At 39.4% G+C, this 56,877-nt stretch overlaps 1 protein-coding gene and 1 non-coding gene across 2 annotated transcripts; both read left to right on the top strand.

Annotated features, from left to right (window-relative positions):
- The first annotated feature begins 2,886 nt into the window (after positions 1-2,886).
- MRPS9 (mitochondrial ribosomal protein S9) lies at positions 2,887-35,369 on the top strand. Its single transcript, XM_088530371.1, has 11 exons — positions 2,887-3,000; positions 8,949-9,128; positions 16,985-17,047; positions 17,137-17,167; positions 19,022-19,101; positions 25,431-25,513; positions 28,352-28,427; positions 30,779-30,947; positions 32,812-32,920; positions 33,821-33,990; positions 35,168-35,369. Exons 1-11 carry the CDS (start codon positions 2,908-2,910, stop codon positions 35,257-35,259), a joined length of 1,146 nt encoding a protein of 381 aa, XP_088386497.1. The 5' UTR covers positions 2,887-2,907; the 3' UTR covers positions 35,260-35,369.
- Positions 35,370-46,129: 10,760 nt separating this feature from the next.
- On the top strand, positions 46,130-46,203 carry TRNAN-GUU (transfer RNA asparagine (anticodon GUU)). Its single transcript has one exon. It is a non-coding gene; the product is annotated as a tRNA-Asn (tRNA).
- Positions 46,204-56,877: the final 10,674 nt, after the last annotated feature.

Genomic DNA, 56,877 nt, shown 5'->3' on the forward strand with positions numbered 1-56,877 from the left:
TTGATCTGTACCTGCAGTCCAATGCTCAGTCCCTGGAAAAGCACTAGCAACTGGTGTCCATTTAGTACACATATTGCAGAACTCCAGCCAAAGCACTCACAGACTATGGAAGAAAAGCACAAGAATGCAGAAGAGCTTATAGTGAGAACAGCTTTAGCTCGGAATTGAAAGCCAAGTCAGCTTTAGAAGGGGAAAAAAAAAAAACAGAAAATGTAGACATTTCTTTCTAAATGGATTTACATCATGTTATCCTGACATGTTTTAATTATCCTAAAAACTTTTTGCTTTGTCTTTTGGAGTCACATTCTCTTATGCCATTGCATGAAAGCAGATCCTGCTACATCCTCTAGAAAAGCCTGCTTGTTTCTCCTCACCTTCAGGTGATTGCAGGTCAGGAGTCTGCATCAGGAAAATATCTCCATATATTTGTTCTACCTTTCTACTCTTCGACAAGCATCTGTTATTTCGAACTGTTACACTCAAGCCAACAGGTTTAACAGAGCTCATTATCTAGTCTAAAACCAAAAGTCAGTAACGTGCTGTAGGCAACAGCTCCCAGCAATGTGTCTGTATAGAGCCGATGAGCAAGTTACAGAAGTGTGTGGGTAATAAGGTTCACAACAGGATGAGTTCCTGGGAGTTGAGCACTGCCCAGGCAGCTTCAAAAAGGACATTCCTGCCACACTGGAGGCTAATGATCTGCAGAGAGCTTAGCCAAGCATCAGGATAGCTTGCGTGGATTAGGTAAGCATCTAGACTCTGTCAACTAAATACAGAGGTGGAAGGAGAAGCCTTTGGAATTAATCTTGGGATAAGTAGATTAAACATGGCTTTCCTGCACTTTCTCCACACCTCTGTCTTAATAAACTTCAGAGAGAGGGCTGAGGAATCAGGCAATAGAGCGTGTAAGTAACTTTCATGCATTTTTATCTTAGCCTGGCTTGTGCCAGAAAGAGATTCCCCACTGACAACTCGGACTCATTCCTGCAGAAGTGGGAAAGAATCCTTCTGGAACAATCCTTCTGGCAATGCCCACCGTTTTAAAGCTGAGAGAACTGGGGCTGTTCAGCCTGGAGAAGGCTGAGAGGGGATCTAATCAGTGTCTATCAACACTTTAAGGGAGGGAGTGAGGAGGATGGGGCTGGCCTCTTTTCAGTGGTGGTCAGCGATAGGACAAGAGGAAACAGCAACAAAGTGAAGCACCAAAAGTTCCACAGGAACTTAAGGAAAAATTCTTAATAGTGAGGCGAGGCTGACAGAGCCCTGGAACAGGCTGCCCAGAGAGGTTGTGGAGTCTCCTTCTCTGGAGATCTTCAAAACCCGCTTGGATGCAGTCCTGTGCCACGTGCTCTACGTGTCCCTGCATGTACAGGGGTGTTGGACCAGATGATTTATAGAGGTCCCTTCCAACCTTAAGGATTCTGTGACTCTATGATTGCCCAAAGCATCCCAAATAATAACTTTATGCATGCATACATATTTGGCCATATGACCCACATAGAAACTGGTAACCCAAGCATTGCTATAGAAATCTTCCAGGGACATGTATTACCCAGGTGAATTTCTTAGCAACTGCAAGATAGTTGGGAAATGTACCCAAATTCCAGGATTTGTAGGATTTTTTTTTACCAAAAACTTTCTTATTGAATGAGTAGCCATTACTTTGTAAGAACTGATCACTCGAAAGACCTAAGAGACATAACATGGTCCTTGCCATTGAATACTGGACTTCAGATAACCAAGGTCTCACTTCACTCAGCAGTTTGCATAACTTCATATCAAAACCATCAGACTTAACGTCATTGAAAATATGGTCTAGACTGCAGTAACATTAAGTTTTATTTCACAGCAGGCACTGGAGTAGATGGAGTCTTTGGGAGTGCAGCAAGTTGGATTTAAATCAAGTAGTCTCAAAATACCTGTGGCTAACGTGTGTTTCAGGTGGTCCTGCGACTCAAATTTAGTTAACAGCTAATCACATCTGTAGAAAAAAAAAAAAAACAGTTCACTCCCATGGCATGTTGTTTCTATACCGCTGCCAGCAGTGAAAGGTACGAGTTGTGGAGCTCAGTGAAGGCCGAGGAGCTCCTCAGCCGCTGAACAAAGCCAAGCCACGAGGCAATGGCAGACGGTAGATGGGAATCGCCTTGAGGGACCTCTGCTGCCCCTGGCTTTCTTGCTGCCCCTTCGGCTCTGCTGGCCACACCAGGGGGTAGGTCAGGGGGACTGTGAACCCTAACCTAACCTCAGCTTTCTTCCCTCTTTTGGAAGAAACAGCTGGTAGCCAAATGCAATCCTGACACACTGTGTTAACGGAAACACAATTCCCAGTCCTTGGTCGAATGCGCATAAAAGAGAGCTATTTTGCCTCTTTCCCTCTGTGCAGAATTTGAAACATTCACTTACTCGTATCCATGTCAATAAATACACGGTTTCATTTTCACAGTTGGTGACCATAAGAATAAACAGTACTTTCAGGACAGCTTTTCCGCAACCTCCCTGCATGAGCGATACCCCTAGCCAATTCCTGATTTTCTTATAGTCTCTTTTTTTCCTTTTAAATTCCAAGAGGAATTCATACTTGTAGCCAAGTGGGAAGAAGCAAGAGCCACCAGTGAACAGGTAAAAAAAGAACCTGGAAAAGACAGACATTCTGCTGCATAATTTCATCTCAAGTAACAAGATGAGGCCTAAAGATAAGACGCCGTCAAATGCAACGGAACTTTTTTTTTTTGTAATGAAAATTTCTTTTTGTGCGTGTGTGTAGGGTCCGTCACGAGGAGACGTGCGGGGCCCACGGGGAGGGAACGGCGCCGCCTTGCGGGCGCGGCGCGCGCAGCGCGCAGGCGCGGCGCAGGCCCCGCCCCGTCCCCCGCCAATCGGCGGCGGCCGTTGGGCGCTGCGGACATGGCGGCGGCGGCCGTTGGGCGCGCGCTGCGCCTCCTGGGCGGCCGTTGGGGTGCGGCGGCGGCGGCGGCGCGGGACGGGCGGCGCGCGCAGGTGAGAGCCCCGCCGGGCCCGCGCGCCGCCGCCGAGCGGCTGCCGTGGGGCCTGGGCTGCCGGGCCCGGCTGCGGCAGCTCGCTCGTTCGGCCCCCTCGCGCGGGGGAGAGGAGAGGCGGGCCCTTCGCGGCGCGCGGGCGGGCGGTGCGCGCGGCGTCTGAGCAGCCGGGAGCGTGCGCGGGGCTGCGGGGGGGTTAATGGGCGTGAGGGTTCGCGGCGGCCGCGGCCTGAGGCGTTTGTGCCTCGGCAACAGCGGGCCGAGCCAAAATGCGCCCTCTTCACCTCCTAGTAATTCCCTGGGTGCATTTGCTGAGCAGGACGGATGTACTGGGAGGCCACGTGTGTTCAGCACAGCCACTTTAGAGTGAGTCCTACAGTTAGGTTATTTTTTTTCTTTGCGTGTCTATGCAATTAAGGCCTGATTTTTGTATACGTTTACAGAATTAGGAAAGCAAATGAATAGAGCAAGACCCTAAACATATGTAAAGTACTCTGAAATTCCCGAATAAACACTGATGTTAAGATTGATTGTCTTAAATCCCGTTTGGTTAGCAGACAGGCAGGTAACGAAATCTCCCAAGTCCCACGAGGGAGAAGGAAATGTGCTGTCCAAGTGCTGCAATCTGTGTTTAAGCAAAATTATCTACTTACTTTGAGAGACACTAGTCTTTACAATAGAGTACCAAATCATTCAGTAGCTTAACTGCTGCCAATGTCAAAGCGACAGCTACTGCGACTGGGATCTTTGATACACCCAGTTACAGACATATAAATATATGTATTCCTTTTCCATGTAATCGTAGAATTGTGGTTGCAAAACACTTTCAAGATCGAGTCCAACTGCAAAATGTAATAGATTTTTAGGTATAGATAGATAGATACCTAGTAGATGTGTGCCTATGTAAATGTATTTAATCAGTGATCAACAAGTGTGTATGAAGGCAGTAATAGTTTGAGGTTAGAAAGTAGTTTAGGATAGTAAGGACTGAACAACTCTTCAGTGACAGACTGTTGGACAAAAGAAGATAAATGCATTAGGTAAATGAAAGGTAATATAGGAAGGAATAAAATGAATTGTTTACATTTATTTGTTTGCAGTGTTGTATTTACCCATTCAGGTTAAAGACCTGGTGTCTTTGTGGTTAGGGGCTTTGTTTCTGCAGTCAGAAATTCACATACCTAAGTTGTACAAGGAATGAAGAAAAAAAAAAAAGCGCAAGGTGGAAAAGGTCGTGCATGATGTATTCCTTAATTTAAAAATCCTGTTTGGCCTTGATTATCCTATATTAAAGATACAGTTATGACTGTTAGTTAATTTTCCTGGTCATGCATCTGCTTGAATTTTACCTGAAATCTTTTTCTATCGTAACTGAGGATATATGGTTGGAAGAGGCCTTAAGAGATCATTGGTCTGCTCCTCCCATCCCCAAAAGATAGGATCTGTACTTAAGCTCGTGGCTATATATAAATCTCCCTATTTCTAACTGTCTGGGAACTAAAGGATTTGAAAGGAACTAATAGGAGGCAGGGCCCAGGAAACTAAGAGGTATTTTTTCATGTGAAAAGTTAACCTGTGCAGCTGTTGTGAAAATACTGTGGATACTCATCATTTATCTGAGTACAAAAAAATCAAACTCAAGAAAATTCCACTGATGATTGCTAAATATCAGAGAATATCTTTGGACTCCCAGGTTGTTGGAGACCGGGAAAGTGTTCTGGATAAATATTGCCACTTGTTTGCCCCATCTTTGGGCTGTTGCTGAGGTCAAGATACTGAATTCCTATGTCTCTCTGACCTGCTCTAGCTATTTCTTATGCTAACTGCCTACCTGTCCTTACTGTTAGATAACTTCTTTATGATGCATATTCCAAACATCCCAAGCTGGAGTTTAAGTTATTACTTCTTATCCATGTTGGTAGGGAAAATAGTTGAGTTTCTTGTTGTCTTTTCCAATAATTTGACAGCCTCTCATGTTGAGAGAGGAGATGGAAGAGAAGCCCCGTAATTACAGTTTCCTCAGCTCTGATTAAACAATAGGTCTTTGTCCTGTCCTTCTAATATGCAAAACAAAGTTAGACATTTAGCCCAATTCATTAAGAAAAAAATGATCTCAGTTACTATCATTTCTTTTGGGGTTGCAGAGCATTCTCCTCAAGAGAGAAGGTCAGAGTACTGTATGAGCTACTGCATTTGACTGAGTCTGCTGCCTTATCTGAATCACTGTGGATGGTGTATGTGCTGACATCAGAAGCGTGGTATCACTTTTCACTCCTCAGTCTCCCAGAAATAGATGCTTAGAAGGAATTAGGGTTTTTTTTTGCAGTTCATAACTAAGCTAGAGTTGAAGAGCCTGTTAGTATTTGATGACTTGTGCCTCAAAGCAACCAGATGTAAATCTTATTCCACTTTATGCAAGTCTAATGTTTGCAATGTATCTATATGTTTAGAGCTATCTCATGTTTTCATAGCATACTGTATAAATAAAACATAGTATATATAGGTTTGCTTGAATATGTGCCTAAAGCAGATTTTCTCTGTGTGAGAATACTAGTTTTGCAATTACCTCTTCAGGAAATAATTCAACTTGAGTAGGAGTTTCTTGTAGTGAAATATTTTGGTGAATCTAATATGAGAAGTTGTAGATAAATATTTGTTGACACCTTGTGATGCTTTTTGTGTTTTACAAAATATTCGTGAGCTGCATGGTTTTGGACTGGGAAAAGGGTGAAGCTTAGAGCATGGAAGCAACATGAAAATGTCAACAGCTATATTCGCAAGGCCTAAGGCGGTGTCTATTCTAGCCTCCCTTGGTAGCTATATCTCTTAATTCCTGTCTTCCTTACCTTTACCTCCCCCTTCTTCCTATTCCAAAAGTACAGAAAGTTTGATTCTTTGTTATTAGTGATATGCATTGCTTTTACACCCATTTAACACCAGTAAAGCATAAGTATTGGAATGTGGGTAAGCAAACAGGTCATACGTATTTCTTTTCTTGGGGAAAAAAAGGCCAGAAAACTAACAGAAAGCAGCTAGCTTTTCTAAGGTGTTTTTTTACATAAGCTAATTTTCTATACATGTATTGTTTCCCTGGAAAACCATTTTAATGCACAGTGTTTGGAGGAGAAAGGGAGGATGCTTAATACACAGGAGTCCTATCCAGGAGGAAGACTTTCCCTTCTCCCACCTGCTGGTGGAACAGGATTATTTCAGGAGTACTGTTAATCTCCGTTATTGTATTAAAACTGGAGAGGCTGCTGTCTGTAACAGTGCTTCAGGAAATGTGTAATAAGTAACTGCAGATCTCTGTGGCCCCCTCTGGAAAGCATGGGGGAGCGCTTGCTTGTGCAGCCCAAGTGCCAGAAGCATTTGGCTCTGCTTAGCAGCGCTTGCCCATGCCACCCATGAAATAGGACTCTTATCCCAGAAGAGGCACCCAATACAATAGATATTAATTTGCATAAGAGGCTGTTTTCTAATTATGAACAGTTTGTGTGTCCAGGGACTCTTGATTAGTTACAAATTGCAACTAGGGAAGAATATGAATAGCTGGAGGGAAGGAGGACAAAAATGAGAAAATTACAATAGGAATTGGCAGGACTAAGATGAAGGCAATCTTTTTAAAGTGTCCCGTCTAAAGCATAGTAGATAGAAAGCAATTTTGGACCAGTAATAAGGAATCATACGTTCATTAACAGGAATTATAAATAATTAGCTATTATTAAGACAAGTAAGACAGAAGATGAATGGATTTCTTTCCTGGAGAGTATGTATCTAGGAGAGAATAACTGGTTCTCCATAGAGATACATCTACATTCCTTACTCTCAGACCATTAATCACCAGGGCTTTTCTGGTGGAAACTGTGCAGCTTTAAGATTTTTTTTTCTGTTTTTTAAATATAAACTGACAGGAAACATAAATGTAAGAAAAGGCACAAACCATAGCATCTCATGCGATATGTGCAATCTGTGGAGAAAAACAGTGACACCAGGATTCAGAGCACCAAATTCCAGAGATTTCTTTAAATCTATTTTGCCAGAGGTATTGCTTATATTTCTGTTTTGATGGTAGAAGGGCGTATTTTCATCTATGTCAGAATATAAAAACTTAGAGTTTTTTTAAACTTGTGCAGCCTTATTTTATTTATTATGTAAGTAAATATCAAGCCTGATTGACTTTATAAGACCTATTTTGCAGTGTAGGCAAATGCTCTGTAGAGGTTTAAGACGGGATATGGTCGTCTTGATTCCAAATTGAAGTTTCTTTTTTTTTTTCTTTTTTTTTTTGTATGTTAAAGCCATGGACAGATAAATTGCTCATGAGCAGTTTTACATGTGTGCAGTAAATTAGATGTGTTGGTCCAGTCTAACCTTGGTTTCCAGGAGTCCAGAAAAACACCTGTGTTCTGTGAAAATACAACACAAACTGTGTTTCATTTCCTGTTCGTAGTGACTGTATAATGCACGCAGAGCTTCTAATCACACGAGAAACTTGTGCAAGGTCATTCATGAGAATTTTGCTAATGTATTCAAGTCACGGAGGATAAATATGGAAGTGGCTAGACTTTGTTTCCATTTAGTATGACTGTTTTGTGCCATGTTGTCATTAAAGCATAATCCAGTGATGATTATCATATATTTAAGGAGAGTATAAATGCATTTTTGTAAGTCCTTCTCCAATGTAAAGCAGTGTCCAATGGAGAAGAGGCATTTCAACGTGACTCAGTGATTATCTGTGTTTTTCCATGTTAGTGTTATTGACAAAAGGTGTAAACTGGATCCACTTTTATTTTGTACCTGTTTTATAAACATGTGCGTAATCTTGTTTTGATGAGGCAACATCAAACATTCCAGCGAGGTTGTAATACTAGTGCTGGTCTTCTGTTAGTTGCTTTGACTTGCTGGGTCAGCAGAGAGCAGCCTGCTCTTTGGGAGAAAGCAAAAGTTGGTGTTTGGCCACATTTAGGCAGCTGACTTGGCTTGCGGAAGGTTCTGAGTGCCAAAGGTGACACAAGGTGAGTGACAGGAGTAGGAGAGAGAGTGGGGACAGTTGGCCCTCACTGCTGCTGGCAAGACCTGTGAGATATCCTTATTCTGTGCTGTTTGATCACAAACATGAGCATAAAAACTAGCATGAGACCAAAATTGGGACATCATAGCTCTGTCTCTGGTTTCTCTTGCAGAGAACTTGATTGAAATTACTTACCTTAACTGCTGGTGATCTTGATAAAAGAATGACAAATCTGTCTTTTACAAAAGTCAAAATATAAGCATCCCCTACAGTTTGAGTTACGAGTTAGGTCAATGTTTTAGAGGTATTTGTTGATAAGAATTGCCTTAGATTTCTAATAGTTTTATTGAGGTAGTTAACTAGCTTAAGAACCATTCTGGCATTGCAAAGAAGGAAGGGGCAGAGCCTGTGTAGTATTTACCAAAGCAACCAAGTCGTTCTCGAAGCCTCTAAACAGTTACCCTACAAATTCTTTCATACTTCATTATGAGATCCTGTGTTTGTGAATGTAAAAACTGCTTAAGTGCAAGGGTCTCTTTATTAAGAATTTGCATCTGTTGATCAGTGCTATGGTTGCTTTTGCTGGGCATTCCTAACATAAAATACAGTGTAATTACTCTGTCAGAAAAATCTTATTTAAAGAAAAAACAACAACAAAAGTCTTGGTGCAAAAATACAAATATGTTCAATAAAAAGTAAAGCAACTGCTCAGATTTAGTTTTAGTGTATGAAATTTTAGAACGTATATGTCACTTTATGGGTATTAAGTGATTAGAAAAGAGTGGTTTCATGAGTATAACTGATTTTTTTAAGTTACGAAAATAATGTGTCGCATCTTGTTATAGTTATGTGAGGCTTGTTCCACTGTGCATTTTATTTAGAGCTCACTGTGCTGAAAATATAAAATTCTTCCTCTTTTTTTTTTTTCTTTTTGTTAGGCATTAAGACTAATCTATACCACTTCAGTAGTGCAGAGGAAAAATGTTGCAGCCGCAGGACCTGAAAAGTACACGGAGGCATTTATTAAAAAACAGATTGAAGAGTTCAACCTCGGAAAGAGACATTTAGCCAACATGATGGGAGAAGATCCAGAAACTTTTACCCAAGAGGATATTGATGTAAGTACAGTTGCTCTGTTGGAGAAGTAATTTACTATAGAGTTTCAGATATTGAAAGCACTTTACTTCAGCATGAGCCCCTCAGCTCTCTGTGAATTTTAATCAAACTGTCAGAATAAGAAAGAATACTGCTATATGTTGCAAACATTAAAGCTGTGACTGTGAATAGAGACTCTACCCCTGCTACCATGTGAGGTCAGGCATCACACTATAGAACTATATACCATATCTTGCTGAAACACAGTAGGTCCTTTTCAAAAGTACTAATGGATAATCCCCTTGATCTGAGGTTATAAGAGGCACTGTAAAGGCTTATGTAGCACTTGGAAGTGTTCACCCACAATTTGACCTGCTGTGTATATTTAGGTGAGGTTTTCTTTTGTGATACTCTGTTTACTGCTAACACAAATTAAATTCTATAAATGTTTTGCCACACACATTAGCTTAGGAATTCAAATATAGAGCTAAATTTAAGTTAATACCAATATCTCCAATCATAATGCTCCATTTTTTTATTGCCATTTCGTTTGGCAACTGACAGATGGGTTCCGTCCTCTTTCAATGTATCATCTAAGTTAATGTATAAGGTCTGCAGTGTCTCATGCAGAAAAAAAAAACGTTTTTGTTGCATGGATTCTTTTAATGTGCCCCCATTTCTTCATTTCTGTCTTATTTTGTCATCATCAGAGATAGCCGGGAGAAATGCCATTTGGTGACTTGTGCAGTTTCATGGCTGAAGCTTTTTCTGTTTTGCAGAAACAGAGTTGTTACAGCTAGATTACTTTGCTAGCATAGATTTTTTCATCTCGTGGCAGAATTTTATAGCATAGCCATGTCCACATAGGAGATCTTGACAGTGTGCTTATTCCGAGAAAGATACCTATATCTATAGATGGTGATGCAGGCCAGTTTTAACCATGTTTGGCAGAGATGCTTTAAACTAAGTTCTTAAAACTTTCCAGAAAATGGACTGCAAAGTAGAGAAGAGAGATGCTATAATGACCTGCTGAGAAAAAGGTTGAGATGAGTCTTATCAGATACCAGAAAATCCATAATGGAAGCTTAACTTTGAGTCACAAAATCCACAGAAAATGAAGCTTTGTATGAGTACAAAGCTATGCACCGATAGTGTCAATGGCTTTCACTTTGTGTTGTAGGTAAATAGGACTTTGGTCTTGTCTTCTGCAGACAAGTACCACTGAAAACCCTTCTAGTGTCACTGAATAAGGTTTTGTCAAAAGTGAAAGTATACATTGAGGCATGTGTGTCAACAGTAAGAGCAGTCTGTTTCTTTGTTGGCTTTCATGTTTCTTTAAAGACTAAAATTCTCTTTCCTTGTGTATTCCAGTTATTTTTTATTTATCTTAACGGAGCTTTTAACTTATTTAGTTACTTTCTTTTAAAGTGTCCCTGCATGGGCTAGTTGCCAAATATCTCCCAGTAGATTAATTTTCCCAAAAGCTTAAATAGTGAGTGAGTGCGTTCACCTCCAGTTTGACTTCCTTCCCTTGATTGAGCCTACTGGGAAGGCTTGCAGAGAGTTAGATCTCAAAAAGTGGAAAACTACCATATCTGGCAAGGGATTTCTTGTTACGATCATCCTTCACTATGGTCATTTTCACAAAATAACTGAGCTCCGTCGTTAGTAAAAGTAGATTCATTCTGAAAATAGGCTTTTACAAGTGCAACACAGATGACGTATGTGGGATCTCTGCAAATTTTCTTTCTGAAAAGATGGAGAAGTGGAGCCAAAAGAATGGTGGTTTATTTAGTGATACCACTCAGAGTGCATAGTAGTGTCAGCTATGCATAATTAAGTTTCTGTTATAAAAATATAAAAGCTGCTTAAGCACTGGCAGGAGAATCACCAAGCTTTACATTTCGAACAGTAATAATTCTTTCTGATGACTTCTTATGTACTTCCGTGTCTTCTACTGTTAATCAGTCTGTGCAGTGTATTTCAAAAGTAGACATCATAGGATTCTGTCCTTCACTGGAGTTTTAGGTATAGTTTAATAAAAGCTAAACCTTGTGGAGTTTTAAAGAGGAAAATAAGTTGACTTAGTTGTTAATCCTTTTCCTGGATGTTGTGGAAGCATAATTGCTTTTTACTGGTGCTTTTATTTAGGAATGAGAAGTTAAGCTGTGCATTACAACTATATTTCTGGGAAGAAAAAAATCCTGCAAATTGATGTATAACTCTGCAGAAGTCTACCAATTGCTTTTTAATTGGTATTATAGACCTTGTTCTGAAGCTGGGATGTTTTATTCTCCTACGTGTGAATATGTGGTATGAAGTTTCTCTAATTGATTTGCTTTGCCCATTCCATTTGATGTATCATTTTTCACAATATTTCATAATTTGTGCTCATTTCTAATGAACAGAGTCGTTAGGACAGGCATGTCTAAGTACAACTGACAGCTAACATTAGGTGCCAGATGCAGTTTATAAAGCTATGTAGAACTGCAGAGAACAGTTTAAATAAATTAGCACCTGTACATTAGTCTCACTTGCTGGTAATTTATAAGCGAATCAGTAGAGATGACATTTAGGTAAGTCATTGATCAAGTTAACAGCTGCATACCCACTGCCCAGCTGGGATACCTAATTAATAGAGATTGCAGTCCTGACCCAGTGCATTTCCCTGGTTGATTCTGTAATCCTTTTATTTTGTGATTTAACTTTAGCTTATGGCTGTAGTAAACAGCCTACTTTCATTTCCACTGTCAGTTCGGTGATATTCTGCTTTAAGGCCCAGAAATCTTAAGTAAGATTAATACAAGTAAAGCATCTTAATCTCCATGACCTATTTATATGTCAGTATTTTTATTATTCATTTTTATGCAATCACTGAATACTCTTCCATATACTTGAGAGTATCATAAAGCAGTACTCTTCCCCAAAAGAGTTAGTAAATCTCAAAAGCTAGAATAACACTTACATACGTTTATTTTCTTTTTTGTCTGCTACATGACCTAATATATTGCTGTCATGTAGACTGAAAAAATTTTATATAAAATGCATAATCTGTGATATTAAAAAATCTTCACTTCCATATGTCTCGTTACACAAGTACAAGTAGGGATTGGTTGCTATGTGAATGTTGTAAATGTGGCAGAAGCTTTGATCCTCACAGGGTGTAGTTCCTTCCAGTGAATTAAGACTTCCATAACGAAAGTATGTGGCACTGACTTGCTTCGAAAAATGACCAAGTACAGCTGGTTTTTAAGCAAAGTTCAAATTCTATCTATAGAAACTGTTAGAAATGATTACTAGCCTATGTGAACTGCTAGCAATGTTATTCAGAACAAAATAGATTTCTGAATTTCCTGTTGTCTGTAAGAAGGGTATGATGTCCAGCACTGTACTTACAATAAATACTGGAGTTTTATATATATATATATATATATATATATATGGAACTAAACTCTATACCATTCTGTATTTTTTTCATACTTACACATCAAAATTCATTTGCACTGATGGTTATTATATATTTTTTTCCTATTGATATTAATATTGCAAAGTATTTTGAAAAGTTACTATGAAAATAGGAAAAATGACTGTTTCTTTCAATACACTTTTTTGTCTGAAAGTTCTGGACAAAGTGTTGATTTTTTTTTTTTAAGATTCGTTTATTGTGAACATATGAAATTTTAATCAACAATGTTAAGATATTTCATTTGTACTCTAGCTTCAGATAATAGATGGCAAAAAATGGAATGGTTACAATCAATTTTAGTAGTTAATTATTAGAGGAGGATTTTGTGGTGCAGTAAGCTAAGGTATGTTGCTTTTTTGTTTCCTTTGTCTCTCCTTAAAAATGCCATTCACAAGCTACTATTTCATGTATATTTTTGTGTCATATTAATTCCCATATCTACCTCAAATATTCTCAATTTTAGATATTGTAATCTCTAAATACTGCTGCTAGTATGGTTAAGAATATAGACAGGTCTTCCATCAAACATCTTGGTCTGAGAAGTATTAAACTGCAGTAGCTAAGTGATCCAATTCAAGAACTGGAGATTACCCAGGGGAAAAGCAAGAAGCTGAAATAACTTAAGAAATTATCTTAAAATGTTGCAACATAAAGTTTCACTTCCGAGGTTATGTGTATATTTAAAAACAAATGAACTTGATACTTGGACCCCTATGCCGAAAGGGAAGGGAATTCCAGGGTAGAGGGTTTCAGGTCTTTTTTCCTCTGTTTTTTGCAAGGTATCTTTCTTCACTGGACGTTTCTTAGATATTTCAAAACTATTTTCACACATGATTTGAGCAATAAGAATTAGAGTGGAACATGTTGTGTTTGAGCTGGGGATTTAATAGAGTACAGGAGGACACTTGGGCAAGATGAATTTTTTCCTTTGCCAAACTACTCTGCTACTCATGTAATTCAAGGACTGACCTGGCTCCTGGTCTCCGTCCCCTACCCCAGTATGACTGGTAGTCAACTCTGAATTAAAGCCATGAATTTTAAATTTCTCAAGACACTTTAAAAAAACAAAACACATACACAACCTGCCTGAGATGTGTGCCTGTTCTGAACTAGATTCTCTGACCCCTAAGAAAGTGAGCAAACAAAAGCTCCTGGCTTGTAGGTAGGAAGGCAGCAAGGATCAAAAGTCATAACGTACCCAGTGAAGACATGAAAACAACGATGTGGCAGGTATAGCAAATTTCCACAGCACGCCATGAGCAGTTCTGGACAGTTTATTTAATCAATTGTTTTGCATTTAATTTGCTTGAAGGACCACCGGATACAATTTTTTGATGGGGCAGAAGCTTGTTCTCGTTATTCCAACTGGCCTGATTTCAAACTTACACCTGCAAGGAAAAAGCAGTGTCATCCTGTAGCAGTGCATTGAATCGTCCAGTGCCTCAGCAAATGGTGATATGACAGGGTCGGTTTAATCTGTCATAGGAATGTTGAGTTTACCAACTCAGTTGAAGAAAAGTCTGCTATGAATATGAGCTAGAATTAATGTGATAGTTATTTTAATCTGCCATTTTTGAAGATGTAACTACAGAGTATTTTTCTTTTGCATGGATCAACAGCAACGTTTAAAATAAGCACCCTTAAATCCTCATAGGAAACTGCTAAAATTTTTTGCAGGAGAAGGCTGAACCCATTCCACTTTTTCCCCAATAGCTGACAGAACACACTGGTGTTTCCACAAATTATTCTTAAGTACCAGGATTTTAAAGTTTGTTTATGCTGAAAATAATTATGGATATTTCTTTCTTAGGAAGGTGGTGTATTTGATGGCAAAAGGCAATGACAGCAGTGTGATTTAGCAAGTGGAATTGTGAACTAGCAACCCAGGGTTTGCGGAAGTGAGAATGGGATAAGTGAATCTTGCATATTCAAACAGCCGCCTCAAGAAAGTCATTGTTGGTCACATTTGTCACAACATTTCCTTGCTTATCCAGAGTTCAGTTCCAGCTAGGTACCAGAAGAAGGGTGTGGGCCTGTCTGCTATTCTGGAATGCAGAACTGCAGTTAGATCTCACAGGGTTCTGGAGAACTTTACAGCTAACGATTAAACCTTGATTATAAAACTATAACATATTTTCCATCTTCTGTCTATATGTCTGGGAAAATGCAGAACATGCAGTTAATGATCTACTGTATTTTGATGTCATTAATGAAGATTTTTGAAAGGACACCTGTGTTTTAAATCACTGAATGTTTTCTTTGTTAAAAGTATCAGGAAAAGATTTTCCTGAAGTTTGTACCTTCCTGCTGCACTGCAGCAGGACTAACCCCTGTGTCTTTCCTGGCCTTGATACACCTTTTTTATTGCTAGTAAATAAGCATTGAGAACTACAGTTTTGCTAAAATAATATTTTCCAACAAAATCAAAAACTTTGCATAGACAAAACCAGCATCCATAAAAAGTTTCAGAGCGTCAGACTAAGTTAGATTCTGAGAATGTCAGAAATTGATACTTGAATTGAATTATGTTCAGAAAAGATAAGGACCCTTTGCAGACTTCCTTTTCTTTTTTTTTTTTTTTTTTTTATCCCAGGATTGTGCCTAACAGACTGTAAAGACAAATGTCCCTCCTTGATCACAGCCTCAAAGAAGGAAGGCAGGAGGGATGTTGTTCCGGTTTGGAACAAAAAAGATGGCAAACCCATGATATAGAATTACTGTTTGGCTAGTTGTTGTGCAGAGAGTTGAAACCAGTTTTAAACTTGCTTAATACAAGTTTTATGTATGCCTTAGCATGAGAGGCATGAGTATGCACTCGATGGGCAGTGTAAAATACACTTTTGACTTAGTTATTTCTAAAATAAACTGATCGACTTGTCAAGTGACAATCACTCTCTTTGTTATGAATGGTAAAAGATTGTGTTTGATATTTATTAGGATTTCAGTGTCAGAGTAACTGTTTTGAGATTCTGGAAATGCTTACATAAAGACTACCTCTTAAGTACACACAAAGTCAGTCTCAGCATCTTATAATAAATTCTTTTAATATATTATTATATAAGGTGTTTGTTTAGCTTCATTTGGCTCACAGCAGATTTCTCTATTGTCATCATAATTAATCCCCATTTGTTCATAAATAGGTGTTCACCTACTGTGTGTATGCATAAAATGCCCATTGACTAACAAATGGGAATATAGTAGTCACTAAGAGAAACAAAATTACCATTTCATAAAATCAAGTTAAGCCTTTTGTTTGCTTCAGAATTCTCTGAATTTCTGTTCGGAATGCCAGTAGGGGATTAATGAAAGTAATAGGTTAAGTCTTCTTACACTCCATGCATATTAAATCAGTTGAAGCACTGACAAACCTATCTGTGTTCATGGAAAAAAAACTGTCAGCCAGTAATAGCCCTAAGGTAACCTAACCAAAAAAGAGGCAAGTATTCCTAAGCTTTTTAACTCAGTTTTTACTGTGATTCCACTTCTCCTTACTGTCTAGTGGAAATACAACCAAGACCACTGCAGTGAGATCTGTCTCTAATTCTAATATCTTCTTTCCAACGTAGACCATTTAGCAAACTCTTATATCTGTGGAGTTTTGCTGGCTAGTTCTCCCTGTTCTACCTTTAAAACCTTTCTCAGAAGCAAAGAGTTGTCAGACTTTTTTTTTCTTTTATTAAACCATGTTTTAGTTTCTTTGCAAAGGGAAAGTAAGACGATGTTGAACAGATATACATCTCATGGGGTTTAGCCTTCTAAGCTGTTTTGCCTTACATTTTGCCAAATACTGTGGAATATTTATATATTCGCCTTACTTGCTTGAGGCAAATAATACTAACTTTAGATGTCACATTTGAATAGCAGCGGATAACTAGTTGAGTAGAAACAAACAATATACCTTGTACTTTATTTTGTAAAAATAATGGTAGACCATGAGAGAAAAGTGTCAGACATTTTTCTGAGTTGTCTTTTGACAATCTTTTAGGTTCCAAAGGAAGAGAATTGATATTTAAAAGAGAAAAAAAAAGAAAAGTTGCAGTTCTTTCTTTTGTTTCTTTCTTAACTGAGATTCTGGGAACTAGGATTCTTTCTTAACTGTTGGGACTTTGAGTTGAGTAATTCTGATAAGTTACAATAATTATGTACTATTAAAAACTAAACTTTGAAGAAGAAAATTTGCTCATTTTGATACACTAGATCACAGACTTCAGAATGAAACCTTTTTATTTTTCATGTGAAGATTCCTAAGAAAATTAATTGCTCCTTTTTTCACCACAGCAGATCTGTAGCATTTTTTGTTACCAATTCATTCGTCTATGAGTTGTGTTACTTTTGTAGACTAAGTATCTAAGATATGTTTTGCTGCTTCTTTTGCAGGAAAAGTACATTTAAGATCTTTGTGTTTGATTTCAGAAAGCTATTGCCTATCTCTTTCCTTCTGGCTTATTTGATCAACGAGCCAGGCCCATGATGAAGGTAAGAGTTTCTGTTGCATTTCTGAGTACTTTAGCACAGTATTTTAAACAGAATTCTTCTTTTAATGAGGCCTATTTATTTATTTACAGCATCCCACTGAAATTTTTCCAGAGAAGAGGAGTAAGTATTGATTTCTATTTCTAAGCTTATAATAGGACTTTTACCTGTGTAGAAGTGAACAATACAGCCTCTAATCTTGGAAATTTGAGGTTTGGGGAATAAAAACTACTGATGGATTGTGAAATACCAGATGGTCTTTTCAGATGTCCTGTGAAGTGACTATAGATAAATATTTTTGATCATTTAAATAAAGACAAAAGGTAGGACGGTGTGCAGTATCCATTGTAATCTCTGGAACACCTTCTGTTGATTTCCATAGCTTCTTGTTAGGGCTATCTATCACATCCATAACGTTTCCGTTAATATTTTTAACCCCTCAGAATCCTGATAACTTAATTGCTCAGAAGGTAGCAGGTTTGCAGCTTTGAAATTCCTGTTGAAAGAATCCGGATGATGTGACTGGGAACAAAGTGCAATATCTGCCCTCATGTCTCAGATTTGACCTGAAAGTCTTAGCTCTGCCATTCTACCATTTACGCCGTCTTTGGTGTTGGTCCTGAGATACCTCTTGGAGACCCAGTTGTACCATTGCTATGCTGGTATGTTGGACAGTTGCTCAAAGAGAACTTCACTTTAATATTCTACATTTTATGTAGAATATTAAAAATATACATGAAAACATATTTTTCTCATTTTTTTTTGCTTCAAATTTAGTATAAGCTAGTAAGACATGGATGAAAGGTCTGCATTCTCTGAGCTGGGAGGTCCTGGATGGACACATGATTATTGACAAAAAAAACTGCCAATAATTGATTGGAAACAATTGCTGCATTAAGTTTTGGGGGCTTTGTATGTCTGTCGGAAAGCTATCTATATTATATACAATTCTCGAATGTCATCATTCAGTTGGTGCGATGTGTTAATTTTGAACTTCACAGCATTGTGAAACAAAGTAGAAGGCAAAAGGGTAAGAGAGAATTAATCAAAAATATGCATTTTTAGGGCAATTTATGGCATATCTAAGGTACTACTGTACAGACTTTCAGCGCCAGAGTTCTTTGAGATGCTGGCTGTGTCCTGAGAAGTGTATTTATTCATTGGTACAGAAGTATTTATATCTAAAAATAAGCCTTTAAATAAATTTTACATTTTGACCTTTTTTTCCGCTTTTCTGAGTTTGGAAAGAACCTTGGCATTTTATAAGACAGTTAAATGTATTATGTCATAAAATTATTCTTAAATAGGAATTTAGTTGCCTTCTCGAATTACCTTTAATGAATAAAATAGACTGGATATGCTGAATTACATCGAATTTTGTGGGATTTTTGTTTGTTTGTTTTTTGTTTTGTTTTAATTCTGAATTCATTATTTAAGCTATAGCATGGGTCTCCAAGTTTTAACACCCCCAAAATATTAACATGTCCTAAAATATCCCAAGTTCTAATTACAACTGCTTTACATCCAAAACCCGATTGTACTCAGTTTAGTTTAGACATTTTATTTTAATATGAAACTTGTTTTGTAGAGCTCTTAGTCTTTCACCTTTCATGATCATCGTGCAGATTTCAAATGTTTCTTAGTTTATACTTTTTTTTTTCTTTTTACTCTGAACTGGATACCTGTATCAATAATAACAAAAATAATCTTGAGTCTTTAAGATGTGCAGGAAGAATTCCCTCATATTATAAAATGTTTAGAAATACTGTATTGAATAATTGCAGATTGAGGTTGTTGGGGTTTTTTGACAAGCTAGTCTGAATTACTAGATTTCCAGGCAATTCGAAAACCCAAGAAATGTCATTTTTCTCTGATATTTAAAAAAATAATCAGTGTTACAGAAGAGGTTTATAACTGCATTTAAATGCAAGGATTTTTTTTTTAGTGAGTATATATTGGTTTCTTGTCTCTTATTAGAAATCCAGTGGGGAGAAGATGGCCGACCATTTCACTTTCTCTTTTATACTGGCAAGCAGTCATATTATTCGTTAATGCATGTAAGTATGTTGTAATCTATAATAATAATGTTAGTTCTCATCAAGCATGTGTTACTCTATAGATGTGCTCCATGATCTCCTGAATTTACTCAGCTTTTTTGCAGTAGGTCGAAATTAAATGTGATGGATTTCTATTGTGTCAAAATATTCCTTCTCAGAGGTATTTTAATATCAAATTTAAGAGGACAAAGTATGTTATACGTACTGCTTTAATTTGGAAGTTATTTTACGGTTGGGGCTGTGAACTGGTTATGAATAGTCTGAATGCTTCCTTGTGTGCTGGATCTGGGTCAGTAGCACAAGGTTAGTACTGGAGAATGAATATATAACAAAAATGCCTAGTTCTAGGAAAATTTATTGTTGAATAGCAAATATTTTTCCTCCTGAAAGGTGAAGCTATAGGAAAAGCTGACATCTAATATTAAGGAAATTTGCATTTGCTTACCAATTTTTGTTTGTTTGTTTAAGACTTTTATTCTTGTGAACTTAAGGCTTATCCTGATTAAAATCGTCCCTGGAGTAAACCTCACGGTTTCTTCTGTGTCAATACATCATTATGATATAAACAATATCTAATAAAACGTCACTAGATCGTGATTCTTCAGATGCATTCTAAGCAGACATTTCATATCCATCAAGAGCCTAAGCATTATCTGCCTCTTTAGAAGAGGTTGTAAGAGACACACTCAGGTTTTTTATGTATGCTTAGAGAGACAAAAGCGTTAGTTTTGAATGCAGAAATTTTTGATTGGACAGTCCTGTCAGATTTTGTTTCCTCATTAGATCGTCTTGAAAAGTTGCTTCTGTGATTAGTGCGTACTCCAAAAATAAATGTTACGTTACCAAATCCTCTGCCCAGCTTTCCTGCACGTAGTTTTTCCTACTAGATTTATTTGATATTTATTTGTGTTGTGTGTGCCCAAAGGACAAAATCCCCACTTGTCAGGTACATTTATTTCTTTTAGAGAATAAAAACACACCCTTCTGCTCCCCACCCCCCTTTGTTTTTTGTTGTTGTTGTTCACCTTGGGCAAACGAGCTTCTTGCCCTGGCAGAAATGAAATGAATGATGAATGTAGAGCGTGTCTTTGCTGAGTAATGGAGCTGCAGCAGAGCCTCTCCACAGAGGTTTTCTCCTGCGCAGCCCGAGGCAGCCCGAGGACCCCCGCTGTTCATTTAAATAGGTATGTCAAATCTGCCTCGAAACGCCGCTGGTTTGATCTGTGGTAATATTTGTGAAGGTTCCATATGGACTTGAGCCCCCCGCAGTGCTAAGAAATAATGTACAACGCTTCATGGTGCAGGCGCAAATTCTCCCTGAAAAGGGACGCGGTGCTGCGTCTTAGCTGTCGGAGAGGATGATGGAGCTGACGCGCTAGGCCTGTCAACTTGTTACACGGATGGGTTGCACGCAGCGAGGCTGTGGAAAATCTGTGCCTTTTAACTTTTCTACTTAATCACGGTTGTAGCATTGCCTTTAGACTGTATGCTACATTAATTCTCTTCCTGCCTTCTGCCTTTCATCCCAAGTTTCACGGAAAAAAGTAAAGCATGCAGGTCTTGTAGAGGAGCCTTATCAAGCAGCTGTCATCTGACAAGCCATTTGCATTTGTTTTGGCTGAAACAGAGCAACCCAAGGGCAAGATGTTTTGTTGCATTCCATCATAATGAGGAAATTACAAATTTTACAGGGAGCACAAGTTTATTTTTAGCTCTTCCTAGCCTTTAGAAGGAGTATGCAAGATTGCACTGGAATTAAGAGTAGTGTGCATCTTGTTGCCACGCCGTAAGAAACCACCTTCAGACAAAATCAGTTTGACAAATACAAATTTCATTAGTATAGAATATTTAAGTACTTGAGCATTCTTAGAATGTTTCTAAATATCTTCATTAAGTAGAATTATATAAACGTGAATCTGTTAAGTGGTGTTCAACAGTCATTTTAGTTAGTCAACCAAATGAAAGGTGAGATCTGCATAAAATTCCCTGTTTTATTTTAACCTCTTATTAGGTAAGAGGTTATGTGTATTGAAGAACTTACTTTATTTTAAAGCCTCACAGCCAAGGCAAAATAAATGTTCTGTGTTAATACAGTCTACTGTAAGTAATCCGTTCCATTTGAGGGACTTTAGGCTTTTACATAAGATATACATTATTTAGATTAAACTTGTGTGTCATTAATTATTATGGACTTTTGTGGAACTTGAATTTTATTAATTGCAATATGGACTTTTGTGGAACTTGAATTTTATTAATTGCAAATGAAATAACTGGTTGCAGTATCGTTAGTTTAGGTAATGTTAATAAGTAGTATTCCTTATTAAAATAGTGACTATATATTTTCCATATGTGTTATGACAGGCAATGTTTATGTTGATGGTATGGCTTGAATACTAAATTAACTTTTATAAAAAGATACCTTTTATACTCATGTTATTGTCTTTGCTCTGCGTGTTGAATAAAGTTAGCTGTAGGGAAAAGAACAATTTATTTCTTTCGTGACGCAGAAGTGCCGCACAAAACACCATTTCACAAATGTTTTATGATAGTAGATTGGATCATCTTCTAACCTCAGAGTCTTTTCAGAGAGAAGTGTAATCCTATTTTTATACTGTGCAGAGCAAGACAAAAGTAGTCTCTCCAAATGATTCTGTGTAGCAAATATAATTTTATGTTGTGCTTCGTGTACCTTTTTAGAAATATCAGAGGTTGTAGATAATATGTACAGCAGAGCACTTTAACTCTTAGACAAACAAAAACAAGAAGCATATGTTCAAGTCAGAAACGTACAGGAAGCAAAGAAAAAAGGCAAAACACAATATAAATTACACAGGCTCTGTAGCATTTTTAAACTGCAATATTAAATTATATATTCCACGCTTGTTTTTCTCCCCCTTTTTTATGTACATAGGGAAACAAGAATATTATTTTCCATTTTAAAAGGGTGCATCCTTATACAGATCTGAGATTTGATCCCTCTATTAGAAGTGGAAGCGTTTCAGTACGTAGCCAAACTTGTGAAATCAGCTATTTTGATTGTATAATAGCTGAGTTTACAAGACACACAGATGTGTACATTCATGAGTTTGACTATTGAATCTCTAAGTGATTAGTAAAATCTTCACCTGCCAGCTTTGAAAAAGCTTCTTCAGAAGCTTGCTTTAGTCTTTGGGGAGTGAAGATTTGTCAGATAAATTACTGGGCATTGCATATGATTCCTGATTTTGCAAAGACTCATCTACGTACTTTACTTCACATATGTGATTGGTTCCATTAGTCTGACAACTTCATCTCTATACAACAAAATATGCCTTTTTTAAAAAAAAAAAAAACATGTTTTTAAAAAAACATGCTTTTTTTAAAAAAAAAAAAAAAACCTAGGACCAAGATTTTTGTTTCACAAGAGAGATGCAGGTCCACTTTTGCGGCCAGGAATATTCAGGAAATTTTATTTAGCAAGAGCTTTTTTCCTGCACTTAAAGGTACTTCAAAATAGAAAACAGTACTTTTCAATGTTGTTTGACTTCATCTCCCGTGTAAAGGTTTTGGGTTATCGTTTTGCTTTTTTATAAGAACAAATATTGCTACAATAATTCAACCATAATGATTTAAAGAGATAATTTGCAGAAGTGCACATTATTAGAACTTACATATGCTGTGGAGTTTGGGTATTCCAGAGGAATACCTGAGAAGTCTCTTAAGGAAACTCTTGCTCTTCCAGCTATTACAAGGCTTTCCTTGTAGCTCTAACAATGAATTTCTAAGTCTGAAAATTGGCAGGCAGCAACTCATACCTCTTTTCATTTAGCTGTGTATACCATTAGCTCCTGAAGGTGGTGGCAGAGTCCTGAAGTCTGCCTTGAACTTGCGTCTGGAGATATTTAGGAGCAATTTTGACTGTGGTCAGGGTGCGCTAAGGTAACAACAGCGATTCCTGCCTTTTGTTCTTTGTTGGTAAGGCTTGATGGATTTGTCTTTTTGTTCAGCTCCTGTTTAATGTATTCTTCGCTGACCACTCCAGCACATAAATGTGTTTGCCAGAGTGTAGTGAAGATGCTGGGTGGGATTCGTGACTCCTTTTGCCAGGTGGGAAGGTGGCACTCTGTGCCCTATGGAGCTGGGAGGCTGGCAGCCTCTGAGGAGTAAACCCTTCATACACGTTTTTCTAGGGTCTACTAGCCCAGCACCCCTCCTGATTGCCTCGCAAGCCTTCTTTTTGCCTGGCTGGACTTCGTCTGGTTCCTCAAACTTGCAGGGCTCACTGGAATCCGGCAAGTCTTCCGGATGATGTCTCTCCAGAGGGACAACCTACAGGGAAACCCTTCCTTTTCCTTCCCTTCCCTCCTCACAGTATTCCAGAGTAGAAGCTTCCATACTGAAATCATCTCGCATCTAACTGAAAGGCATGAAAATTGCACACCTCATGTCCTCTAACCCAAACCATGTTGGGTGGGTTAGGAGAGAGAAGAGAGTGTTTCTTGCATACATAGAAAGTAAATTTTGCAGCCTAAGAGACAGGGCTGAAATGAGCTGATAGGATTGTTTGTGATGTGACATGCATCTTGCCCAAAGTGATACTACCCTATCTTATAAGCTCAGAAAGCAAGAGATCTGCTGATATATTTGTGAGGTTTGGGAATATTTGAAAATATCACTTGTTGTACTCTTTTGTAATTTATTTCCTAACTTTTAAGAGAAGTAGACTGTGAAACAAATGTGAACTCTTGCAGATTTTCAATTCTTACCTGACACAGCTATTTTCAACAAAAAATAAAGCTTTTCTGGAAGGCTAATTGCTGTAATGCATGCGTTTTTCCACTGTCTCAAGGGAAGGTGATCAGTTTTATATTTCAGAGTTTTATACTGTCAAATTATTCCAAAAATATTTTTTTCACTGTGCAGTTAAAAGTGACACCGGTGATTTTTTTAGTGAATTGTCCCCATCTATTTAATTGCTTTTGAGTGTAGTTCAGTTACCATTCTGTTCTTAGTTCATATACTTTTAAGTACAAATATTTTTAGGATATGTGCGGGTGTGTTTTTATATTAGTGGATAAATGAGCTTGAACAGTAGGTGCTTATAACTATGAGAAAGGTTGTGGGTTTTTTGAACAAATACTGAGTTGCAGAATCTTCATTGTATCTTACTGCAAATCACATTATTACTTATGTTAGGAACTAGCATTTCGGTCATGAATTCATGACAAGAACCTGCTGTCTTGCATTTCCCTTGCTGATGATCCGTTTTCTTTGTAAGCAGTACAAAGGAAAAAAACAGATCCTTCCTTTTCCCCAGTAATTCTGTTATTGCAGTTACTCTCTAGGTTTAGAAGCTTTTACTGAAACTCGTTATATTAATAAAATAACTGAAAGTGATTATAAGCTTTTTCACCTGTTAACAAAATAATTTTTTTAATTTAAGCACTTTAGTAGCACATTTTTGTTTTGTTTCAGTATTATTTATAATTATTTCTCCAGATACTCTTATTTAACTTCTGGTTTAAATTACGGATGTAATTAGAAGTATCTGACTTTGTATTTTAGTTAAAAAAAAAAAAAGAAAAAAGAAAAAAAAAGGCTCTGCACATTAAAATTATTTAGATGAAAAAAAGTGGAGGATATTAAAAGATTCTCTCTTGTAGTATTTTCAGTGCAGTGTTGCTTTTGCAAACTTGTAAATCACTGTCACAATTAGCTTTGTTTGAAAATGCAAAGCTAAGAAAGATAAGAACTTAAGAATTATGCTTAAAAAAAAAGAGAGAGCATTAGTGCTGAAATCCAGAATCAATATATCAGTAACATTTGAGAGAGCAGAAACTCTGATTATGGTAAGTGTAAAACATTAAATCTGTCTCTAGGGATGTGCCTGGGTGAGATGGAATCTAACAGATGTAAACCATTCCTACAACTGACTGTCTAGAAAAATGTAGAAAAAAATAACTTTTTTTTTCTTCATTCTTTGCCAATATTTGGGTAAAATCACGATAAAATTACTGTACAGTATGTTGTGGATGTACTATACAAATGTTACTTTTTCTTTACGTTTGAGAGCACATTTTATCAAGTACATATGTTAAGACAACAAAGAAAAATATCAGAATTCAAAAAGAAGTTTGAACTGCATATAAAAATAGTAAATATACTAAATTCTTGTTTGTTTGGTTTTAATTCACTGTATATTTTTTGATTGTTGAACTTTGTGCCCATGTTTTGAACTTTTCTGAATTTTAGGAGTTCGGAGAGCTAAAGCAAATAAATGTATATTCTTAAAAATATAACTACTGAGTGGAGAGGTGAATTTAATCTTTTTTTTCCCTGTATATTTTTAGGAAACATATGGAATGTTGCTAAATGTTCAAGAATACCAAGACCAAATGTCAGCTCAAGACTTTACTCCTGAGAAAGAAAAAAAGTAAGTTTCCAGTTGGAGTGAATATTGATATTAACTTTCTTAAAATGCTTCAATATGTTTTTCTGGCACATACAGTCTTAAATCCCAGTGTTTCTGACCTGTTGAATTTGGAGAGAATATATAATTCAATCCAAAGTAAATAGAACTGTATTTTTTCAGTCTTTTCCCCTATACCACCTGCCTTTTATTTCAAAAACACATTTTCGAACTTTTCACTGGTCCTTTGCTAATGTTTTAAGCGAATTTCATGTCAAAAAGTATATCTGTAATGGTTGTGGAGTGCTCAGTTCTCACTGTAGAAATAGAAAAAACAACTATTTTTCTTATTCTTGAATCTCTCCTACTGCTCTTTAACTATCCTCTCCTATATAAGAATTCTGAAGTAAAATTTGAAAATGAATAAAATCCAAGATTTCAGTGCCTTCTGCCTCCATATGGAATTTTCTAATTACTTCTTTATTAAACTTTTTTGAAATGAGCCAAGTTCTTTGTTAGAAAAAGAGACCTTTGTAAACATCAAGTAAGTAGCTCCTTTCTGGAAAAACACTAAGGTGAAAAGCTCAGATGCTGTCTTATGTGAGTTAACAGTTCTTGGATGTTCTTATTTGCAAATATTTCATTCACAGTGTCAAGGTGCATGTTTTTACATAAAATATTTTGAACAGCTAAATCATCAAAACTGTAGTCATTCCAGACAATTTTGTTTGAATTTATTTAAATATCACCGATGGGTGCTACTGAATTTAATTCCTTTAAATTTATCTTCCTTTTTCATCCTCAACCTCTGATAAGCATAGTAGAAGCTTTTCAGCTAGTTAGCTCCAGAACAGGGAGGATGCCTGTGAGATAAAGGAAGGTGCTGTGAAGAAGTCCTGGGTTTGTGGTTTCTTAATACATGCAATCAGAATTTTCTTTCTTGAAATTAGTATGTGCTTTAAAAACTACACTTTTTTTTTCTTCTTAAGAGAATCAAGAAGAATACAACCTTTTTAAAAAAGAAAAATTGATATGGTAGAATATTAAATCAACATTTCCTAGCTGTATAAATTTCTTTTAGTTATTTTTAGCATCAGCACTATCTGTTTTTTTGCTAAGTAGATGTTTTTGTATAGTTATTTTTTCAATATGGAAGTCGTTTTTATAGTTCTTTGTATTTCATAGATAGCTCTATGTGCTATTTTAGTTGCACATCATGTTGGTCTTTCCTAATTTCAGCATTTTTAATTTATGTTGGTAAGAGAATTAATTTGCTGGATTATTTCCATTTATTAAAAATAACAGAAGTTCTTGTTTTTCTTTTCTTTTTTTTTTTTTTTTTAAAAAAAAAAAGTCCCATGACATGCAGAGTGTTTTCTCATAGATTCAAGTTAGTTTCTGAGTAGACAAGGAAAGCAATATGTTCAGTTTCTTAGTGCATCTTTCAGAAAAAGTGTGATGTGACTGCACCGAGCTAAGCCAGTGGATTTACTGATGTGGGAAATGATCAGAAAGGCAGTTGGATTTGGAAGCTTTTTCCCTTTTTACATTTGTAAAACTTCAAAGAAGTCGAAGGACTGCTTGAGACCTATTTTTTCACATTGGATGTCAAAATTTTCCTCTGGGATGCATCTAGATAATTTAAATCCCAGTGTAGACAAGGTTTTCTGGTTGGGTATATTATTTTCATTTTGGGGGTGGGTGGAAGATGAGGCCCATTCTGTAATATTAGCCATAGGGATAGGACCAGATACTGCAAGTCTTAAGTATGTACTTGTATTTACATATAGTAAACATTAGTAAATTTACATCCGGTGAAGTCCATGACATTTTTCAAACATATAAAGCACTAAGCTTAAGTCCTTCAGGATCAGGTCCTTCTTTGATATCCAGTAAAAATGGCAGTGTTTCTAAATAAATATTCCTCAGATCCTGCCTCAAAAAAAGCTTTAAAATATGTACTTAAAAAGAAGTACTATGTAATCATCCTGGGGACAGATGATTTTCTGAATTGGATCTTCCTTAATGCCCCTGAAAAATATTCATTAAAATTATATTAAGATTATAGTAGTAGTTAAGAAACTAATGTTGCATCTTTGCTTTTAACTTACCTGGTAATATTGGCATGTGTTTTTGTGGTGATATTCTATTTTGTCTTCATGTGTGTATTTCAAAAAGACATATTTCAGGCATTGATTTTATTTTGTATTGACATCTCCATACAAGGCTGTTTTCTTACAGATTTCTGCTGTTGCTGTTGAAAGTGCAGCTTCTGTGTTGCTATCCAGAGCAGGAGTAGTACGGATGCCCACTTCTGCTGCTTGTCTGATCTAGCACGGAGCAGATCCAGATGATACAGCAGATAAAAGACAGTATTTCATTGCTGCATTAGTGCTTTGACTATGCTAGTGGTGTTGCATGAATGAGCAGAAGAGTAAATACCAAATGCAAAAAATACTGTTGCATTAAGATTTTTTTATAATGTTCTGCCTCAGTTTTGTTCTTTTCAGCTGACATACCTAGCAGCAGGTTTTTAAAATAATTTTTAAGCAGTGGGGAAACTAGCTTGCTATTTGAAGGTCACTTATGCTCACCGATCTTGGATTTTAATAATATAAATAATCTGTAAATGCAAATCATAGTTTAATGAATTAATGCATCAGGTGGAGTTGGCATTCCTTTCAAAAGATAGGTGTTTTAAAATCAACACAGGCCTTGTTGTATTTACTATAGGAATGTGATTTGTATTTATTTGTAATGGAAAAGGTACTTGTGAACCAAGACTGTATGTGTGGTCCTTTGTGATGTAACTCTTAATTGCACAGTTAATTAAAGGAAGACTGTATGTGATATTTTCAACAGGAACCTGCCTGGCAGCAGATGGCTGACTAAGATGGAATTGGAAGAAATGTTGTTGGAAAAACTGTCAGATCATGATGTAAGTAATTAATCTTTCTAATCTTAAGGGGGCTTGTATCTTAAAAATACAAACTGTGGGTGCGTTTTTAGATATCAAAGAGGTATTATTTAGAGGCAGGTACTTTTATAAAGAATTTTTCTCTTCCTTGGTTGGTTTCATAGTGTCTTTGAAAGTACCCTAAGCCCCTCTCTCTTATCTAGAACAGTAAAGAACTATTAGAAATTTTACATTGTCACCGAACTACTTTAGCTTTTCCCGCAACATACTAAGGCCTAGAGTAAAAGAACTTGTTCCTTGTCATCTGTTATGTAGTCTGGAATGGATGGTAGTAGGAAGGTGGTCACTCTTTTGGATTGCTTATCGTGCACAGGTTCTAGAAAGATGGGCTAGATGTTCAAAAGAAGAAACCTGATGGATTTTTATATTGGTAAACCTGCACAGATGAGGGCAGTGACAGCGATAGAAAAATTAAAGATATTCCGAAATAAGAAATCCTTTCGTCATAGATATAGTATTGGCTACATAATCAAATGCCAGATACCAAACACAAAGCTAGATGGGTCAATCCATGGTCTAAACCAGGTCAGCTCCTCATAGGGCCCCCCTTTTTTTTTTTTTTTTTTCCCTCTCGATATCAACACGCTCTATCCAAATCTATTAGATTTGGAATCCAGCATTAGTTTTAGTGACAGGAGATTCAGGTGTATGACCAACTTTAATTGCAAATTTTGGAAGCTTAAACTCGAATTACGGTAGTACCAGAGAATATGACGCTGGGAATGTCGGGTATTTTCTCACATAGAAGCTACGCTCCTCAATATGATGCCGTATGGACAACATTACTGAGCAGACAGCATGGCAGCAGCCTGTATGACCCCATTCACATGGCTTCTAAAATGGCAACATGTGACGGCTTCCTTGGCTACAGACTATGTGAAAAGGTCTTGAGCAGATTGTTGCCCATAAGCACAAGTGTTCTTTGCTGCTTGCTGCTGCTTTTTTTTTTTTTGCCTTTTTTTTTTTTTAACATTACAGTTCTGTAAAATAGCACTGGAAGAACAATAGCAGTGAAGAAAAAATGAAAAAAAACCTCTCATGCAAAACTGCGAGGCCTTGTACTGCAGGAATGCACATTTTAAGGCTTAGGTGTATTTGAAATATCTAGGTATGAGCTATCAGCTATCCGTCTTACTGCGTGGATTTGTGTATTATCCCTTTTTTTTTTTTTTTCCCTGGTTTTGCATCACAACAAATTTTTCTGTGGTACATTATTAAAGCGAGAGTTAATGATTTTCTTTGCAAATAAAAGTTGTCGGGGGCTTTCATTATTTATCATTAAAATTTTTATATGTTTACAGATTTAATTTTTAAAGGCCTTACCACACGTCTTTAACAGAGTATTAGACAGAAGTAGCTTTCTGAGTGATGTCAGAATTACAAGAGCTATTGCTCTGTTACGAGAAGAGAATCAATTTTGTGCAGAATATTCTGGAAATGAAAAAGAGATATATCCTTGAAATTAATTTTAGTAACAGTAAGTAAAGATAAAGTTTTAGGATATCTCTAGGAAAAATGCATTTTAGATGTGAGCATACCTTTACATCCTGTGACCTGCTACGTAGCGCTCCTGCCAGCGACACTTCCTATTGGGACGGCCAGGCTCTAAGCACAAATGGGTTAACTAACACCGTGGTGTTCAGGCTTCAATCACATGTTGAAGAACTGGGGAGGGAGTGCAAGGGGGAAGGAGAACCACACAGCAGCAAAGGATAATTTATTTCAAGAGGTTGCCCTTTAAGTCAAGTATCTCTTGAATTTTTAAATGGCTTGATTGTTCAGTTTTAAAGGAAATCATAAACATTAAAGTAACTCAGCTTGAACAGCCAAAGATAGATAGATAGGTATTTCCTGTATATATTATAAAATATAATCATCTGAGAGGTTCAGTTTACTGCAATAAAATTAATTCCATGTCAATGAACATATGCTGACTTACTGAAAATGGGGAGAAAATCTTCTCCTTTTGTCATTTTAATAAAAGAATAATAAAAGATTGAAGACGTCCTGAATGTTTTCATTTTGAAAAATGAGATGACCTTCTTTCTAATACAATAAGCCTGCCTTACAAAGGAGTTAGTTATACTTCGAATTAAAGATTCATTGTTGCCCAAAGAAAGGATTAGGTATCTTTAGTCACACAAAACGATGCATCTGCATGCTGTTCTGAAGTCAGCATGTAGGTGCAAAAGTGTCATCTTGTCAGAAATCATCAATAAAAGCAAAGTAGGAAAGATCAAGTATATAAAAATAGAAAGTTTTAGCAAATGCAATTACACTTGCCTCCCTTAACGAACTCTTGTTGTCTACAGTATTCAAGATTTATTCAGTTGCTGCAAAAAATGGTGGCATTGCCATATGGTACCAATGAGGAGAAGTATATGCAGAAGTTTTCCAAAGAAATTGCTGCGCAATTACAAAAAGTGGTTATTGACCCCTTGCAGTACGATGAGCGAGGAGTGGCCTTCAGCACTGCCGAAGGTAAGACTGTGAAGTTGGTTGGAAACGATGCCTCATTTTTCCTCTCCAGGCTTCTGTGATGCCAGTGCAGGACACTGCTGATGGTCTTACTTCCTCATTTACGTGCTCATTTGTACACTGTATATACCATCTAGTTATATATTATGTTACATTATTCAAAGTTGTCATAGGCCAGGTAACAAACGTGGAATTCTTGGCACAAAGTCTATCCGCTGATACCCACTTTTGTTTGTATTTCTGTACTGTAGAGAGGACCCCCTTGTGTCACACACTGTACAGTGCTAAAAACTTCCTTTGCCCCCAGACGTTGACTTTTGAACGGGCAGGGAATGGGGAAACGTAGAAATACAAATGAAGAACTCATAGATAAAACAAAATGTTATGACTTAATGTGGAAGTGGCATGCCTAGACCATTGAGTAATGTCTTGTCATGACTTTTCTAGGCAGTCACAAAAAGGAAGAGTTTGAAGGGGATGTGAAGAAAAAACAGTAAGGCAGATACATATTTGCTGTCAGTCCAGGAAAAAGCAAAAGAGGACTTGTTAAATTTTCAAACAATTAGATGAAGCAGATCTAGAGACAGAAATGGGTCATTTTGTATTGAGGCAGAGATGTTGTCAGAGCAAAGCTATGGAGATTTTTGCATTTTATAAGCACAGATTATTTTGCAGTTTCAGCGAGGGGACTTATATTGACGTAATGATATAATATGAGTGACTAGAAAAATTAATATAGCAACAAAATAGATAGGAAAGTGCAGATTTTCTGGGCAGATTGCATGCAAGTTTGTGCTTATACACATACCCGCCCCACTTTATGTGTATGCTGTATTTTTAAGAGGCATCTGAGTCAAAGATGAAACATATTCCTAAGCAGTAGCGAGAGAATGATGACAATTGGGAACAAAGGTAGCCGAGAACTTGAGGGGCAAAACAGCTCTGCTCTGGCTGGGCTGACTTCAGGGTAAAGTCAAGGAGATGTAAAAGAGCCAGACAGAGATTTGACCCACAGTAGTTTTAAATAGTGTGTTCAGAATAATTGTTGCTGAAGTTAGTAAACACAAAACCTGTTATTGAAGAAAAGCCAAGTTTAAGAAAAGACAAGTTCAAGAACAGTCTTGTTTGTGTTCTATCACTTCCTAAATTAAATAAATGGGCTAATCTGTTTCAAAATCCATTTATCAAAATGATTATTTCCTTTGTGTTACAGAAGATCAATCTTTAGGCTTTATGGTAGAGAGTCTGTTGTGGTTTTTACAGAGAACTGAGCTAAAACAGGAAATTTCTGAGGAGACTATGCTAAATCATGCATAAGCAATGCTTATACCACTGTAATTAAAGCATTAACCTTCTTCCATGTGAGTATTTTAAAGCTATTGTAATGTTTAGGTGATTATTATGAAATATTTTAATATTTGTCTTAGAAGTCCTATTTATGACAACCATAGATGCTCAACAAACTGTTTATTTTCTTATATTGTGACCTTACATTTGTGACCAGATAAGAAAATTTCCTGATCTGCTAAAGCTGTGGGAGGGTCCCTCTCACCTTCTTCTCATTTTTTTCCACTAATAAAAGTAGATTAGATACATAAAGATTCCATAGCTCAAAACAGGAAGGAGCTTTTTGGCTCGTTGACAAGCCTGCATATTGATATATAAAATAAAATATATTCAAAGTTGATTTTTCATTGTTTTTTACTACTTTCGCCTCCCTGTCCGTTATTATAACATTCAAAAAAAAAAAAAAAACCCACAACCTCTGGTACTGTAGGAAAAACTAATATTTGCTTAACTTCTTGAGTGCTTGAAATCCTGCAAGTTATTAAAGCCACATTACAGACTGGTTTTAACTTTCTTTAAGGTCAAAGAAAAACTGCAAGAGCTACTGTGGTAGTTTATGACAATGGAAGTGGGAAAATCACAGTGAATGGAGTGGATGTTTTACATTATTTTCCAGTGCTACAGGACAGGTGAGAGCATTATGAAATGCTACATTCTTACTGTACAGGAAATATTTCACCAAAAGTCAGTCCATACAATTGTATTCTGGTACTGTATTCTGTGGAGTTGCGGTTATGTCTTCTCTTCTTCCTGCCCCCCACAAGTATCTGCTTTATGAAAACTAGCTTTTTTTTCCTCCTAGTACTTCCTCCTAGGCTTAGTAGCATAGGACCTGGCAGCTAAGCTTTGCTCTCGGTGCCTCTCACCTCTCCCTTTTCGAATGGGGGCAGAAATCAAGAACGTAGCCTTAAGTGGATAATTCAAGTTTTAGTCCTCTTAGAAAAGGTTTGCAGTTTACTTTAAAGAAACAAAACAAGCAAACAAAAAAAAATCTTAAAATATGTTTCCTGAGAGACTTAGAGGCTCATGTGTGATTACTATAATACAGTTGTGTAGTGGAAACACAAGGTGTGAGGCACTTTGTAAAAAGCTTCAGATTTTGAAGGATATGCAGAGCTTATATTCTTCTATAGATAAGGCTTCTCATAAGGGATAGAAAGTTTCCTGTATCAGCTGTATATGATTTTTATATACATACACATATATATAGAGCAGAGTCAGAGATTGCTCAGCCTTAGTATCCAGAGCTGCCAAATGAGTGATAAAAACATAACTGCAAAACTGAACTTAAAACACTTACTTTTGGCACTCAGTACATGGTCTCAGCAATAAATTTCCCATTGTTTTTGTTGTTTTCGGTGGAAGTTAGGTACCTAATTGCCCTTTTGAAGCTCTCTGAAAGTTAACTGATTTTTTTGCCTATATGGTGATAGGGAATGTATATACTATGCAATTGATGTGACTGTATACGCTTTTTTCTTTTTTCTTTTTTCTTTTTCTTTCTTTTTCTTTTTTTTTTTTTTTTTAAGAGAACAGTTGTTGTTCCCTTTCCAGTTTCTTGATAGACTTGAAAAACATGATATGATCTGCACAGTGTCTGGTGGAGGAAGGTCTGCACAGGCTGGAGCAATACGTTTAGCCTCTGCAAAAGCCTTGAGGAGCTTTGTCACTGAGAAGGAGGTGGAATTTATGAGGCAAGGTAGGAGGGCAAACTTCTATTTTGGAAATAACCGAATTAATACAATGATGAAGGACCAGATGGTGCAAATTTGAGTAAATAATCCCAGTGAAATCTTCTGTGTATATATGAATTGGATCTAAATTTATCTATAAAAAAGTTTTCAGTTGTTTCCTAACATCTTCTATACACATTTCAGATGACTAGTCTTAGGTCTATAAGTCAGTTTGTATTGTGTCTGCATAGACGCACAAAGCATGAGTATATATTCATTAACAAAGAAATCTGGACCAGGAATTTTGTGAGCTCTAAGCTAGTTATACTGTATTTTGTTTCACTTGGATAGCCTCCCATTGCTCATGTTTTAAAAGCTTTGTTTTTAAACTTAATCACTGGTGAGTTAGTTTTGAAGAGGATAGTAATGAGCAAATGGATTGCATGAAACAAGCCAGTGAGGAGTGTTTTCCTCTGTTGGCTAATTCAGAGTTCACAAACTGGCTACTCAGGTGCTTAGGTAACTGCAGTATTTAATGCTTCTCAATGGTTAGCCTTGCAGCAGCTGCAGAATTATGAACTGTGAGCTTTTAGTTATGCTTTTACTACTAGTAGGGAGGATAATTACATACACACACACACACACACACACACACACACACATATATATATATGCACACACAGAGGTGTGTGTATATATACACCTCTGTGTGTACTTATGCCAGTATCTTTGTATCAGGTTTCTTTGATGACAGTATTTCAGTATTGACAAGGGTTCCTTGTTGGGAATACTCCTGTAAATGGACATTTTAAAGAATCCAGTATATATAATGAGATCAACATAACGCTGAGCAGATTTGGGACATTGCTAAATATGCTTTTTGAAACACTTGTGTTTCAAAAGATGAAGGTTTGTGAAGGTTTGTAGATTGTGAAGGTTTAAGTAAAATATATTTAAAGCAATAATCTGGATTACTTTTAGGGTTTATAAAACAAATTATGGGTAAGTTTAGTTATTAAAGAAAAGCTAATGTTTCAGTTATTTATTTAGCTTTTTTTATACTGAACCGTTATTCTTCTAGATGTTGCAGTTCATATACAAAATTACTGGCTGTCTTGAATGCCCCTGTTGGCATGCATGTGTAGCATACATCCAGTACAATCTATTAACAGTAAATAAATGCAGTTTTTCTGTGTTCTGTAGCTGGACTACTAACAGTTGACCCGCGTTTGAGGGAACGAAAAAAGCCTGGTCAGGAGGGAGCCAGACGGAAGTTCACCTGGAAAAAGCGCTAAGTCTGAATAGATTAAAGAAATGCAGAATACTACAAGAATTTCAGAACGTACCTAGTTATGATATAAATCTGTTATAAAAATATATTTAATAATAAATATTTTTTCCATTATGACTACTGTGTTTTCTGTATTTAAAAAGCAGCAAATAGTTTTTTATATAAAAATTATTTGAAAATTGTGGCATGATTTGTCGAAGTTCCAGGTCTGGAATCACAGCGTGAGTGCCAGATTTATGTTTTAGCTCCACTGAAGTCAATCACAATTTATTGTTGGTGCATTATAACTTTTCAAAAATCTGTCTGTTTGCTTAGTGACTTGACTATCTAAATCCCAGGCAGCTCCAGGTATTTAGACCACAATGTTGAAGTGCCTGCGCCCCCACGGGAAGTTGAGGTGAAATGACAATTTCCCGCCTAAACTGTGGTAGAGTTGAGAAGCTAATGAGAACGGTGCTGACATTTGAGGGCTATAAAGAGAACAGGAGTTCACCTTTTTCTGTGAAATCTGTTGTCTTCAGGATCCCTCCCTAGGTTAGGCAGAGCGTGATTCAGAGCAAACACCTAATTTAGGTGCTCTGAATCACCCTCTGGAGGAGTCAGTTTCTCTGTTCTTCCCCATAAATGTGGAAAGAGCTGGAGGGTCTAGGCTGAAGTTGATCTCTCCAAATAGTCTGCTTCTCCACTTCTTAAATCCCAAAGGGTCTGATCAAGGAGATATTTGATGGATATGGCTAATGCGCAGACAGCATTGGACTCTGTCAAATACAGTCATGACTTTTCTTATTTAAAATCAGAAGCAGGAGGTGCTGACAGTGCTGCCCACTGCCTGTCTATAATTGTAGCATTCCAAAATAGATTCCTCCTTACAGCATTTATCCAAAAAGTGAAAAAATTTGTTTTATTTTTATCTTCCTTCCTGAGAGAGAGGTAAATATAGAGTGCCCAGGAAAAATGTGCTATAGGCTCTAGGAAGACATCCTTCCCCCTTTCTGTAGAAACTGGGCAACAGCAGAAAGGAGTGTAAGGTTGGTTGAAGCCTTGCTCCCCAGCTGCAAAGTCCAGGTGGAAGCCGGTGGTGAGGGGTCAGCCCTGGGTCCAGTCCTGCTCAACCTACTCATTGGTGACCTGGGTGAAGGGACCCAGCGCCGCCTCAGCAAGTCTGCACATGCTGCAAAACTGGGAGCACTGGCTGACGCACCAGGGGGCTGTGCTGGCACCCAGAGGGGCCACACCTGGACTGGGGGGTCCAGTCTGGGGCTTCCCAGTGCAAGAGAGACGCAGAGCTGCAAAGGGCCATCAGGCTGCGACGGGGCCTGGAGCTTCTCCTAGATGGCAAAAGGCTGAGAGAGCTGGGGCCGTTCAGCACAGAGAAGACTCAGCGAGGGTGTTAAGGGCCGGGGCCAGACTCTTTTTAAGTGATGCCTAGTGTCAGGATGAGAGGCAATGGGTACAAACTCAACACGGGAAATTTCATCTGAACCTAAGGAAGAACCGTTTTATTGTGAGTGTGACTGAGCACTGGGACAGGTTGCCCAGAGATGGTGGAGATTGCACCCCTGGAGCTTCCCTAGGCAGCATCCTATGCAACGTGCTCCAGGTGTCCCCACTTCAGCAGGCGGTTGGATGAGACGATCTTCAAAGGTCCCTTCCTACCTCGGCTGTTGTGCAATTCTAGGAAATACAACTCCTTAGTTCTGAAAGGGTACCCGCCCAGCTATGAGAAATCCTGGGTTCCTTTTAATTTAAAGGACTGCAATACCAGGAATTGTTCCTTTCCAGGTGAGTTTCCTAGGCACCAGAATACAGCCGTTCATCATTTATATTTGCCATAGATTATACTAAATACAATACGCTTCTTGGGTAACAAAACATGCTAGCAGGTCCCTGCAGGTGTTGCACAGGTGCCTAGGAGTGACCTCGCTGGGTCATGATTCCCAAGCACCATTCAAGAGGGGTCATTAAGCAATGCAGGAGACTCGTTAAGTAAAACAGGATCAGAAATTGTGCGTCCCTCACTGTTAACGTTTCTGATTCCCTGAGACCACTCCGTGCGGCTTTTAACTGTTGTTTCTGGAGGATCAGAAAACTCAGGAAACTTGGGACAATATTTGTCTTGTAAGACTGGTAGCTTTAGCATGGCTAAAATTCAGGGATTTAGTATCAAAATGCAAAGCCTGTTCACTCTGCGCTTGACAGGCAGCTGAGACGGTTCCCCTGGCTCGAAGGCAAATGGGGGCTCCATGAGAGGTGTTTTGCACTAAGGAAAATACAAAATGGCTTAATTAGAATTTCTGTTGATAACCCTGAATAGCTAGTGTGCAGTGTATATATTATACGTACATTATGTATATTATGTATAATATATTTGTATATATCATTCTGATATATCCTATAGGTACTATGTTGAAATAAAAGCTAACTGTGACGAGTGATAAAAGCATTCAATAAACCCCTCCCTTCTGAAATGGACACTTAAGGATGTTTTTAAAATGTGCTTACACACAAAGGCATGTATGTAAACATGCAAATTTAAATGAAGGTGCTACCTAAAGAAAATATAGGAGGAAAAAAGATGCAAGTCTAAGAACAGTGACCATACCACTTCACATTTGCCTCCCGTTGTCTCGATGTAAGGGTCCCATCACCATTTCCTTGGTGGAGGCACAGGTCCAAGTGAGTGCCCTGTGGCCAGCGAGGATGGGCCACATCAGGGCCAATCCCAGGCAGTTTTCAGGGTTATTGCACTGAAATAACCCATCCCGTCCCTCCGTTTTGAGAGCAACTGTATAGAAAGAGCAGTTAGAAAACTAGTTATTAACAAGCAACCTATAATCCCAGAGGAGGGGAGTTTCTATATGGGAGGGGAAGCACTAAGGGTCTTTCTGCTTTGTATTAATGCTGGTATTTGACCACAAGATGGAGCAGTTGGCAATCTAATGAAACCGGCACTTTTCCGAAAGTGACCTCCAGATACTTCGGAAAGAAATGGTGGTGAAATTTTCAAATAAATGCTGGTTTTACAACAGCAAATGAATACGAATGTAAATAGGCAAGTAAGGTCTCTAAAGGGTAGGTTCACATTTTATTTTCAGCAAGTATTTCTTCTGAAAAAAACAAAATTCAGTGAAAAATAAATGTGAGATGATGCCAGTTTCAAGTAGTCTGATTTCAGTGTATAAGTAATACACGTTTTGGATGATAGGATATTTCACTTGGTGTGTGGAACCTGAAATCAGGGCTGTAACATTGGGCCAGTCAGCAGGACATTAAAATCATGGATCTCTGAAAACTGATGACTTCCAATATTACCCTGGTAGTGAACAGTCATAGTCCTAATGCATTTTGGAACCTGTTTTGAGAGAACAGAGAGTTTTGTGCAATATTGCTGACATGAATGTCAAGCAAGCATGTTCTAAAACAATCCTTATGATATCCTATTTTCTGGCAATCTATCTAAACAATAATGTATCACTTCTGTATGTCACTAGTATAAGATTACTAGTTCTGGCCAAAGAAAGAGGAATTTTGCATTGAAATCTGCATTTCAGCAGATTTCAGTTATTTTCATTAAGCCCTTGTGCATACAGATACTCATTTTCACAACATTTTTCTGTGATTCTTCTAGGTATATACAAACTCATGGGCTGGAATTGAAAGCAAATATGTTATTTATGTTCTGTTGGCACCCAGTGGGCACCAGGGGAAGTCTCGTCTTACTAAATGTCCTACGAACTACAGGAATTCTTGCCCATGTATCTGCACATACAAACAAAACAGAAGAGCAGCATGTTCAGCAAATCGCCCTGTACCACTTACTTTGTCAGCATTCACCTTCACTCTTCACTTTCCAGTATGAAATAACTGAAGGTACTAGATACTGGTGCCATTCCAACCCCACCTGCCGTTTCTGTCCGAGCTGCTGCCCAAGTTGGCAGTAACCAGAGCTCCTCTGCTCAGCTGGGAGCTCGTGCTCTCCAGGGCACAGATGCTCTGGCCTCCGCAGAGGCATCCAAGATGTGCTGTCCACTTCTTCACAATGTCAAGGGGTGTCACGTTCAGGTGCTGACAACGCCAGCATAATAAATCATACAAACCGAGTGGTTTTTGCTCACCGCAGGTCCTGCTCAGGCTAGCAGATCCTGCGAGCAGCTTGGACTAACAGATGTGTGTGTGAACATGTAAGGTAACGGAAGCTTTAGAGAAATATTGTGCAAAGCAAGAGCAATATATGTTGTTTGTTATCTAGATAACACTAAAGAACAGAGGGAAAAAAGGTGTCATTGCTTTGTAAAGGACTTTGTCTCCTTTACGCTGTTTTTCATGTGAGTGCCGCATGTCCATCCTTGTAAGTCTGGGGTTAATCTACAAAATTCCTGCTAAGGATTACTGCACAGGCATGCAAATGTATGTGAGCACTTCCATATGCGCACGGTTCAGCACAAAAGTTGTGCTTCATTCACCTTGGCTGTAAAAAAGGATTTTACAGAGCAACTGGATTGCCAGAAACTTCCAGCTTTTTGCTGCATGTCCCTTTCCTGCCCAAGCTGCTTTGCCACCTTCTCGCCTCAGTAGGTAGCTCTGGGGACAGCTGTGTAAAACCCAGTGCACAGCAGTGCCAGTTGGTGCAGGCAAGTGAACCGTCTGCACCTAGCGCAAGAGGAAAATAAGAAACACAAAGATTTTACTAAGGGTTATAAAGCTCTGGCGGGGATGGACCCCAGCATCCCAAGAGCAAGGGCTGCATCTCCTCACACAAGGACATTAGACTTACTCTTTTCTTGCAACAGGTACCTTTATCAGCACCAAGAAGGTGGCCAACCAGCTGCTGTATAAATTCAAGTGGACCATTTCTTCATGTCATAGACAGATAAAATACTTCCACTCACTTCCTCTGGTACCTCAAAACTGGGATCTGTTATTTAATAAAAGCTCGCCCACCAATTATTTCACTAAAAGGTAGAGAGGAATTTGTTTTTCCCTTCATCCAGCTGCAGCTAAATTCCTACTAAGAATGTAAAGTTTTCTTCTGTAGTGAGACCCTGACATGAGTCTTGACATCTCTTCGATGTTTTGAGCTAAGGCTACAGGGGTCCTTCCTGGATCTTTCACCTCAGGCAGCTCTCTGGGAGCTATTACTTCTGCTAGGAGAACTAACGAGGTCAATATATCGGCTTCAACGTCTTCCTTCACAGAGTTCCTTTCCCTGTGAAATAGCTGCTCTGAGGCTCACAAGTCCCACCCGCTCCCCAGCATCACCTCTGAGCTTCATTCTGCTCCAAAGGTTAAGTAAGCGGGCGGATAATTCTTCCCCTCAAAGCACACGCTTCCAGGGCTGAAGCATTTCTTTCTACTCAGGTTGCCAAGGATACTTAATGATTTTATTTAACTAAGACAAAACGGAAAAGCAATATTTAGAAAACACCATTAGAAAAGCCATTTGCTGCTTTGTTTCCATAACAGAAGCATCCCTGGATAGCACACCCGGGAGGGCTGCCTGCCCCAGCCCGGCGGCCAGACTTGGTGTCGATGGGCTGAGCGTACGGGGCCTACATAACTCCTTTAGGAAGCGCCACAAAATACCTCGGACCAGACACGTGCAAAATTGTTGCCCAGTAAGGATATCCCGAGGTAAGAAACAAGACGTAGCTGGAAGACAGAGCAAGGACAGCTCAGAGCAATCCCCAAATCCCCCGCCCTAGAGCAATGTGGCCAATTCGGATTCTGTCATTTGCCAACAAAAAGGGGGTGGTAGCTGCATTTCATAATCCAATATAATTTGTTTGAGTTTTTTTCTTATTTAAATGAGCTTATCATTTACAAACATAATACATTAATACAAAGTTCATCAATGTTCAGCACTAAAACTCAAAAGTGCCCTATCCACTCTCTGAATTTGACAGAAATCCGATTGGCTTCTTTTGTACAAAGCCAGTGTAGGAACCTGCTATTTATTTTAACAGGCATGAAAAGAGCTCCTCTTTGGCCATTGTAGTAGATTAGAAATTGTCATCTGTCATCCTTTAACTGTGATGCAAATTGTCAGAAAATTAAAACCCTTCCTAAGAGGCTTAAAAATTTTTTTGTTTCAAAATGACTACTTAACAACCATTAAAGCATCTTTATAGAAATGTCACTATCCTTGTTGCATCTGTACCTTTGGTTAGTTCCTTTCCCCTCTTCCAATTTTCTCCCAGCATCTTGCAGCTTGCCTATTATTTGGATGTATAATTAGAAATCCATTATTATGCTTTATGGAGATGTAAAGAGTAGGAAGCAAGCTGCATAACTACTTTTTACATACAGCATGCAAATTATCCACCTTGTGTATTTTGGCTCTGAATGTTCAGCAGATGTAGTTTCATTTCCCTTGGATCTCTGTTTACCCGTTTTTATTGCTAGTCATCAAGTATAGCAGCCGAAAAACCCAAATGGGAAGGGGGAGGAAGCTCCCCATACCAGCATCTTCGCATACCCCGAGAGCGGGATGGTGTCTACATTAATGCGTTTCACCTACACAGTGCTGCGCGTGGCCATTATTTATAATTGATGGTCACAGCAATTGCGTGAGTAATCAATGTGGCATGAGAAAATAACTGCCAAATCAGAATAGATGGTAAAGAGCTTCGAAGGATAGGATTATAAGTGTTTTACCCGGACAAAATATATACAGGAGAAGGATGCGGAATGGGGCTTTGCATCTCCCAGCTCAGGATGAGCAAAAGCCTGGGTCATCCTGCTGACGTTTTTCTGCCCTTGCCCAAATGTGAGCCGTGACTCAAGATCAGAATCAGAGTTGGTGCAGATCTTCCTATGGACCTTATGGGTCTTTGGATGAGGCCCTGATGTTTGCTTGTAAGAGTAGGGATTGTTCCTTTTTCTTCTGGGAAATGTAGTGGGTGCTCATGGCAGAGCACACGTTGCAGTCCTGCCCTGGCCACCTTCGGATTTCTCTGTCGAGAGTAGAGCTGCCAGGGTGGATGGAGGTTCAACAGAGCTGTGCTCTGGGAATTTTGACTGCACCTAGTACATGATATTGGTCCAGATTTTAGTGGCTCAGTGTAACTTTCTGATTATTACATTTTAAAACCAAAAAAGAACAAAGTTCACCTATTATGGATGCATTTAGGGGATTTTTTTTCCAAATATTGTTTTGCTGAACCTATTTCCCATCAATGACTATTGACGGGAATAAACAGACATAACATCTGTGCATTATGTAGGTTTTTCCACAGAATTGTCATTCTAAATAGCTGCTGGTTTTCCTTAACATTTAATTATTTCACATAATTGGCAAAAATAACACATTGTATGAGAGCATCGAACTCTTTTCAGTCATAGTAAGAGGAGTAGTGGAATAGTAGGAAAAAGATTTCAGACAACTAGTAAGGACAACCTGATGGTAAAGTAGTGCTCGATCAATGTATTTTAAGGATTAGAACTAGGGAAAATAGTTCCCCTAGAAAAAAAATCCCAGAGCTGATCTAAGAAGTAAAACTATGCTATTGTTCTTGGGAAAGTCATATAGTTACATGGACTGGAGCAGTTCAGACTCAGTATTGCAACTGGCAAGTCCTTATGGTCTAGGACACCGGAAATAGCTCCTGTGTGACTGCAGAGAAATCGCTTTCGGTTTAACCACACACTGCAAGAATTCAGTAATAATCATTGCAAAACTTTATTTAACAGTATAAATGGAGTTGCACCAGCAATCTCTCTAGCTTTCGTCCTTTCTGAGCTTCCAGTAGAGAATCCAAAAAAAAAAAAAAAAGAGAGTGGGCTGACACTTCACATGGTTGCTAAAACACTGTTTGTCCATCCTCAAGTCAAGTCCTCAAGACTGATAACCCTGGAGATGCTACTGGCAAAGGAGGACCATACTGCCTCCTCATCTGCTCCAAGTTGACTTCCAGCCCTCCAAGGGGCTCCTCAGCAGGATTTATGAGGTTTCTGAACTTCTTGAACCTCACACAGGCACACAGACGTTTACGGTCAAAACAGCTTTTCAGCAGTGTAGGTGAAGCTGAATTATGTTTCTAGGATGAGGGTTTGGGCTCAGAATGGAGAAATGCTGAAGCAGCAGAGGTCAGACCTCTTGTTTCTGCTGCCAACAAGAGTGGAGAGGTGTGATGAGTGACTGGTGCTTCTGAGGGACACCAATCCTTCCTCAAAATTGAGTGATGTTCCTTCTGTGTATCTCCACCTCCTCCTCGATGGCACCTCCACCCTGTCTTTCTAGGACCTTAGCTCATGTCAGAAGCAATGAGACTACGGCCAGTTTGTTGCATCCAGAAGTTTGCTCCCATAGGCCCCATTCACAGCTTGTGTCTGCAGGTTCAACAGCTGTAGAAACTTTTCCTTTTCTTAATTACTACTGTAAGGAGATATATCTCTGGATACATCTAGGGGGTACATACGTTGAGGAAGCAGGTGCCAGTTTTCCATAATAACTTTTAAGAGCCAAAATGTGCTTTAGTGCTGATTTTTAATTTTAAGGCAATATTGAGAACTTAAAAACCCTTCTTTTTTTTTTATTTGATCCAGCTGGAGCTTGTACTTCCTCTTTAACTTTTTCTTTTATTATTTAAAATTCTTAATTATCTGAGACAAAATTGGTAAGGAAATCTGCAGAATCTAGGGATTCCACAGAGCTCTCTCTATAAACACTCAGGCTATTCACTGTTGCCAAATAGACATGTGCCAGCTCTGAACACCACCCACTCTCTCCTTCTGCCGCAGCAAACTAATAAGCACATTGATTACATTCATTTAAAGAAAAACACTGCTCTTTTAATCTTTACATTCCGTATGCTTTACATTTCTGATTACGAGAGATATCCTGTTTATCACACATCATGTGGTGAAAAAGCTACTTGACACACCTCAACGCATTAGATATTTTAAAAGAATATTTTATAGGATACCGGCAAGTGGTGGTAGCACATAATTATCATTTCCTGCAAGCTGTTGTTGTACTATTATTTCAAGACGAACAAGAGGTCTCTTAAATGTGATTTTTGTAAAGGTCCCTTAAATGCATCCAATCCCCTCAAACAAAAATGTTCACATGCAGTTTCTCTCTTCCTTCCTTCTTCCCGCTCCCCCAAATCTGGAAGAAGATGGTTATAATAATATGAGACAAACACATGATGCCTATTTCAGCAGTCTGTAAAAATCAGTCATTAAGGTTTTTTCTATGTATGTGTGTATATATATACACGCATATATATATATGTATGCACACAAATATGAAACTAAATATCAAACGTACGTATTGTACATGCATTGATGAACTGTGTAATGTATATTTAAGCCAAACCCATTCAACTCTTAAAATACTGGTTTTGAACTCTTTTTTGAAGAGCATCGCAAGCGTCCCCAGGGGAAGGGTGAAAGCCTTTAGAGCCATCATGTGTGTAAAAATGCAACTCCATGCAGGTAGATGTGTGTGCGCAGATTGCTTTTCCTGACAGTGGAAACAGCCCTCCAGACTCAGCATCTGCAGACCAGGGACGGAAAGCCTCATCCCCAAACGCCAAGGCTGCGGTCAGCCCTGTTGCACTGCCCCACACACTGTGGTAACCACATGATGAACCTGTGTGTCCTGTCACCAGGCCAGCCTGGCTCCACAGCTCAATCCCATCTCCATCTCCTGAACCTCAGTGAAACTGTGTGGCGTGGAGAGCCCTCAGAAGGGCAGACAGGCTTCCATGACTTCTTGAACTCCTGCATTTGAGACCAGGGTTTTAAGATATTTGCAATGTAGGTGAGTTCAGGTAGCAGAATGTGGTCTCCCTTTGGAACATGACACTTCACTTGTCCCTCACACAGGGCCACCTTAGCGCTCCTGCTCAGCAGTAGTAGTGTCTTCCTCCATCAGCAGTCACCTGAGTCCTCCACTGACCCTACGCTGAGGTAAGAGATGTCAAAGGAGCTGCTTCTTGGTCCCCTGCAAGCATACACAGATGACTGAATGGAAGAGTCTGTATCCTTCTTTACTTAGCAAGTAAGCCATAGTAGCTTTGCTTTTTTTGCCCAGCTGTCCTGGTTTCCTTGGAGCATGCTATTTTCCCACTGTTCTGGTGATGCAATTATAACATCAGCATTTTAAGCATCTGCTGGCAATAATTTTAATGTCAGCCTACACTTTTGCATAGGAATTTGAGGAAGGAACCAGGAAGTGCCAGACAGAGACTTCTCATGGAGCTTGAGCCTCGTGCCTGGATTGGCCTCAGAAGCAACATTGCCAGCATGGCATCACATCCAGAGCATGGTGGAGAATAAATAGAAAACAGAATAAATAGAAACTGGCTCATAGCTCCATTTTGCTGGTTACTTTTAGGACAGCTCTTTATTACTGGCCCAACACGTCTAGTCTTTGCTTTTCCTTTGCTCGGGAAGGAGCTTCGCACACTGTGCAGCAGTTCCAGGCACACAGCCTTAGTGGTATAACTGAGCAACGACTTTAACACTGCAGCTCTCGTCATATTCCTCTCCATGCTCCAAGGACTTAGCCAGGCACCGCTTCTGCGCATGATGCTTGTACCGGCCAGTACTAACACTAGCCAGGGGATTCTGTCTGTCAGCTACCTAGGCAGTGTAGTCAACTACTTTTAAAATGCTTATGGAAGCACACAGGTAGCACATACGGAGTACTGATGGCATGGTTCCAAAGGAAACCTTGAACATCAATTTATGGATCAGTCATGGGCAGGAAAAAAGTGCAAAGTCTGATGAATAAAATGATCTCATTGATCTGTTTAATTATATCTTTGATTTATTTCAAGTGTGGTCGGGTGCATTTTGGGGATTTTTTTTGTTTCTTGGTACCTGGTTCTCCTGGTCTGCATTTGTGGCAGACTCCACACAGCACAGTCTCTGTGGCGCAATCGGTTAGCGCGTTCGGCTGTTAACCGAAAGGTTGGTGGTTCGAGCCCACCCAGGGACGGGAGCACCTGCTTTTATAAGCAGCTGAAAGAAGCCTCACGATCACAGGCTGCGGCCCCTATAGGAAGTCTTCAACCACCCTGATCCCTGCACAGTCCAGGAGGAGGAGTAGTCCAGGAGGTTCCTGCAGAACATTGCAGATAACTTCAGGCAGGTGGTAGAAAGCCAGGAAGGAGAGGGGCACTACTGGACCTGATACTACCAGAGATGGTCTAATTGGAAATGTGAAGGTTGGGGGCACTCAGCTGCAGCAAGGTGTTGGAGTTCAGGATCCTGCGAGAAAGAAGCTGGGCAAGAATTGCAACCCTGGACTTTATGAGAGTTAGCTTTGACCTCTGCAGGGACCTACGAGGAGGAATCCTCTGGACAAGGGCCCTAGAAGGAAGGGGGCTCTAGGAGAGTTGAAGCTAATATTTAAACACTACTTTCTCCAACCTCAGGATCCTTGTATTCTTATAAGAAAGATGTCAAGCAAGGGGGACAGGAGACCTGTGTGGATGGGCAAGTAGCTCTTGGGAAAACTTAAAAAGAGAGCATACACCATGTGGAAGAAGGGTCAGACCACATGGAAACAATATAGGAACATTGTCGAGAAATGCACGGATGCATCAAGGAAGGCCAAGGCCCGTTTGGAGTTAGAGTGAGCAAGAGATCTCGGGGGCAATAGGAAGGGCTTCTACAAATACACCAGCAGCAAGAGGAAGACTAGGGAAGACGTGGATCTGCTGATGAATGGGGTGGATGCCTTGGTGCCAGAGGATGCAGAGAAGGCTGAGTTATCAAAATGCCTTCTTTGCTTCTGTCTGTACTGCTAAGGCTAGTCCCCATGAACTACAGAGCCCAGAGACAAGTGAGGAAATCAGGAGAGAGGAAAGCTTTCCGTTGGTTGAGAAGGATTGAGTTAGAGATTATTTAGGCAAACTGGATACCCATAAATCTATGGGCCCAAGTGGGATGCACTCGCGGATGCTGAGGGAAATGGTGGGCTTTATTGCCCAGTCACTCTCTATCATTTTCAGAAGGTCATGGAACAACAGAGGTGCTGGAGGACTGAAAGAAAGCCGACATCATTCCAGTCTTTAAAAAGGGCAAGAGGGAGGACCCAGGAAACTACAGGCCGGTCAGCCTCACCTCCGTCCCTGGAAAGGTGATGGAGCAGCTCATCCTAGACACCATCTCTAGACATGTCAAGGAAAAGAAGGCAATCAAGAGTAGTCAGTATGGATTCACCAAGGGGAAGTCATGTTTGATGAACCCGATAGTCTTCTACGGTGGGATGACTGGCTGGATGGACGAGGGGAGAGCCATGGATGTTGTCTGCCTTGAATTCAGCAAGGCTTTTGAAACGGTCTCCCATAACATCTTCATGGCGAAGCCCAGGAAATGTGGGTTCGATGAGTGATCAGGGAGGTGTATTGAGAACTGACTGGATGGCAGAGCTAAGGAAGTTGTGCTAAATGGTATCAAGTCTAGTTGGAGGCCTGTGGCCAGTGGTGTCTCCCAGGGGTTAGTACTGGGCCTAGTGCTGTTCAACTTGTTTATCAATGACTTGGATTAGGAATCGGAGCGCACCCTGAGCAGGTTTGCCGACGATACCAAACTGAGAGGAGTGGCTGACACTCCCGAGGGTTGTGCTGCCATTCAGAGGGACCGAGACAGGTTGGAGAGTCGGGCAGAGAGGAACCTCATGAGGTTCACATACCCAATAAAGACAAATGCAGGGTCCTGCACCTGGGGAGGAATAACCCCAGATATCAGTATGGATTAGGGGTTGACCTGCTGGAAAGCAGCTCCGTGGAGAGGGATTTGGGAGCCCTGGTTAACAAGTTACCCATGAGGCAGCAATGTGCCCTCGTGGCCAAGAAGGCCAGTGGCATCCTGGCCTGCATCAGGAGGAGCATTGCCAGCAGGTCGAGGGAGGGGATCCTGCCCCTCTCCTCAGCTCTGGTCGCATCTGGAGTATTGTGTGCAGTTCTGGGCTCCCCAGTGCAAGAGGGACGTGGAGCTTCTAGAGAGGGTCCAGCATAGAGCGACGAAGATGATTAAGGGACTGGAGCATCTGTCATATGAGGAAAGACTGAGCAAGCTGGGCCTGTTTAGCCTGGAGAAGACAATTTAGAAGGAATTTGATCAATATGTATAAAATTCTGAGGGGAGGAGGATGGGGCCAAACTCTTCTCAGCAGTGGCCAGTGACAGGACGAAGGGTATCAGGTGTAAGTTGAAACCCAGGAAGTTCCATCTCCATGTGAGGAAGAACTTTCCTGTGAGGGTGCCAGAGATCTGGAACAGGCTGCCCAGAGAGGTTGTGGACTCTCCAGACTATGACAAATAAATTGCACGTTGGCCTATATCAGTGATGGCATTCAGGTAAGATGACGCCAAACCAGACTGCACAAATTCCTTTTAAAATTCCAGGAGACAACTGTGAGCTACCTTCCCTTGCTGAGAAGAAAAGGAAGGCCTAGATACACAACAGGCGAGATCCAAATTTCTTTATCTAAATTTGAATCATTATATTGGGATGCTTCTGTCTTTGTGATCTGGAGATAGGCCTGCAGACTACACTCCTTCCTTTTTAACCTTTATATTAATAAACATATTAATAAACAAACATGTTAACTAGAAACATTATTTTTCAACTATCTGATTTTTTTTCTTCTTCTCCCACACAAATTCTGGAAGTCTCATAGACTCCACAGCATTCTGGGAGAATAGGGACCACGGGGATTCACAATGGATTCACAAAAGCGGAACATGCTCAGCAGGGACTAACAAAACTAGCCAACAGGTAAAGCAGAGAGAAGGATCCAGCCTAAAGACCATCTTTCAAATAGTCTTTCTCTTTGTCTACCCACTGTCTACGTGGTGTGCTCTTACTCTAGTTCCTCCTCATGTTTGCATGAGATGGACAGCACTGAGGGGGGAATAACGTCAGGTTGTGATGGGCTTATTTTCCTTTCTGGCTCACGTGTTTCCATGATGTCCTGGCTGCTGCACATTTTTTCCCCATACATCAGAGCTTTCCTAGGCTGCAGTGCTGTTCACCAAATACTTCCTGTCCTGTTCAACACAGATGGCTTTTTATCACTAAGTCTATGTGAATGTTAAATTGAATGGGTTCTCTTGTCTAATATTTAACAAAGCACATTTAGGTAATGACTGATGTTTCATTATTGCAGGAAGCTGTTAGTACCAAAAGGTTAAGTGGTTCATTTGAATGTTGCCTGAGTATCTTTGCCTTGTCTTTTTTTTTTTTTTTTTAAGGCAATTTGCTATTGTTGTAATCATGTCTGACAAGTTGTGGGTAAAAGCAAAGACAGATTACGTGGGTCCATTTCCATGATACCACTTTACTGGTATTTGGCAGTGGATTTTATTCAGCCGAGCACCTAATTTGAGTGGAACCTTATTCAGTAAAACAAAGCCAATTTTGAGCACAGGTCATCTCCCACTGGGATTTATTTGCATCCAAGCCAAAGCATTTGGGGGGAAAGTGATTAAAAAGCCGATAAAGGTAATGATGCTAGGAGAGGCCCAACCACTTGCTGTGCATTTACACAGAGGAGTAGGTTTAGGAATGTTACACAGTAAAACAGTAATGGGTAAATGCCAATAAAGCATTCAGGAAACAAGTTTCTCCTACACTGGCATTACTGATATAAACTGCTTCTGAGATGCGGGCGTAAAGATGGAAAACTTTTTTTTTTTTAATAAGAAAAAAGCCCTGTGTCCTTTGGCTTATACTAAATCCTGAGGTATGTGAAAAGGCAACTCGCTGAAAAGCTATGGCTTTGCAATATTAGCCTTTTTAGCATAACTGTTTAGGAGTTCTGTTTTTCTTCACTTGAGAATGGATTTGGATATTTTTATTCTGAATCTTCTATGCAAAAACCCTTTTGCTTCTGATTAATGATAACTTGCCAATAACTTCACACCTCTGGATAAGAGATCTGACTTGATAGAACAATACCACTATCAAAGAAAAGAAAAAATATCCAAGAAACTTGGGTTTTGAGGTAGTGTTTGTGGGATTTTTTAAATAGCTCACTATTACAATTTCTACATCAGCTCTTTTCTTTCTATTTGTAAACAAATTAGGAAAGCTTGCTTGCATTGCAATTGAACCTGAAATAATAATAAATGCAGCTACCTCCTTGTTACTTATTATTGTTTAATATGAAAAAAACAGAAATGAGGCTTCTTTTTAGCTTTCAATTTCAACAGCCTGGTCTCCCTTAAGCATTGGTAGAATGAGGACCAAGGAGTTTGGGTGAGAACAACTAAGTGCCTATATCAATGTAGGGGAATTTAATTAGCCACCATCAGTTAATCTGGCCCAGCTGCAAACTGTTTTAGTCCTAGCACAAGAAAGTTTAGAGATCTTCTGAAGATACTTTCGCAGGCCTCCCATCCTGCGCCGTAGGGGTGTTTTTAGTCAGGAAGGCATCTCTACCATTTTAGCATTAAGGGAAAAGTACTCAACTCCTCCTTCCCTCAGAAACAAACCTGATTTTCTCTTTGATTACTTTGTAGTCCAACTCTAGAATGGTTCCCTCAGAGATGTGCCTTACAAGAAGAGTGATTAGGTGAAAAAAACATCCTTATAGTTCTCATATTTCAAGAGTTCAGTGGATACTCTGAGGGAAAAAAGGTAGTTTTATCTTACCTTGTTCAAACTACCTGAAAACTTGCAAACTTGCTGCAGGAATAAACACTAACTGCTCCTCTGGCTGAGGCCTTTCCTTGGCCTTCCCCGCCTTCTTCCTCTTCCCCAGATCTTTACATCCCCTAGAACAACATCTCCATGAGCAGCTTTGTCCACATGAGAGGCTGTGCCCCGCAGAGCACTGCAACCTCATACCGCTCGTGTGTGCAAGCGCTCCGCTGAACCAGCTCTCGCGGTGCTTGTCTGCATCAAACTCCTACAAAGTCATGATTTGGGGTCAAGAAAGTATGGCTCTGAGGCACAAGGAAATACATTTTGTAAATATGTTGAAATTCATCAAAACACATTGCCCAAGACCTAGTGAACAACATTTCACGGGGTTGATCTGATTTTCACTTCCTGTTCCTCAGCCTGAGTTGTCTAGAAGCTCACAAGAACTCTGCTTTCTCAGGGAAGCACTCGGTGGTCTTGTGGTATCTCCCAAGGCCAAGGCATTGGCGGTCTGTGTGTCACCATCTCTCAGAGCCAGGCGAATATGCTGGCTGAATAAACCTGGACACCGATAGCTGCCCAAGGTTTGAAGCTGGCTTGCGCTCATTTGCGTGCACCATTTTCACCATTGCAGTTATGCTTCATTTCCCATGGGCAGTAAAGATAGTCCTACCCTGCCAAGCAGGTCCCTTCCCATATCCCTTTCCCTTCCTATAGGAGCTGGAACTGCTTTCAAGCACCCTGGGCCTGTGGTCTCCAGCAGCACGAGCGGACGCCGCTTCAGCGCCGTGGCTCCGGGAAAGGCACCGTGTGCAGCCCACGGCAGAAGCTGCTCTGCGGGTCGGGATGGGGCTGCCCTCGCCGCACGCTGACCAGCATCGTCACTTTGCTCAGTAGTTTCTTTCCTGGAGCTTCGGCAGATGTGCATAATTAATGCATTGTTTACATTTTTGCTGCTTGATTATTATTTTTTTGCTTCTAACCTTTTCACTTTTATGAATTTATTTCGACTTTGAAATTCTGGGGATTCCGCTCATAACCTTTACATTTATTGGAGAAGTTCCTATTATCAGACTGTTTTTCCCCCTCTTTCTAATTCTGGAACTTAATCATATTTTTCCCTCTGCCTTTTAGTACAGGTGCGGTAATTAAGTGATATTTAGTCTGTTTCACATTCATTAAGTAGACTTGTTCTCATCCCTTTTGTATATATTTGACATTGCAAAGAAATCACCTTTCTAATGAATTCACTTGATAAAACTTTGCTTTACCACTGTGCTAGTGCTACTGCAGTTGTACTAGGGAATACCTTGAGTCAGATACATTCCCTGGCTGTTTCCAGCCATCAGCAGAGAGTGGCAGAGCAGGTATATTCATATCAGCTTTTAGCAAATCTTTTGAGGTTAGAATATATTAGAAGTCCAGCATATTAATACACTCCAGAGTTAACACCGCAGCTACTTGTGCTTCACTTAGCACAAGAAGAAAATAATAAAAATAAATAAATAAAGGCTGTGTGCTGTTTTATTCCTAACAGAAAATCTTAGACATTACAGACTTGGCCGGTTGTTCTTTTGGAGTATATGCTGCAGAGAAGAGACGTAAAGTCACCAGTGAGAGTAGGACCAGGTGCTGTCAGTTCTAAGATCTTCTCTTAGAAAACAAGTGTCTGGGCAATTTTTTTTTTTTTTAATTGAAAACAACTCCTCAGGTGAGTTATATTTCGAAACTTACATTCTACTCAGAATATTTGGATCTGGGTTCAATGACACTACTACAGAAAAAGAGAATGGGAAAGAAAACAATACCTCAGCTTCAGAGAGTTAAATGGAAAAAAAAATCATTATTTTCTCCTTCTGTGTTTCCTCTTCAGGCTTTCTGCTTAGCTTTCAAGAAAGTAGTATCAGATTTGCAGCCTGGGTAGACCAAGGGCAATAGGGCAAGCAAGAAAAAGAGCAGTGGTGGAGGGAACATTCCTCAAAAATCCTGTGTGTTTCCAGCTGGAAAGGTCCTCCTAAAATCCGAGTGGGTGCAGTATGGATACTTGTATGATCTTACATTTCCTCTACTTTTCCTTTTCTTTTTATTTGGCTTTATTCCTTTCCCTGCTCTGCCAGCAGGTTCTGGCCTCATCTCTGGAACTTGATTGGAAATAAATTATTAAAATGACATCAATTTCCTACTAAGAAATTTTATGCCGATTCCTTCACTTGTTTCCCTTCTGCTTTACGTCAGTAGAGTTGCGGTACGTAAATATCTGTATATCTCTGTTATCCCGTGTTTTTCAGCTCTTGCCTGACACAGAGACGACCCTTCCCTTCCACCGTGCTGCGTCCTCCTCCGTGCGTCCCCTCCAGCAACGTGACACCGAAGAGAGGGGGTGAGGCCCAGTCCCCGTCCCCCAAGGCAGCTGCTGGCTTTAACCACAAAGAAATTGCCTTAGCTACATGGAGGCAAAGCGAGATGTTCCAGATCGGGAACGGCAGCAGCTGCTGCCACCTGAATCTGTAAAAACCCCAAACTCAGCTGAGAAACAGATAAATGGAAAGTCAAACTTTCCAGAAGTGAAAAAAAAAAAACAAACTCACAAATGTTCTTAAACATTATTCAAACTCCATTATTGCTCTGTAGCTGCTTAATTCAGCCCTTTCACCTGCCAACCCTGACGATGTCAGTCAAACACTTTATCATAAAGAATCTCCTACTCTTCCATATAGCCAGGCACATCCCAGGGTTTACCCAGGAATGAGTGACAAAAATGTAATTAAAAGATTTTTTTATTAAAAATCAACATATTTATATATTTATACATTCCATATACTGCTGTATATGTTCACAAACATTACCATTAAGTCAGAGAGCATTCACAGTAAAGATTCCCATTTGAACTAATTTACTGCAGGGGAGCTTCGGTTGCATAACGAGTCACACATTACAGAATGCATTAACCTCCTTTTCCTCCTTTTCTCTTTAAAAAGTAGCAGCATGTTTAATCATCAGTGTTCACAGGGCATAAGCCCTGAAGTGTTCTATAGCAGAAGAGAAATATTAATTAGCAGATATAGGCAACAGGAAAACAGCTCAATGAAAATGTATACTGCCTATAGTATTATAAAGAGTAGCTCCATAAAAAAGACAGATCTACACTGAATAGAGACCAAAGCAAAATGGGAAGAGCAATAAAAAATTAGTTCTTAACACAACTGCATAAAATAATATTTCTTAAAGCCATTCAGGATAATAATCTTGCCAAGAAAAGATTTTGTCATAAGCATTAAGTGGGGGGTCAGAATAATGCTTGTGTGAATTCAAATATGTAATAGGGATCTCAGGAAACATATCCTTACTCCACCTCTACCATCCTCCCACAGCCAAAAGTGCTGGGATTTCACGTTGTTCAGGCAGCAGAGTGACATCTTGCTGAACAGAGGTGGACAGGCCTGAGAAGTTCATCCAGAATTCAAGGCTCAGGCCAAGTAAGTGATAAAGAAGGGACATTAAATTGGGTAAAACAAGTGGGAAGGCATTTCTGCAGGTTGGGAGCGGTGGGGAGCCAAGGGAAGTTCAGAGTAACCAGGATTTTTGTGCTCAGCCTAAAGCACACAGCACAGGTTGCCTGAAGAAGCCAGTTCATGCATTACGTGCGTTCTCTAACGAGCAAAACCCCCGCTGCTTTCTCCTAACTTGGTGCTAGTCATGCTTGCAGCATCGCCGACATGGTGCTTGTCTCTACATCAGTGGAAGATCCTAGGAGCTATCGCCACACGCTTGAAGCTGTTCCTCGCCGTTTGAACCCTGGCAGATCCCCACCAGCAGCATCTGCTGCATCTTTCCTCTCTCTTTGCTTTAAAGAGAGGTAGAAAACCACAGGAGATAAGTGCCTTAGAGGTAAATTTTTACTACAGGCACATTGGAGATGGGAAAGGGGGAGTAGAAAACTGTTTAGCCTGCGCTTTTTGCATGTGTTGGCCATCCCGCGTTGTGGTAGCCAACGTGCTCAATTGCAATGTTTCTGTAATTAGAAGTTACAGGTTAAGAAATTCTCTCTCAACACCTGCAAATGTGATGTGGGAGAGAGCAGCCTCACGTGGCACATGTTGAATCAGACGGACTCTCACATTAAAAACAAACCCCGCTCCTCTACTGTAGTTCTGGGCAACAAAGTTAAGGCTACTCACGGGAAAATCTCAGTGAGAGATGAACTAAGCAGCATAAAAGATAGACAGATGAAATTACTACAGTAAAATTTAAATTAAGAAGAAATATTCTGACTGAACCTTTTCCCCAAGGGCATGGCTGAGGCAACACACCCTACCTAGAGAAAAAAAGAGCACAAGGAGCTTTCCAGATGTGCGAGTCCATTTCAGACTCGGAACACGATGAGTTCTTAGGCAAGAAATGTTCCTCCTTTGCTGCCTCCTGTCCTGCAAGAAACCAGCCCATTAATAGCCAAGTCACTGTCATGTTCCTACAGCCACAGGCACATCAAAACAAGCCGCCTAAGGAGCAATGGTGACCAGGACTACAGGCACCCAACATACAAACCAGCCAATTGAGTTTAAGGGAAAAAGAAAAAAAGATTTAAAAAAAGGGAGAGGGGAGAATGGAATGAATTCAGTTTCTTCCATTGAAGACAGTCTTATGCAAAGGGTGTTGCTCTTATCCTGCCTAAGGGCATGGGATGTCCATAAGGTTTCTGCTGGTAAAACGCAGGCCACCACACGTGTCTTCGTGGGCAGCCACTGCCCTCCGCAGGCTTTGATCCCGGTTATTCAACACGTTGTAAACGCTGGAGCAGCCCCGTTCCTGCACCCTCCTGCCAAGGGCTCTATCCTCCTGCTCGCTCTCATCTTACCTGCTCTTTGCTCGTCACTGTTACTGCAGGCCAAATCAATTCTAGCACAAAACTTAACTAAAATAGGTAGCAATTTATGATTTGCTGTTTTTTAATCCAAATTAATGGGGGGGGGGAATCCCTTAAATTCAGATAAATGTTTAACATTAAATATCCAAAAGGATGGCTATTACACAAGGGTGCTACTTTATTCTGATATTTGTGCTATATGCATAATGAGATATAAGTTTTTGCTGCTTTTTAGCCGAAATGCTTGTTTGGAGAACATGAAATACTAATGCCACACCTTCTTATGCAGTAACAATTTAAGAACTTACTTTGTACTCTGGGACAAGAGGAGCTCTGTTCAGCTGCAGTACTAGTCGATAAGGTGACCACTACCCAGTGGCTAGAACTGGTCTTAACCACAGATAATGTTTGCTTTATTATGTCCTTACCAGGTAGGTACAAGGTTATGCTGGTGACGCTGCAAAAGAAATTACTCCCTATGAACTGCATGCTGTGATGCACAAAAGACTCAGAGCTTTGTAAAGTCAATTCCTTACCATCAGTCTGTATTTTGAGTATAGGGGAACTGCAATTTTTCTATTTCATCATTGCTGTTTGGATACAACATTTCCAAGCCCTGAACACAGGCAAAAGATTTTGTTCATCCCAGCGCAACACAGGAAAATCACTCATGCCAGAAGTGATCATGCCAGAGTCAAAAATGCCCCCAAATATCCATTTTTGGAGCTCTCTTCACTAAACATAGCTAATGCCTTAGTAGAAAGGACTATCAGGCCTTACTTTTTTAAAATATTTTTTTAAACCCTACACAACTGCTCTAAGATCAAACTCCAGAAGGAAGGAAAGATACAAACAACTTTTGCTTTTGTGGACCCTTTTTTTTTTTCCTGATGCAGTCTGGTTGCTTCTTATTGGATGCAGCGCTAGGTTTACAAGGCTGCTCCTTGGTGCAGCAGACGACCTGCACCAAGATCGCATCTAGCACATACTGGGCACCTACCCCCTTTTGCTGGAATCCGGAAATCCAATTTGTAATGCTAAAACAGAAAGCAGGAAGCATCTTTCAATTCTGTGTTCAGACTCTTTCAACTACGTGTTGTTCATTAAGTTTGACATTTATTAGAGTTTTACAGAATTAGGAGAAATACTTTG

This window comes from Tinamus guttatus, unplaced genomic scaffold (assembly GCF_059628265.1).
Source record: "Tinamus guttatus ecotype Peru unplaced genomic scaffold, ASM5962826v1 Tinamus_guttatus_pri_ptg000030l, whole genome shotgun sequence".
Taxonomy (NCBI): Eukaryota; Metazoa; Chordata; class Aves; order Tinamiformes; family Tinamidae; genus Tinamus; species Tinamus guttatus.

Excerpts from the sequence above, each read along its gene's own strand:
- MRPS9 (XM_088530371.1), top strand. The coding sequence starts at position 2,908 with ATGGCGGCGGCGGCCGTTGGGCGCGCGCTGCGCCTCCTGGGCGGCCGT. Across the intron at positions 17,048-17,136 it reads GAGCCAGGCCCATGATGAAG|CATCCCACTGAAATTTTTCC; the intron begins GTAAGAGTTTCT and ends ATTTATTTACAG. Across the intron at positions 25,514-28,351 it reads ACTCCTGAGAAAGAAAAAAA|GAACCTGCCTGGCAGCAGAT; the intron begins GTAAGTTTCCAG and ends TATTTTCAACAG.